Source organism: Dermacentor andersoni, chromosome 7 (genome assembly GCF_023375885.2).
Source record: "Dermacentor andersoni chromosome 7, qqDerAnde1_hic_scaffold, whole genome shotgun sequence".
NCBI lineage: Eukaryota > Metazoa > Arthropoda > Arachnida > Ixodida > Ixodidae > Dermacentor > Dermacentor andersoni.
Window position 1 is genome coordinate 69,706,207 of NC_092820.1, and position 60,948 is coordinate 69,767,154.

Consider the following 60,948-nt stretch of genomic DNA (forward strand, 5'->3'; position numbering starts at 1 on the left):
CGGGAGACCGCAGCTTTTTGAAACCGTTGAATAACGGCATTTTCAACGCTCACTCCCGCACTGTAGCTCATGGCAAAATTAAAAATTTTATTGATGGCTTGATTGATTCCATCTTTAATTAGGTTCTTGAAGAGGGCTAGCATAAACGCTTTATTTAATGACGGCAAACAAGCCAGCATTGAATGCGTTGCTATTTAATTTAACTTGCGGAAGATGTCACCACGGACCAGGGACCAGCTGCAGTTATCAGGGTATTTGCCCTCTGAATCATCCACAAACAAATGAACGTATATGCGTTTGTGTTTGCATCGACATTCATCAAGCACTTATGGTTCTATTTAGGTGGAAAAAATCCAAGCTCCCACCACAGTGGTAGGAGGTGCTCTACACCATTAAGGGAGGAAGTGAGATTCTGTGGAAACCTGAGGATTTGGAAATATTTCTACAATCATACTTCCGCCCAGTGTCAACAATTCATGTGGGACAACTGTCTTCCCGATGGCGTCCATGCAACACGCCTCGCCTGCGCTAGGAGGTGCAACAAAGGCAAGTATACTGGAAAGCAATGTTTGTATAAGTTCAAGTTAAACATCCTGGTCTGCACGACAGAAGAAAGACTGCTACAAACAGCGCCCGTGAAAGAGACTAAACATTGCAGCCTACCAGTTGTTGTCCTGTATTACGTTGCATGTTCACCTTCCAATTTCTTTTCGAGAAGTGGTTCCACGTACAGCAAGCACATTTAACTAGAACTATATCTTCATGATATAACTAAAGCACTATTGTAATATTTCCCTTTACTTTTCTGTGTAAGCATTCTAATGTAGCAATAATACTCCGAATACCGGTGTGCGACGCTGCTTACATTTATAGGTTAACTAAGTAATGCGGAAAAAAGGAACGAGAGAAAGAAGTAAAAGCTACGTAATTAAGTTTACATGACGCACATGTAGTTTGCTACCATGGGCAGGTAATAAACGGCGACCGCCAGAACACCACGGTAGGAAAGAAAACCTTTTAGCATCGCTTTGTTAAGAGTGCACATCGAAACAAGACTCGCTAAGGAAATTTTAGTCAGCGCAAACACAAAATAAACATTTAAAAGGGCTCGCTGGCGTAGACTATAGATGGACTTTACGCTTCTTTGCTAATCTCCTATCGTGGGCTTGCGCAATATAGAAAATTATCATCATCACCAACACACAGCGATCGCCTCAAAGAGATAGTTGGTGTTGGTACGAAAGAAGTATACATGCGATTCTGGCCTTATCCTTAGTGCAATGGGCTGCTCTGGTGGGGAACCAAGGCTCCATCTCTGCATTCGACACCGAATTCAATATTTATTGTGACTTGTATACTTTGGATATCTGGCACGCTTTCCAGGAGCTCACCGTCTTCCTATCTACCTGTTTCCCTAACCGTGCTACCAATAACGTGGTTGACTGGGAGTGGGTGGTTCATGATGCAATCGCCAGCCCATCGGGCTGCCATCCTGTCTTTCCGTATTCCTGCTTGTTTCCTCCCTTCCGTTGGGCTGCTGTGCTGGAAAAACTGTGTTTGAACCGAATAGCCAGAAAAACTTGAGTCACTGGATATTTGGCACTGGACGTGTCGCTGTTCAATAAACCACCTTGACACAAAGAAGGAGGAGGAGAAAAACATTTATTTAAAAAAAGGAAGGAAAAGCATGTGTCTCTCTGCTTGTGCGGGAGGCGCCTTTAGTCCAGGAGGGTATTAATAAAGAGTCCACCTAGTGCACTGTCCATTTGGGCTGCTGCTGATTGGATGCAGCTGTGCGAGAGAGGGGAAGACAAGAGGCCCCAGCTAATCAGCAGCGGCCGAAATGGACAGTCCACTAGGTGGACTCTTGCAGAATACCTCCCCAGGGCTCCTGCTGCTCTTGCTGTCTCCCGAGCCCGCCGCACCAGTTGCTGCTGGTTACGAGGGTCCGAACTAGTCAGCCCGACCTCCCCTTGTTCGGATGTGGGTTTGGGTATTTGCGGGGCTGCCTTGACATTGGGGCAAACCCATGTGGGGTGATATAGGGAGTCGTAGTCGTTACAAAGCGGACCTTTGTATGAGTATAGTGTAGGGTGTTCTGCTTAAATGGGGTATGTATTCGTTTGTAATTGTCGCCATGTTACGGCGTCTTCACAAGAGAGGGTCTTGCGTGGAGGTGGGCATTGTCGTCTGTTCAATCTGTGGTGTTGTAGTATGGTGTTGTATTGTAAAGGTACGGGCTCCATAGATGCGGCCGTATCCCTCTCTTGTGGCGCACGGGAGGCATGGGCTCGGGCTACAGCGTGCGCATGCTGATTTCCACGGAGGGACTCGTATCCTCGAGTCCATACTAATTCAACGTCCGATAATTGGGATACACTGGGCATTTAGGCTTCAGGATTATTCTTTCGTTATGAAGTACAAGTCCGGCCGCTAGTAACTGGATGTCGACTGCTTGTCTCGTCATCCCGTCGTTCCTCCTGACTGCGGCGAACAGGACACAAACACTTGATTTCTCGCCGTTTCTTACTTTGGCGACATTGTTACTGAACAGCGAAACAACGACTATTTACTGTCAATCATTGAGTGTTTGACTTCCGGACAATTCGATCGCTCAACCAGAAAGCTTGCGCTCCATGACGACATTCTTTACCGATGCAACATCAGCTCTGATGGGCCATATTTACTGCTATATTTCTCAATCGTCATCTTTGTTCTGCTGTTCTTGCTGAGATCAACGACACACCCACTGCTGGACAGCTTGGCACCTCCCGCACTTCGACAGAGTTCGACGTCGCTTCTTCTGGTCACGCCTTTACCGCTCCATGCGACGTTACGTTGCGGGTTGCAACCCTTGCCAGCGTCGAAAGAGGCCTTGTGCACAACCTGCTGGCCACCTCCATACAATAGATACTCCCACGGAGCCTTTCTTCCGTGTCGGCATGGACCATCTTGGCCGCTTCCCAACATTCATAAAAGGAAAGAAATGGATAGCCGTTGCCACACACTATGCAATGCGCTATGACGTTACACCAGCCCTGCCCAGCAACTGTGCTACAGATCTAGCAGTCTTTTTGCTTCGAGGCGTGATTATTCACCATGGCGTGCCAAGGCAGCTGCTGACAGATCGTGGCCGCTACTTCCTGTCCCAATTGTCAGAGACACACTTTGTTCCTGCTCCACCGAGCACAAGCTCTCAACCGCACATCACCCAGAAAGGAACGGACTGACTGAACGACTGAACCGCCCCTTACAGCGATGTTGCCTATGCACGTTTAGGCGAACCATCGCGATTGGGACAACACTTTGCCCTACGTGACATTTGCGTACAATTCGTCACGTTATGATACCACCGCTTTTTCGCCTTTCTACCTCTTGTTTCATCGCCATCCCACTGTGTCTTTTGAAACCTTGCGGCTCTAGTTCTAGTTTGCTATTATCTAACACGCATCGAGACGGCACTCCAGCCGTTAGAGGTTATGTTACGGGGCACTTGGACAGGACCGTGCGCGCAAGAGAGAAACGAAGAGGAAGTGGTAGAATATCTCCGCGAGCTTTTACCTTTGTAGCAGCCTGTGTGATTACCACCAACTTTTGCCCATGTAAATAGTTGTAAATACATTTGTGCATCGATCTTCCTCTTCGTAACATTATGGAGGTAACAAAAAAATATCGCTAATTCTTCACGCAATGATGGGTTCATGTGGTTTAACTGCACCGCCACGCAACAGTCCTAGAGTGTCCGCCGAAACGTGACTTGTTGTCCTCGCCCTAATATTGCGTGCCTGTTGATGCGAATAATAAACACTCACCAACCAGCAGCATCAGAGCACCGCTAAATCGTCAGAACAGGCTTCCAGACACCAACATTGGTGGAATTCAGACATATGGGGACAGCCGTATGTAAGAACAAGTACAAAATTGCATAATTAAATAGGCTTCGATGCAGCGGAGGAACCAGATATATATTTGAAGCGTTTGCAATCTTAAGCGTTCATTTTTAAATATGCTTAAACGGGCCAAAAGGGCTAACAGAGGGGACGCAAAAACGCCAATCTACCGCACCTTATATGCCCGTTAAGGTACCCCAAGTGTAAAAATTAATTCAGAGTGCTCCACTACGCTGTGTCTCATAAACATAAGTTGTGTTTAGCACGAAAAACCCCAGTATTTTATTTTCACAAAGGGAATGAAAACTATCATTTATGCCGAAGCAGTGGCCGAAGCTATGAGATATATTGGGCCACTGGGTTGGAGCAGAAGATGTGATGATGTCAGGTAGACGAGAGTCAGATCAGAAAGCTGGAGCGTCGACTTTTGTATGACCACGACGGAATTACAATGGCATTGTGAGAACGACTGCATGAAGACTGCATAACGACCACGGAGTGCCTAGAATGACATGAGAAATGTCGGATGGCCAAGCTGGACTGACTACGATGCAACGAACACGAGGGCATTACAACAACGAGCACACCTAGCAGCCCGAGCAGGTGAAAAACATCGGTCATTCTGTCGGCATAAGAGTATATATAGATAGATAGATAGATAGATAGATGGATAGATAGATAGATAGATAGATAGATAGATAGATAGATAGATAGATAGATAGATAGATAGATAGATAGATAGATAGATAGATAGATAGATAGATAGATAGACAGACAGACAGACAGACAGACAGACAGACAGACAGACAGACAGACAGACAGACAGACAGACAGACAGAGAGACAGACAGACAGACAGACAGATAGATAGATAGATAGATAGATAGATAGATAGATAGATAGATAGATAGATAGATAGATAGATAGATAGATAGATAGATAGATAGATTCGAAACGGCTGAGACAGAGAGGCAGACAGACAGACAGACAGACTCAACATGGCTGAACTACACAATTAATGCGATTCGCATTAAAATGCACGCATTTAAGCGCCAAATTCCTGTACTACTTCATGTGCTTTTCCTCACTGGGATTGGCGCGTATGCTTGTTCTCCCTCTTGACAAATAAGGTAGACAGGTGCTAGAGATAGTGCAGTAGAAAATGGGCAGAGGATGGCGTGTAAACAAGTGGGCCGCGCTTTAAGGTACAGAGTGTAATTTTCGGTGGCGTACATCACGTGGGTCACATGGTGCGGGGCTTCCGCGTGTTGCTGATAGGCACATGTAATCGCTATGCTGCAAAACGCGTTGCAGAAGATGAACGGTTTCCGGTCATTGAAAGTTGCGGTAGTCGGTATAAAATTCTTATGACTATACGATGCTAGGAAGCAAGTACAGGAGGAAAAAGGTGATTGTACACGCCTTGTTTTGTTCCCGTCTTTCCCTTGTACGTCTTTCTTGTGCGCTGTTTAGCTGCAATGAACAGTTTTGCTGCATTTCGGTGACCATTTCAGGACAGGTTCGAGTCACACGGAGTCAAAAGTATGTGTTACAGCTCTATGTCTTCTTTTATAGAAGGAGGTTTTCCAAGAGCCATATAGGTAGACTAAGCGAGCATGTTCAGAGAAATGATTCAACGACAATAGCAAAGCTTAGGTAGAGAATAAAAAGGGATATTCACTAGCTTTAATTTGTTAATATTGAACACTAATAGAAATCTCAAAATATATGCTTAGCAGCCGTGATATGAGATCTTACCTTCTCTTTGGATATATGGAGATACCGGCATAGATTTCTATAAATGTTTTACGAAATAGACTGGCGTTACACTTCCCTGTGCTTTAAAATTTTCCGTCTATCTGTACCGGAAAATATTACCTCGTACGCCATTGCATTCTCTAGACGATTTTAAAGACGTAGAGGCCGCAGGGAGCAGTAGTATAACATTTTTTCGCACCAGACACGAGTTCCCTACGGTTCTACTTCATATGTGCGATTCATGCTTATGTAATAATTTCAGCATTTAAAAAGTGATTTAGCATAATTTTCAGTTCGTTAAATGAACAATGCGATTTCTGTTCCAGGCATATTAGCCTAGGCCCATAAATTTACTTGAAATATCGAAACACAGCTATCAATCACAGGTAATCTGAAATTATTTTCGAACTGAAGTTAAGCTATACCAAGAGTACCGTAAATGCAGCCCAATTGCATAACAAATGCACCTCTTGTGGGTAACTGCACGCCGATAACCATGCTCATTTGTTATGAGCACTTTGCATATCATGTTCTGAAGGCTGTATTAACTCCAGCTATTGACAGGTGACGTGCGATTGCCCCGACGCCGATCAAGGAGCCTCTAGCGTGAACGAATTTTCAAAGGAGCAAGCGAGACTTACCATTACCACAGCACAACGCTACACCATACCGCATTCCCTACTGATTTTGCTCCAAAGGAATCTGGTAATTCTTTATGGAGCAGTTTCAAAGGCAGGACAACGAGACGTATCGTTTCCTTCGGGTAGTGATTTCGACCAGCCTTACTGACTGGACGCACGCGATTCTTAGTTGCACTTCACACCTGTATGTGGTTCTCTCGCTGACAAATTCTTGTACTTTCCTGACCCACATTGACGATGAGCTTATTGCGAACTCCCCTAAATCTAGACCGGTGGTGCCAGTTACGGTTTTGCAGCGAAAGTGAGGAGCAACCTGCAGTGAGGTGCGTGTCTGCTCGCATCATCATGGCGACGATGCGAAATAAGGTTTCGCATATTTCGACGTCCGATCTTTTCACCACTGATTGGTTGAGTAGTATTTCGACTACAATCGAGGAGTTGGAACATAGAGGCGCGATTGTATTGTATGAAAGGGTGTCTTTGATATAAGCGGCCATCTGCCAATCACTTCATCTTCCTGCTGCCATGACTACCCTGTGTCAATACGCTACTAGGAGGCTTCTGCGGAAACATGAGAAAATAAATACTTAATATGGAAAGCGGCGCTGCCCAAATAAAAACAGTGTTTCGAAACGATAAAGGGGAACACCTGTGTGAAGTATTCCGGTTTTATCACAGTTTGCACTGGGGTGTTGTAATATTGCTTCTTTTTACATTCAGGTGAGCAACCAGGAATATGCGCCCAGGACCCAGCCGGCACGTGCACAATATACGAGCCCACCTCCGATTATTACCCAAAAAAGAGCTTCTTCTACAACATAACATCCAAAAGATGTGAAGAATATCGAGTATGCATGTCTCTTGGCTATATCCTCCAACAAAACTCGTTTGCATCAAGAACGCTGTGCATATTGCACTGCCGGTCAGTTGCTTTCAGTCTTTCCTCGAAAGAATAACTAACATAACTAAAACTCAGGTTGCCATTGTAAAAGTTACTGTAGTATTCATTTGCGCTGAAATACTTAGCGCCCGTGAACATGGCTTCGTGATAGAAATATCACTCAATGTTTTACAGTAAAGCAAAGTGTGATAAAATTGCGTTGAAATTCTATGGTACCAGTTACCGCCCAATTAGGAGACTGTTGTTGCACATGACAAAACTACATTTAGGGCGATCGCACTAAAAGATAGAGGTGCGTTGAAAGTTTTAACGGCAAGTATGTACACGTAATCTCCAATAGTTTCTTGGCATTTTTACACGATTATATGAGAAATCTGCAGTTTCGCCTGAAAATATTAAAAGTTCCAAAAAATCGCTTAAAGTGTAAATAACTGGATGACCAAAATTTACGCGAGACTGAAGAATCTGCACAACCTTAAGAGCACAATAATTGGGAGTTGATAAATAGTGCCTCTTTATTACTTGAGCTAGCCAGCGAAAACGTGACTGGCTTAGGAAGGGAGACACCGACGAGGACTTACTTCCAATTCAATTTCTCTTCCAGAGAAAAAAGCATCCTCAATATATTGTGACGTATATGAACACAGGCTGTGAAAACTTTACGCCGTATTGAGCGCGAGATCGTACCAACATGTGTGCTTGTTCCCTGGTTGCCGCGTAGTCGTGAATGGTGATATGCATTTTCGACGATGTAGAGACTCACTTTAGTTTGCACTGTACTCTTCGCCTTACAACAAAATCACTCAATGCGAGTGTCCAGCGCCCGATGTCTGACCGACGAGCCCACCGTTCATCGCAGTCATTCAAGATTTATGGCGGCATTGTAATTCAAGCTCTTCGCAAACACATTTAGAGTCGTTTTAAATTAATGAAATCGTCGCGTCAATGCCTGAACGCAGCCGTTTAGTAATTGATTGCAGATATGTATTGATGGTTCTGCAATATTCAGATGCCACGAAACATTAACGAGGTAGCGTGAGATCACTCAGCAGTACGAAAGGAAATAAGCGCTCATGTGTGGTCGGTCTCAGCCTAAAACTGATTTCAGGCGTATATCTGAACCTGAACGACAAGGACAAAACAAAGGCACATTTGAGGCACACAGCGCTAGACAGAGCCCGTTGAACGAGAAATGAAGTCTATGAAGACAGCTATAAGGGCTTTTTATTATGGCATATCTTATTGTGTCAAATTTGCCTGCCTGTTGTCCTAGCCGTTGAGCTTGCGCTACGATAAAATAAGATATGCCGTGCCAACAAGTCCCTACAGCTATTCTGATCGACTCAGGCGTATACTTGCATGACTGTGGTTGTGACTGTGGTTGCGACGTTGGTTAATGGTTACGGGACCATCCTTAGCACTGTCTGTCTGCCGTGTGGATATGTGGGTATCCCATTATGTAGAAATATAATTTTCTCCGCGAGTAATGCGCTTCGATCCATTCTCTGATATAATAGGGCAGCACATATACACTAATAGAAGAAGATCAAGAGTAGCACTGCTGTCGCTGCAGTCACATGACACGGTAAAACTAAGTTGCTGGCGTAAGAAGCATGCTCTTTAACGCAGTGCTAGCTTCACGGAGAGTAGCGGCCATTATTTTCACAAATAACGAAAACGACGCCATAGCGTACCCATTAAGATAATTCAAAATTATTAACACTATTCTTATGGACGTTATTGTGTGGAAAACCTCCTTGTGTTAAAGACTACGTATTTTTTTCGCGAAAATGAGTAAAACAAATGCGTGTGATGCTGTACAGCGATACTGCCACTGCACGACGACTCATGGTACCGTACCTCGTATAACTAAAGTTGCCCACGTTCTTGTATTTGACAGAGAATTGAAAAATAAGTAGAATGTTTTGAAGTATGTTCAAGCGGTAAAAGAGAGCCACAATAACTAGCTACATTAACTTAATTGTACAGCAAAGCCGTCAATTTTGTGACCAGTGCGAAAATGGCAGGAAGTTAAGCTGCACAACCGCAAGAACTAGCCGAGCACGACTACGAGCGCCAGCTGAACACGAACAAAAAGCGCCATCGAAGTACCCGTGCAGAAACTGCGTTCTGCGCTTCTTTCACGAACAATAAGGAAGTGCCGTGCGTTCCGCGCAAAATCGTGACATTGGAGGGCAATGTATCAACAATTGACAGCCGTTCGCGCGCTTCATTACGAAACAATCGCCACATATTGCTCCCAGCCAATCACCGCCGTATACATTTCAACACGCGCACATTGGCCGCTCATCTAGACCAACACGGTGAAGGTGCCATCATGTATAGCCCCACCTTGTGGCCAATACGAGGTGATTTCTTGGAAAACAGAGATTTTTTTGAATGGTCACACAGTTAAACTTTTTGCGCTAGAATATTAGAAGTGCACAATACATGCACGAGATATCGGAAGACAAATTGAATACATATAAAATTTGCTTCTTTAGGCTTATGGCTTATATTGCTATTTACGACTTGTAGCAGGTGAAGTTTCATAGCGTACGTATCTAATTGAAGCGAATTCTTGAGATGACACCAGTCTTGAGATATTCGTTCCCAACAACGCTGGGGTTTCACCTATTTTTGCAACAAAGCCGCAAGCAACGTTTAGTTTAGAAAGTCAGTGAAGCAAGAAGGAATATTTATTGCATGTTTACTCGTGCATATCTCAAAGCTGTTTCCTTGCTCGAAATTGGTTCCATCTTAGTATGGCTTGGAAATTGACCGGCTACAATTCGGGAATTGCCATATGTGACGTAATTTTAGAACCCAGCTAATGAACTTTTGCTATGCTATTATGCATTTCAATTGTTGTGCATGAATCGTGTACCTTTTGTGTGACCCAGACAAAATGCTAGAATTCTGCTATCTGCCATAAGCGAGCTAAAAAAAGTTAGTACGTCTAAAGAAGTGCTTGGTATATAAGAAAACGAAGAACCAGGAGTTAATTCCGACTAGCCTTAGCTATCTGAACGTGTTTGCCCAAAATATTACAAAGGACGAAAATAGAGTGGCTGCAAAAATCTAATATCATGTTGAGAGAAAAGCGAACCAGTCAGCGCAATGCCAACTCGATAGATTCGTTAGGTAGGCACGTCGATATGGCATTGAAGACTGGCAGGAAAGGCCACTGGCCGTTTGTGGCATGTAAACCGCTCGCAACTTCTTGTATCGCCTGATACAGGTGTAAAGACACGGCCAGAAAAAGAGCGATGCAAAACATCACTTTAAGAGCGTTTCAGGAATGGGCTTAGTGGGTCCGTCGTAATGGGTTGCGAAAGCAGGAGACCAAACACCATTATAAACACTTAGGTTTGCGTTCTCGCAAGATAAGACACCATCCCGCAGGAAAGAGTCGATGACAAGGCCGAGAGAGAGACAGTGGGGAAGGCAAATATTCGATGACGGAACGCGTTTTAGGATGGCAGTGTTGTTCAACACAGTGTCAATGTGGTGGTCACGAATGTTGACTAGATGGACAGGGTAAATGCCGTGAAACGCAAGACTAGGCTCAGTTACGGAATACATATTAACAAATTATGAAGCGTGGTACCGTTTCAGACGGCCGACCGAACAGAAAGCTGTACTGGTGCCCGATTTCAACGGGAAATCATCTGGAACTGATATTCGCGGAAGCTTTCCGTACATAGATAGCACCCGAACAAGAAGCAATGGAAAGCACTTCGGAAAGAAATGTTTCAGCATGTATTTGTAGAGGTATTGTGGTCTAAAGAAACAGTGGGCAATAATGAGCTTTTAAACTTTTGTGATGCAGTGCCGTCAGAATTGAAACGTGAATAATTTCTCTTCTAGTGGCTTCACACGGAAGGGCATTTCCCAAAAAAGGGGTAAGCATTTATTCAATTCGCATCATCAATATGATGAAAGCCTTCACCATAATTTGCATGGAGTGGACTGCCTATATACCGGCATTGTTATTTTGCTGAATGAATGGTTTGCTATGTTTTGGGCAATGCTCTAATGGCTCTAGAAATGGCTTGTATACATTGTATGTAATTACCTCATATGAGACCTGTAAGCAACATTAAAATAAAGAGATAGATGTCTCATTTAACATAATATAGTGCGTTAAGCAAGTAATCGTAATTGGAAGCAGTGGAGCATTACATATGCATAGAATGAATTCCGACCATAAGAAAGATAGCCTTGTTATTTTTGCTACAGCTACAATGTTTCCGTTCTGAAATTTCAGCTGAATAGCAATAATCATCATCCCATACTCTATCAATGGAAGAACAAGATCGAAAGTCTCTCCTGGGTGGATATGGACGTATTCTCGCTTAAAGAGGGAAGTTATATCGAAGATTCAGACGAGATTATCATGAGCCACCGAAACAGACTTCGCAACATATATGCTATAGGCTGACGATATTAATCTGACATCCTTCTGTGTACGTCCCAATGTCAATACACAAGTCTGTATGTGCGCGTAACCATAAATGATATAAACCAACACTGAAATCAGCGGAGAGTTTTCTCTCAATGTTTTTTAAATATTTATTCACGTACTGTTGACACAGAATGTAAACGTAATCACATGTGCAAGGTAAACGCTGCACGTTCGTATTCACAAGTGCTAACCGCAATATCTGATAACAAAAAATCTGCTGCAAGCGTTTCCAATACGCTGCATATTTAATGAATTACCTTTTCCGGAGAAAAAAAAAACAATATAACAACAAAGTTTGCTTTGAGCACATGCGAGAATGTGCATATCTTACGTTCTATTGTGTACAGTGTATACTGTGCATCACCTACATTATCTACTACACTGTGTATAGTGCGATTATAAACTGTGTACAGAGTACAGCGTATTTCTTTTGCTGAATAAACGAAACGGAAACCCTTTGAACAACCTGCGTATTGACATGTGAAAGTTTATTTAGCCTCCTTTAGAATTAGCACTGCTGTAGTGTGGATGCGGACGGATACTCCGCAATAGCCTCCGAAAATCTTTGCAGAAATATTAGGTTTACTACTTTGTTAAAGCTGTGAACATATATACCTTAGTTCACCTAGTGAAGGTTAATTAGTATTAAGCAAAACCAAATGAACTGGCCGACTCCTGCAGAAGTGCGGTGATTATTTCAAAATTGAACATTTTATTAATTATGTGCGAAATTTAAGCTTTGGTATTGCACATATGTATTCTTTGTGGAGTTACTGGTAATTAAATTTTGCAGCTTTATTTGCCTATTTTCGCTTGTGTTATCGATAAAATCATTTTGATTGACTAAAGAATTTCCGAGTATAATCGTAGTACACTAATGTTTGATATTCGTAAATAATGCTGAACTGTTTTCCATTTGCATATTCTGATATCTCGGATTCTCAACAGCTTATGGTATAAGATTATATTACTTTATCAACAGGCGAAATTCCTCCCTTGTTTGTGGTATTGAGGCCCGAAGCAGCAAAATATTGCTTCAAAAAGCGTACAGTAATGTTATTTTCTCTGTTCCCTTAATTGGAGTTTTGCTCAGCTAACACATTCAATTTATTTCACTTGGCTCGGGAGAATATATATATATATATATATATACATATATATGTTTCTTAGTTATTACGACGCACACGGCTTCCTTGTTGTATAGGTCTATTGCCGTACTGGTTAAAGTATCTGCTGTTTATTTTCTGTGACGCGCTCGCAGATTAGACCAGATATGGGTATTTTACGTGGCGGTTTTCTCGTTTATTTAATATTACTACCACCTACTCTTTTTGAAGAACAGAAGAAACTGCTGCAAAATGCAAAAAAAACTCACTTTCGACGCGCTTCTTTACTGCGAGATGATGGGAAAGAAAACCTCACTGAAGGTAAAGCTGTAGGTAATCTTGAGATAGACTCCTGCTGCACAGCTATGAAGCGTCCAGACTTTACGGTGTTGCGTAGTCTTAAAACGCAGGTTAGTGAGCTGTGTGGCATTAAACCAACACTGTGAAATTTATTACCTGGTTAGCCTCTTGGTTGTCGTAAGTATAACTCCTAGAAATTTATTTATTTATTTATTTATTTATTTATTTATTTATTTATTTATGCATTTATTTATTTATTTATTATACCCTCAAGACCCAGACGGCGTTACAGAGGAGGTGGGTACAATGCAAATACAGAACAAAACAATAAAAGGAATTTACAGAAAAAATAACAGTTTGCAGCTGCACCAGTAAGTGTTCAATAACTGCAGACGTGAACAACTATTGGTCCTCAGTGGCAGCGATGGAGGGGGGAAGGTGATTCCACTCTCTACTTGTCTTCGGAAGAAAAGAATGTAAAAAGAGATTAGTGCGGCACAAATCTCGAGCTACTTATTTGGGTGGTCAACACGTGATGAAAATTAAGCATGTTCCGAGATGAATTCATGTCTAAGTACTTGATTATGAAAGAAAATTTTATGAAAAAGCAGGAGATGGGAAATCGTTTTTCTCATTACTAGGTCTGGAAGGTTGAGAGCGGATTTCATCAACGTGACACTGGCAGTACGAGCAACATCATTGCGTATAAATCGAGCTCAACGGCATTGTCTCGTTGGTGATGTTACATAGGCCCCTGGCCTGTGAACAAGGTCTTTGAAAGCCGGGGAGTCTGAACGACACAGAACAACGCTCGTTAGTTTTAGGCGTGGAAGAGTTCAGAAAATGCAACGACGTGCGGCAATGGGGATGGGAGGGATGTCGGGATCGGGAAATGCATGGGGCAGCGGGTCTTCAAAGATGGCTGCTTGCAGGTGGTCGACAGACACATAATTGTGTAAACTGTGCAAATCAAGCGTATAGAAATTGTCAATGCGCTTGATGATGCGATAATGACCATCGCGATAATACATGTGAAACATCTTCAAGTCACGATAGATGTAGGGGGATTCAGAATATTGTGGTCGAAGATGCGGAGCACAAGGTATGCGCCGAGCGAAGCACAACTGCACCACATATTCGGAGGGCTCGGAGCAAGGTGAAGTGGTTGTAGGGTTGAACAGTTCTCAGGGAAGGCGCAGTGACAAACCAAACTGTGCAGCTCGCCGCGTCGGGTTGTGCCCTCAAGGGTGCCTTCAGTGTCCGGTGCAAACGTTCTGTCATGCAATTTGCGATGTAGCGGTTTGCTGTGGTGTGAGTCTGCAAATTTCCTAACAAGGCCATGAGCTTGTTGAAAAGGAAGACTCGAACTGTAGGCTTCTACCAGGGGTGATGGTGAATGCAATGCCAAAACGTGACACCTATCCCGAAAGAAAAGTTTTAGCGTTGGTTTCGCTTTTAATGTCGAGAATGGGAAGAACCTCTGACCAACGAGTAAAGCGATCAATGCACGTCAGCAGGTAAGTGTTTCCATCTGATGGAGGCCCCGTAGAATGTCAACATGAACGCTGTGGAAACGCTCCGAAGGGGGTGAGAAGGAACCGTACGGAGACAAAGTATGACGATTGACCTTGGATCCAAACAACTCCGAGTCCACCCACGAAGGTCATTATTGATTGATGCCCGGCCAGACAAAACGCCGTGGGATAAGGTATTGCGTGGCGCGGAAGCAGGGATGGGCGTTGCCGTGCAAAGAGCCGAAAACTGCGCGACTGAAATGACTGGCAGCACGAGGTTTACGGTTGCCAGTATACATGTTCCAGAGAATGGGAACAGCGGAGAACCGAAGGGCAACTTCACAAAACTTACCGAGCTGCCATAAGAGGCTCTGCGTGTAGAGGCGGACGCTGTGCGCGTTCGTAGTGAACGCGGAAAAACGCGGATGGCGTCGGCAGTAGCTCTGCGTAATTTTTCAGTGCGTTGTGTCGTTGGTACTGCTAAAAGCCTATCTATCTATCTATCTATCTACCTATCTATCTATCTATCTATCTATCTATCTATCTATCTATCTATCTATCTATCTATCTATCTATCTATCTATCTATCTATCTATCTATCTATCTATCTATCTATCTATCTATCTATCTATCTATCTATCTATCTATCTATCTATCTATCTATCTATCTATCTGTCTGTCTGTCTGTCTGTCTGTCTGTCTGTCTGTCTGTCTGTCTGTCTGTCAGTCTGTCTGTCTGTCTATCTATCTATCTATCTATCTATCTATCTATCTATCTATCTATCTATCTATCTATCTATCTATCTATCTATCTATCTATCTATCTATCTATCTATCTATCTATCTATCTAATCGTCCTCATTACCCGCCGTCATCTGACTCTTGTCATGCCGTCATCCTCACGTCTTCGACGACCGAAGGGGCCAAGTTTTCTAATAGGTGGAGTCACTAGGAATGTAGGTTTTTGGGGTGGGGACGCCGGTGCCATCGATTTATCGTGTTCATTCCGGCCTTGTCACCTGACTGTAGTCATGACGTTGTCATCACGCCGCCGTTGTCACGCCTTCGTGGTCAGAGAGTAGCAGCCATAAGTTTGTCGTCATGCCGTCGTTGTCGCGGTATCATTTTGCCATCGCCGACACTTCATAAACGCCATCCCATTGTTGTCATGCCGCCACATTATACGGCCTCCCTGACTCAGTAGCCGACAATGTCTAATTGCTTCGAACACTAGCTATATGCTTGTGGTGATAATGACGTCGTGCTCCTGGAATCAACGTTATTCAATCTTGTCCAGCCGCCTCGCCTCTGTTCTTCGACCCGCCATTGTAGTCCCACAGTCATTACGAATTTTCACTTGTTCTTGTGAGGCCGTAACTGCCATCCCATTGTCATCAATTCAGCTTCGTCATTTGACTTGCTATCCTGTGGTTGTCAGACCATCGTCGTCATATTTTCTTCGTGATACAATCATCGCAACACCATTGTCGTAATACACTCGTAATAATTCACTCATCGTCATTATATTGTCCTCACATCGTCGTTATACTATCACCGTCATACGGTCGTCGCCAGATGCTGTCATGGTCGTTGCATCGTCGTCTTTGTAACTTCGTCGGACACACTCTGCGTCGTCTTGATCATGCCATCGCCGTCACACACAGTAATCATTATGCCGTCGTCGTCAGGATCTCGTTTTACTTTAGTTATAACTTCAGAAACTTCATTCCATCGTCACCATACCGCCATTGTCCTACCGCCTTCATCACATTATCGACATCATTCCTTCATCATTTCATCGTGATCAGGCTATCGTCCGCAATCGCGACTATGAGACCGTTGCCACGCAATCGACGTCATTGCTTCGTCGCGAAACAGTCGCTGCCATAAATCTGCTGTCACACCTTCTTCGTCGCGCCATCAAGTCATTCCTTCGTCGTCAGTTCCGCTTCGTCACCCGGTAGTCGCCATGCCAAATTTCTCATGCCATCGTCGTCAAACAGTCGCTGTCATGTATCCGTTATCATCATTTTCATGCCATTGTGGTCATGTCTTCGTCGTAAGTAGGCCTCAATCAAGTAGGCCTCAATCAGTTGACGTCGTCCCATTTTCCTCACACCGTCCCCAACAAGCTGTCGTCGTTATATTGTCGTCATTATTTCTCGATCGTCACCTTATTAGCTTACTGTCCAAGTCGTGATACCGCCTTTGCCGTCATTGCATTGTCATAGAATCATTTCGAACCATGATTCTTGTGGTTGGCCTGGGCAATGGAGTGCCATAACAAAGTCCGCTGATATCAGAGACGGGGCATGTCGGATGTAGATAAAGCAACGCAAGCCTCAGAAGGACCACTGAATATATAAAATTTATGTGAACACCCAAGCCAAACAATGCTTACGAATAAGGAGACAATTCTCGGAAATTATGTAGCTTTTCTTTAATTTGCAAGTTCGCCTGTACTCATACAACAATTAGAAGCATCTTGCACGTGCACGTAAAGTTTGCTCTTTTTTCTATGTTCAGTAAGGATCTATTAAGGCGACGATATATCCCTGCTGCAGGTGTTGCAGCTGGTACCAATGCATTCAGAGCAGGAAATGTGGTAATATATATTCAATTTCTGGAAATGTCCACTTTGGAACACGAAACCCCGCCATTTTTGCTGATGCATCAATAAAGAATGGTTTCATGCCTTGTAAGTAACTCGTAATTTTGTACAGTTAACTGCACAATTCAAACTAGCGGTAAAGTTTTATTAAATAGAAAACAAGAAGCTACACAGTTGTGACTCACCTTGGTTCCTTTTTGTAAACGTTTATGATGCAATAGTCTTCAAAATCTGATGATTGTTTGTGGGATATGATCTTACATATACACTGCGAAATTGCACTGACTACAACAAAGCTCTACTCACGCGTACGAAAGAGTGCCACTACACATTAAGAAAAACTGGTGAATACAACATCATGCATTCTTTCCTCCTGGCATACCTTTGACGCATTCTACTGTTTTACGTTATACGGTCCTAGAAGTGCATCAGCGTTTAAACATACCACCAGGATATACATAGCTACGTATGGTTGCGTATCGCTTAGTCCTAAATGACGTCGCAGTAGGTGGTTATTCCACTCCAGTCTTTCCGGTACATGTATGCAACCCAGTAGGGAGGCTTATTACAGAGGTCTACAGCTCAGGGTGGCCCAAGAAGCGAGCGCTTTGCTTTCGCGGTATGCCCCGTCGTGAAGCTGCTTTAGAATGAGGTTCCTGGCTCACGTTAGCGTGACGCGATAGCAATACCCATCCTGCACGCGGAAGGAAATTCAAAACAAATCGCCAGTCAAAGAAAAAAGCGCAAGATAACGTTATCTGCAATATTTTAAGAATGAAAAGTATACCTGAGAGTTTTACTGAATTGAATGAGGAGGCGTGCACGCGTTCTTGAGGTGTTCGCGGCAAAGTTGAGATGACGCAAAATAGGTTAAGGGCGTTTGAAATTTATTGTTAGCGGCCTTGAACACCACAAACCCAAAGATACCGCTTGTGCTGCGTGATTGCGCTCGCCCTTTATTTAAGGACCTATATTCCAAACCAGCCGAAAAACTGACATTTCTCGTGGACTTGCGTACAAAGGTCGTTATAGAAATTATGTCGTCACCGCCATACAATCGCCGTGATTGTTATCATCGTCTGGCAGCTGTTGTCACATACGTTCGCGTCACATAGGCGACTGCGGGCCTGACACAATTGCTCTAGCTCACCTGGTAACACTGCTGAAGCGTATTCGATGCTGGGTTGCCAGTTCCCCTGTACCAAGTCATTAAACAAAATGTGCGTATTTGCCATTCTACGAAACTGTACAAATGAAAAAAATATGTAATGATATTGAAGTCATATAGGTCACCCTCATTGGGAACCTAGCGTGGTTTCCTATTGTACGTTGCTATATGAAAAAGAAGTATGGACCGTGTATACGCTTCATGAATTGTAATTATTGGAACGGCACAGCGATGTTTAAGTTAAACTTTTTGGAATTATGCAGGAAAACACGGCAGAGGACTGCTTTGTTTAGGTATTTGCACTGCAATTAGTGCTCCGCAGCTTTACTTGTATGCCAGCATTGCGAGGGGTGGCGGTGGGGTGGGGGACTCTTAGTACCAACGCTGCTGAACAGTTTTAGGCAGCATCTATTTTTGACGTTTGTTCAATAAGGAGCACTTCAGCAAATATACTTATATACATTTGTCAATGGTAGGATACTTACCCACACTATTCGATAGAATGCGGTACATTCGATAAATCTGGTTTGACCTAGGGGTGCTTTGTATATGTTCCGAAATGATTCTCATATGCTTGATATTTGCTTCAAGCGGTCAGCTTCCTTCACATTCAAAACTCATCGAAGTTATTGTGATCTACGTGAAGAGAATGTGCCGCATAGGCAAGAGGTTTTATACATGCATGCGCTACCTTGTAATTAGGACACGTGCATCTGGGAAATATAAAGACGTATATTAAAAAAAGTTAATAGATAACCTTTCGATGGCTATTGAAAAAAGGGCACTTCACATTAGGAAGGACTAGCGCTTCGACGGAACACAAGAAAGGGGCATCACACACATTTCACTGATTACCAACCGTGTGAATTTATTTCTCCATCTCCTCAACGTGATACGGCACTAAAAGGGCACCAAACAAAATAATAACGTGGTTGAGAACACATAGCAAGTCTCTCGCGATAAATACTGCATATTCATGTACAGGAGCCGTGAATTGATAGTGACGCACGTATCTTTTTACAGTGAAGGTAATAACTAAACTACAGAAGCGTTCGAAAGTATTATATAACAGTTTTTCCAGTTTACTTGTAGCTACAGCATAGCTCACGTACTTTGTGTTTATGGAAAATGTGCCGAACAATAGCGGCATTATGCGGGCAAATGTTGAAGTTAGTGTACAATTAGGGGCGGAATGAAAATTACTAAACCCTCATTTTTGTACCGTTCGGAGACGTTATACGAAACACTTCAATAAATGCTCCTCCAACATAATAGGCCGAAATGGAGCGAATATATAACGTTTCCGGGAAATTGAGCACTCTATCTTTGTCAGACGAGCCTAAAGTTTGAAGTGTGTAGTGTGATTATGTTGATTTTATAATTCCTATGAAATACTCGTCTTTGCCCAACGCTTACACGTCGACAAAGGCATGCACTTGCTTTTGGCTGGTCTGTTTGGCTAACATTGTGAGGCACAATCCTTATATTTCGTTAAAATAACAAGCGCGATGTGGGTGTGGATTAGTAACTTTTAGTCTTGGTAGGGCGTATATATATATATATATATATATATATATATATATATATATATCCTCAATAAAAGGTTACTCACTCAAGCAGTCTACAATCCCACGCTATAGCTATCTGCAATCTTTCCCAAGGTCATAAAACAACGGCATAACTACTAACATCCAATCGAATCAGAACAAGGAGAATACCAAGTGTCCTATATCGCAAAAGTTTAGTCTTTCTGATCCAAATTGAACCATTGGACATAATTATCGAACACCTTTTTTTTTCTGCGCAATCTAGGACTGCACTTCGTATCTCTGCTGTCCTTAGCCTACTGTCAAAGCTACATTGCCTATATTTGACGCACTATGGAAAAGATTTTGGGTAATGAATGCGCAAATATTAGGGTGTGAGGCCTAAAGACAGCTTTTTACATTATAATAGGTCCGCGAGTGCTGTGAGGCATTGTATGTGTGTTATACAAAGAGGCAACATATTTTTACTTGCCCTGGGTAATAGCAAATTCCAATAAAAACAACCCCGCAGGGGTGTCTGCGTCAGCAGGCGTTTGTTGTGTTGCGACACCACGTACCCGAGCACACGAGCGTTGGACCCTCCCGCGTGTAGCCGTGCGCGGCTTAGCCGTGTCCTGGGAAAGGAGGATCCTCGGGGTTGAGCCGATGCCGGGTGTTCGGACCTTTAAGGCCCCCCGGCGGAGGCGACAGACCTCTTTGGCCTCTGCTTCACGTAGACGGCACCGCCGGACTGACCCACCCGGGGGACCAGTCGCCTCTGCCTGTCTCTCTCTCCTTAAATCGTCGTCTTTATCTCTCACTTTGTGATCTTTCCTGTCTTCTACTCTCTTCCATTTACTTCCTTTTTCCATGGTGGCAAGGGTTAACCTTGTGTGGCTATCCTACCCTGGGTACACCATATTTGGTTATAGTGACGGCGTACGGCTGGCGTCGTGTAGGCTTGAACAAAAGCTCTGCCGCGTCCCCTCGTTGGGCTCCGTGGTGGGCGGTCGGCGCTGTTCGGCACACACACTTTCCTATGGCAGCGCAAATCTCTGTTGTCCATGATCAGCGTCTGAAAAGATGCCGCACCGAAGTACCCTTTCAATTCTGCTTTCGAAGCAACGCTCCATCTTTCTCCAAGTACTACGTATTCCTTGCAGCCAAATGCCTGAAAGATAAAATCGGACCTACATACAAAGCTTCCAAAATGTCTAGCGGGGACTTCCTCCTAGAACTGAATAATAGATATCAAACAGATAAGCTGTCTGTATTGGCGAGGCGACAGTGACTGTTTCAGCCCACAGAACACTTAATACAAGCAGGGGAGTTATATCTGAAGAAGGCTTTATTGGTTTAAGCGACGAGGAACTGCTGGAAGTTTTCCAGGAACAAAATGTCACCAAAGTACAAAGAATAGTAATCCGCAGAAACGATCAAGAAATCCCCACTAAACATGTTGTATTCACCTTCGGAACAAGCGTAATGCCTACCTCTCTCGATGCCGGTTATGTCAAAGTCAATGTGAGACCATATATCCCAAACCCCAGACGATGTTTCAAACGCCAAAGATTCGGACATGCTTCACATGCATGCCGAGGACAAACAACTTGTGCTAAATGCAGCTCCAACGATCACCAATCTGAGCATTGCACCTCTTCACCATTTTGTGTTAACTGCAAAGGAGACCATCCAGCCTACTCGCGGTCATGCCCATGCTGGAAAAAGAAAAACCAGATCATTAGACTAACTGTAAAAGAAAAAATCTCCTTCTTCGAAGCCAGAAAACGACTGTCGTACCTTTCGCGACACAGTTATGCCGATATGACGCAGGCGGGGGCAGCGTCACAGAGTCCTGAGGAGTCCTGCGAACCCACGCACGGTGGTACCGTAGTGACACTCCCGCCCCCGTGGTGGAAGCAGTCTGTACTGCTCCACCCTCTTCGAAAGCCCTGCAGACACCAGTCCCGCAGGGCCCTAAGATCAAGCGTACGCCAAGGCCCGAGACACGTGTCTCGGCGCCAAACACTCGGTCCTCCAGCGCCTCAGAGAGAGCGATGGAGGTCGACGCAAAAACCCCGGTGTCATCGACACCGAAGGACAAGCGCTCTTTCCAGCGCTTAAAGAGGGACAAACTCCCAATAACTCAGAATAAGAAGGCGATAACCTAAGGGTTATCGCTCTGTTGTATTTGCCTTCTTCAGATCCATGTCACCTAACATCTTGCTTATCTCCTATTCACTCGTTAATATCATTTTTACCTTCCAATTTTATGATGGCGTTTAGGATCCATTGGAAATGTAGAGGTTTCTTACACAACCTGGGTTACAATAAAGACATGTTAAGTAACTTCTCTCCTGTGGCCCTGTGCTTACAGGAAACAAACCTAGGCGAAAAACACAAAAACATTTTAAAAGGTTTCACGGTTGTACGGCGCGACCGTACTCAGGCGAACCGGCTGTCAGGTGGCGTAGCCATTGTTCTGCCAGGTGGTATAGCAGCCAGAGAATTTCCCATTAACACTCACGTAGAAGCCGTTGCTGTCACCGTTTTAGCTGACAAAACCATCACCATTTGTTCAATTTACATTCCGCCGCATTCACATTTTACCGTAAGAGATCTAGAGTTAATTTTAAACCAGCTACCTGAACCATTTTTCATACGCGCTGATTTTAATTCACATAACACGTTATGGGGTAGTAAAGCTACTGACAGCAGGGGTGAAACGCTTGAAGATTTTATCCTAACAAATGACATATGCCTTTTAAACACTGGTGCGGCAACTTACTACTCCCCAAGCACAGGAGCTATGAGTTGCTTAGATCTGGCACCGTGCTCTCCATCTCCCTTTGGCGATTTTCAATGGAGTGTTATTGACAACCCCTATCGTAGTGACCATATGCTTGCTATCATTAAAAGAACGTCTCCTTTTCCTACAATACCAATAAGACCACCCCGTTGGAAACTCCACCTAGCAGACTGGCCTGTCTTTACCGAAAAGGCCACCATGGATAACATATCCGATGAGCTAACAATTGACGAAATGAATGAGAAGATTACCGCCTGCATACTCGCTGCAGCAGAACAGACAATCCCACAATCCTCTGGCTTCTTAAGAAAAAACCTGAAACCCTGGTGGACGAAGGAAAGTACACCAACAAAAAAACTACAAAACAAAGCGTGGGGTATCTTTCGGTGATACCCAACACAAGAAAATCTACTCTCCTTCAAAAAAAGCAAAAGCGAAAGCCAGGTACACACGCAGACAAGCCGAAAGACAGTCTTGGAAAAATTGTCTCGTCTAAAAATAGCTCAATAACATCCAAACAATTGTGCGATCAGGTTCGTAAGTTTAGAGGTGACTACGCTTCTTACACTATCCCTATACTATCACCGCCAGGCACACAAGCAAATATAGAAGAACAAGCAGATATTTTAGGGCAACATTTTCGTGATATATCAAGCTCAGAGAACTATTCTCCTGCACTTCTAAAACATAAGCAATTAGCAGAAAAACTAAATCTTCCGACCACAGGAAGTTCAGAAAGACTGTATAATGCCACTTTAACCCTTCCAGAAATCAACAGACTACTTACTAGTGGCAAAAAAACAGCACCCAGTCCGGACAGGGTACACTATGCAATGCTAGCTCACCTATCCCCTAAAGCAGATGAGACCTTGCTTCATTTCTTCAGCATAACTTGGGAAACGGGAAAAATGCGCGAAGCATGGAAGAAAGCCGTAATAATCCCTTTCTTGAAAGCTGGAAAACCTCCCACAACAGCAACCAGTTATAGACCCATAGCACTCACAAGTTGTCTCGCAAAGTCTTATGAAGCCATCATCAACATAAGATTGACATACGTCCTTGAGACAGAGAACCTGCTAGATAACCACCAGTGTGGATACAAGAAAGGTTACTCCACAATAGACCACCTAGTCCGGCTAGAAGACGAGATACGTGCGGCCTTTCTACACAAGCAATATTGTCTCACAGTTTTCTATGATCTTAAAAAGGCGTACGACGCAACATGGAGGTTTGGTTTCTTAAGGAACTTAGCAGGTTTAGGAATCCGAGGTAGAATGCTGAAATGTCTAGCCGATTTCATGTCGCACCGAGCATTCCAGGTGCGTTTAGGAACGGCGCTGTAACGTGTATTCATTCAGGAAAATGGTGTGCCAAAAGGATGCGTACTAAGCACAACACTCTTTATAGTCAAAATAAACTCTGTTAACAAAGTCATTGCCCCCTCTGTTATGCACTCCATATACGTCGATGAACTGCAAATAGCGTGCCGCGCCTCAAGCTTACATACATATGAAAGGCGGCTCCAGATAACAATTAATAAACTAATGGCCTGGGCTGAGAAAAATGGCTTCCGCTTCTCTACTAAAAAAACTGTTACATTGCTATTCTCGCAAAAACGAGGATTGTACTTAGACCCGGTTATAAAATTGAATGATGTCGCACTGCCGGTAAAACAAGAATCTAAATTCTTGGGAGTAATGTTTGATAAAAAACTAAACTTCCTAGCCAACATTAAAACACTAAAGATTAAGGCAAATAAAGCATGGCATATCCTAAATGTTTTATCTCATAAGCACTGGGGTTCCGACCGAACCTGTAGAATGCTTTACCGGTCTCTTGTGCATAGCCTTTTAGACTACGGCTCCGTGGTTTACGGCTCAGCCAGGCAGTGCTACATCCAACTACTTGATCCAGTACATAACCTTGGATTGCGACTGGCAAATGGTGCCTACAGAACGTTCCCTATTCAAAGTTTATACCGTGAATGTAATGAACCCTCATTACAGCAGCGCAGAGCTTTACTCACGTTCTCTTACCTACTCAGAATTCCGTCATCACCGCAACACATATGCTACAACATCGTCACACAGTGCAACTCACGCTTACACTACACAAATAAATCGAACATGATTAGGCCACTTGTCCTGCGGTATGCGCAATACTGTCGGGATTATGACATTCCCCACGAAGTCCTCCAGGTTGCCAAGAAACCACAACGGTTGGCCCAGTAGTACGATTTCACACAGTTGTGCGACTGGACATTAACACATTTAAAGAAAACAGACACTCCACACGAATACATTATAGAAGAATTCCGTGCTCTGCAGGACAAGTATCAAAATCACATGATGTCGCACTGCCGGTAAAACAAGAATATAAATTCTTGGGAGTAATGTTTGATAAAAAACTAAACTTCCTAGCCAACATTCAAACACTAAAGATTAAGGCAAATAAAGCATTGCATATCCTAAATGTTTTATCTCATAAGCACTGGGGTTCCGACCGAACCTGTAGAATGCTTTACCGGTCTCTTGTGCATAGCCTTTTAGACTACGGCTCCGTGGTTTACGGCTCAGCCAGGCAGTGCTACATCCAACTACTTGATCCAGTACATAACCTTGGATTGCGACTGGCAAATGGTGCCTACAGAACGTCCCCTATTCAAAGTTTATACTGTGAGTGTAATGAACCCTCATTACAGCAGCGCAGAGCATTACTCACGTTCTCTTACCTACTCAGAATTCCGTCATCACCGCAACACATATGCTACAACATCGTCACACAGTGCAACTCACGCTTACACTACACAAATAAACCGAACATGATTAGGCCACTTGTCCTGCGGTATGCGCAATACTGTCGGGATTGTGACATTCCCCACGAAGTCCTCCAGGTTGCCAAGAAACCACAACGGTTGGCCCAGTAGTACGATTTCACACAGTTGTGCGACTGGACATTAACACATTTAAAGAAAAGTGACACTCCACACGAACACATTATACAAGAATTCCGTGCTCTTCAGGACAAGTATCAAAATCACATGGAATTTTACACAGATGGCTCCAAAACAAAAGAACACGTGGGCGTAGGGGCCGTAACAGAAAATTGGGAAAGAAGTATTCGTCTACCAAAACATGCCTCTGTTTTCACTGCTGAAGTTTATGCTGTATGGGATGTAGTTAAAAAGATTATCAGTGGCAACCACAAAAACACAGTCATATACACTGATTCCCTAAGTACACTGAAGGCTCTAAATATGAAATCGGAGTGTGAACCCCTGTTAGGAGACATACTAAACATGGCCGCGCTTAACAAATACGGAAGATCAATCCGCTTCTGCTGGGTACCAAGTCATGTTGGGATACCGGGTACGGAAGCAGCAGATAGATGCTCTTCAATGGCAGCGTTCAAAGGCATTTTAAACACACTTCCACATAAAGATAGTATCCCTGCCGTTAGGAAGGCCTTAACGTCAAAGTGGCAACACGAATGCGGCCATCGTACAGAAAAGAAGTTGCCTCTCACTAAACCCGCACTTGGTGAGTGGAAGTCGTGCAACCACGAGGAGCGCTTCTTTGAAGTAGTTCTACGCCGACTACGCATCGGGCGCACACACCTCACACACAATTATCTACTTACAAAAGAAGACGCTCCAACATGTGAAAAATGCCAAGAACAACTAACAGTCATGCATATATTACTCACATGCACACACATTGAAGTACAAAGACGAAACTTTTTGCACAACCTATATCAAATGCACACACCTTTGCATCCCGCTTTAATTTTAGGAGATGATTCGATAATCCCATTACCTGACCTGCGTAAATTCCTAGACGACACTGGCTTTTTACACAAAATATAGACTAACACAGCCTTTCTCCTCTTAAATGGTATTATAAAACACCTCCTGTTTGCCGCAGCACAGCCTTAGCCGCTTTTCCGCCACTAAATCACATTTAACTAACTAACAAATAAAAACAAATTCATCATACTAAGAGGGAACGATATAGGAAATTTTGTGCCCAGTTAAGCGTATGTACATCGATTACTGACTTTTGAAAAAATTCCTTTGGCAAGTCTTTCAAAGTGCCTTGCTGCTGTTTTCAGCTGCGTTTCCCATGGTCAGAAGAAAATCCTGCGTTAGAAAAATATTACGTTTTGCAGAAATGCAGGGAATGCTAGCTCAATATATAGCAAAGCTTTGTTATTATTTGTTTATCTAGTAAAGTGAAAAACATTTATTGGACTTTCTTTTTTCATCCATAATGGTACGTTCGCATAATGTCGTCCATAAATCACACAAGGCACATTCCTTATTTCCAGTGAGAGTAAGGGCTCGGTAAACGATGATAGTATACGTAACGTTGAAAGCACGCGCGTTGAAGGCCCTTGGCCATATTACGCGTGGAGGTCTTCTTGAGCGTTTTGATGGTGTTTAACGAGAGACGCATATTTGAGCCTCTTTATCTGGCTGAACTACAAATTCCATCGGAATATAATTTAGCGACCCTCGGTGGAAGGCTAAAAAAATAGGTGTGCGAAGTTAAGCGGTTGTTCACCTAGTACCGCTTTGATAAAAAACCTATTCAAGCGTTAGAAGGTGTCAAAGGGCCGCTGTCACCTGTGCAATTCTGAATGTCACGACTGAAGTGGATGTTAACGCATGTTTATATTAGACGGAAAAGGTGATCATGTTGAGTACTACTATGACAAAACGTGCACATTCATGGCCTAAAGAAAAGCATCAGGAATAATTGTTGAGCCCGCTTTTTTATTTTCGAATCATCATACGACTTTTGTATTTGGTTTCTACTATGACAAAACGTGCACATTCATGGCCTGAAGAAAAGCATCAGGAATAATTGTTGCGCCCACTTTTTTATTTTCTAACCATCATACGACTTTTGTATTTGGTTTCTCTGGTGTCCTCGGTCAAAACATATGTATATTTCCCGAAAATAAGGGACACCTTACGGGTAATGTGCGGGCAAAGGTCAGAGCGTGCGAACTCACTACTATATTTCCACTAAATTACGTAGTCAAGCGATAAAGATTTTCCTATGCTTGATATTTAACGAAATATGCCGATTTTAGGCCGTTGCCCTGGGAGAACTGTGAACGCAATCGAGATAAAATTTAGCCCACGTCGTAGAGGGGGTTCATACTGGGGACGGAGGGGAAATTAAACTGTGACCAATGTTATGGCCGAAAAAACGAGTGGACCTTAATTACTGATACTGTACCAATGTACTGCCTAGTGTTAGAAAGCGTTATATGCCGGCAAAGTATCACAAGGCGGCGTCATAACAGGCAACATATTCAAGCACGTGATTAAATTAGAGGAACTGATACTCTTTCATTAGCATTTCTAGAAATAAACACCTTCGCTGGAAGTTGGCTTGTGTTTCGGGAAGGTTGCACTAGTCTTCTTTAGATACATTTTATGTATCAAAAAGACTTGACATCTTTTGTCATTCCTCTGTTCTCGGTGATAACGACTTATTGTCATCCCCTTTGAAACGGGCAGTGACAAACCACTACGCATTCTTGCACAATCAGCCGCCTGTTGGAATCTGGCTGACAGTGGGATTGGCTAAAGAGAGAGAGAAAATGATAAATGAAAGGTAGGGAGGTTAACCAGTACTGGGGCCGGTTGGCTACCCTACATTGGGGAAAGCGAAAGGGGGACGGAAAGATTAAAAAAAAAGAGAGAGAAAGTCCACTGGAGATATCAGTCGGTCGCTCAGTCCGGATCACAGACGCTGACTCAATCCGGTCACTTTCAAATATCGCAGCAGCGCTTTTGTGGCCTTTTGTAGCTGTGATATGCGAGGCCACGATCCCAAGATCTTGTTCAAGGTGAACGGCTTTCCATCTAGCTGATTGAGAGCTGTGCAGAGGTCTTGCCTTTCATTTTCATAAGATGGGCAGTAGCACAGTAGGTGTTCTATGGTTTCCTCGATACCGCAGGCATTGCACTCGGCGCTATCAGCCATTCCAATCCGAAATGCATAAGCATTTGTGAATGCGACGCCCAAACGTAAGCGGCACAGCACTGTTTCCTCATTACGCGGAAGCCCTGGTAACAGCCGCAGTTGCATAGATGGATCGAGGGAATGTAAGCGATGGTGAGTGAATTCAGGTGTGTGCCACTTCTCCAATGTCAGAGTGCGCTAGCTTGCCTAAGTGTTGGGCTGCGTCGGTCCGCGATAAAGGTATTGAAACAAGGGTTGCTCCCTCGTGAGCTTTTCTAGCAGCTTCGTCAGCGAGGTCGTTGCCGGAGATACCGCAATGACCAGGCATCCACTGAAACACGACGTCGTGTCCTTTCGCGATCATGTGATGGTGCATTTCTCGTATCTCCGACACGAGAAATCTCTTCGACACGACGAAGAGATGCCAGAAGACATTGTAAGGCCGCCTTCGAATCGCAGAATATAGCCCACTGATTAGCCGGTTGGTATTTAATATAATCAACGGCACCTCGGAGGGCAACAAGCTCCGAACTAGTCGATGTTGTCAAGTGAGAAACCATGTATTGGATGCTTAGTGAACGGGATGGTATAACCACTGCGCTGGTGGAGCTGGTCTGAGTGGAAGAGCCATCCTTATATATATGTACTCGATCAAAGTAGAAAGTGTGCAAACAATCCAGAGCTGCTTGCTTCAAGGCGAAGGTAGGCAGGTCGGTCTTCTTTCATATCCCTGGAATCGTAAGACGCACTTGAGGTTGTTTTAAACACCACAAAGCTGAGGTTGAACGTGCACAGGGTGTGAAACCCGATGGTAAGGAGGCACGATGGATGTTGACCTTGTTGGAAAAGGCCGCCTGTGGTCGTCGTTCTGGCAGGCACGCAAGAGAGCTTGACTGCATCCGTGAAACATGACGAACATGGGCTCTAAGCGTTTCGGTGCTAATGTAAGTCGTGATCGGATGGTCTTGAGCCAATATAATGGTTCCAGCTGTCGAGGCGCTGCGCGGAAGGCCTAGGCAAACACGTAGTGCCTGCGCCTGCATGCTCTGAAGTTCTCGAAGATTTGACTTGCATGTTTTAGCAAGCACGGGGGAGCTATAGCGTAGGAATCCGATGAACAGTGTTCGATATAACTGTAGCATGGAGCCCACTGACGATCCCCATGTTTTGCCGGCGATGAACTTGAAGACGTGAACAATAGATGTGAGCTTCTTCTTTAAGTGGGCAACATGAGGGCTCCAAGTGAGGTCCCGGTCTACAATGACGCCCAAAAACCGGTGATTTCTCTTGTAGGAGATAGGCTGACCATTGATGCATACTGGATAAGGAGTCATCGTTTGTCGCGTAAAAGCGACTAATGCACATTCTTCTGTTGCGATGGTGAGGCCTTGTGTGTGAAGGTAGTCAGATGCCTGTGTTGCTGCTTTCTGTAGCCGTGCGCGAACCTGCAGGCGAGTGACCGCTGATGTCCAGATGCAGATGTCGGCGTAGATTGAAACACTCACTGTTTCCGGTAGGGATTCGGCCAGCCCAAGAAGCGCGAGGTTGAAAAGGATAGGGCTTAGAACACCGCCTTGGGGAACGCCTCGGCATGTGTAGTTGTCGGTAGCCGGACCATCTTCCGTTAGTACGAACAAGGACCTTTGTGTCAAGTAATTACTGACCCATCGATATACTCGCCCTCCTAGTTCAATTGTCAGAAGTGCGTCTAGAATGGTTTGATGGGAAACGTTGTCGTAAGCGCCTTTCACGTCAAGAAAGAGCGCTACTGATAATCGCTTCCGAGATTTTTGTTGTTCCACAGATGATACTAGATCGATGACACTGTCAATCGATGAACGACCGCGTCGAAATCCCGCCATAGAGTCAGGGTAAATTTTATGGTGTTCAAGGTACCATTCGAGACGCATGAGGATCATACGTTCCATGAGCTTCCCGGCGCAGCTGGCAAGAGCTATAGGTCTATAGGATGCCAGTTCGAGCGGTGACTTTCCTGCTTTTAGAAGCGGTACCAGATGGCTGCGTTTCCATTCCTGTGGGACGACACCATCTCGCCATGAGCTGTTAAAAAGGCTGAGGAGTTCTCTTCGTGCTTCTTGACCTAGGTGGCGCAAAGCACTATATGTTATCCCATCGGGCCCTGGTGAAGATGAACACCTACATAGCGCCATAGCAGCTTCTAACTCTTCCATAGAGAATGGAGCGTCCATACTTGCATCTCGTGGGCTGGGGATGTTGCCTAGACCCATGTCAGGGACGAAAACTGTGCCGCCGGCGACGTTCGCACAAAATTCCTCTGCGACGTCTATCTCGCGGCGGTTTTGATAGAGAGCAAGGGCGTTGAATGAGTGTCGTTGCTGGGGACTTGAGCTAAGACCCCGTAGGGTACGCCACACACAGGACAATGGCTTGCGGGGGCCTAGTGAGTCGCAAAAACATTTCCATTTTTGATCTGCTAGCTTATCCATTCGGCGTTTGATCTTCTTTTGCATGCGCCGAGCTTCTCTGAGGTCAAGAATTGACTTCGTGCGCCTGTACCTCCTTTCAGCTCGGTGACGTAGTGCACGAAGCCTTTCCAATTCAATGTCATTCTCTGTACGCTTTGATGGATGTGTGAAGCAGCGTGTACAATCTTGCATAGCGTCTGCAATTATGTCTTCTAATCTGCGTGCAATATGTGTCTTGCATGTGTCTTCTACGCGATTTTGAAAGACTGACCAGTCGATTTGGCGAGAGACTACCGGTAATGCGGCGTCTAGTCCATCGATTCTCACAAAGGTCGGAATATGATCACTTCCATGGGTTTCAATATCAGTGAACCACTGCACGCTCAAAGTCAGGCAACGTGACACCAAAGTCAAGTCAAGGCAGCTACTGTATGTAGTTCCTCGCAGAAATGTCGGGCTTCCGTCATTTAGAAGACACAGGTTGTGGCCTGATGCAAAGGATACTAGTGACCTGCCCCTCGAATTTATCCTGGAGCTTCCCCATATATGGTGGTGAGCGTTGAAGTCCCCTGTTATTATCCAAGGACCGGGAGTAGTAGCCATAATATCTTCCAGTCTTTTTCTATCAAACTGACTTGTTGGGGAAAGGTAGACGCCAATAAGAGTAAAAGACAGCTTCTTCTTTTTCACAGCAACACAGACGTATTGGTTACCGTCGTGTGGCTCTACGTGTCGGGAAAAATACGTGAGGTCCTTGCGAATGTAAACCAGAACCTTACTACTGCGGACACACGTGTTTGAAAGAAAAGATTCATATCCCGATAGTCTTATGGAGGCTCATAAGTTCAGTTCACAGATGACCAGTATAGGAAAATGGTTTGCAAATACGAACTGTCGGAAATCCGAAATACGAGACCTCAGGCCTCTCGCATTCCATTGAAATATGGAGGCACTTTTCACATCATCCCGGAACGATCTTTGTTGCTGTCGATGAGCCATGGTTCTGCTGTAGAAGTTCTCAAGCACTGGACTTCTGAAGGCTCGCCAGAACGGGACTGATGGCATCCAGCACTTGCAATGCACTTCGAGCTGTTGGTGTCTGTAGCTTGTCCAGAAGAACACGAATAGCACTCACCAGAGAGCTGATCATAACAACAATTTGTTGGCCTTGGTCCGCCAATTTATCAGGAACAGACGAAGTGTCCCCTACTGTAGAAGTATCATTTCGCTCAGTAGGGGCATGTAGCTTCGGGAGTGCAGGCCACGCGTCTGCAGCCGTGCTGTTCGCTGCACCCTTGTCCTTTGATCTGACAACGTTTGGCCTGGGCGGAAGAGTAGGTGGTAATATACGTGTGTGGCGTTCTGCAGAGGCTTTGGAGGCTCTTGATCGACGTCGGCGACGTGATCGTCGTCGCTTAATAGATGCTGCTGCTTCTCGGTGAGACGAGTGGTCTCTAACCATTTTCTTCAGTATTTGCATTTCCTTTCGAATCAAAGGGGATTGGCTAAAACGCGCAGCGAGTCTGCCTCATGTGGAAACGGTTAATGAGTTGGCGTGTTTTCCCAGACAATCGTTTACATAACGATTTATCTGGCCCACGTAGAACCAGCCGCCCGATAGCAGAATCCCCTCAATTTTCCCATGGGCTCTCCGCATACTTTCTAGGGTGTTCATTTTCGTATGTGGCGGGTACTTTTTTTTTTTGCCTGAATAAATACTCCGCATACGTTATGTTCTTGTTGTCGTTGTATGAAATTGAAGGCATGAAAGAAACTCGTACTCTTCCTAGCGACGGTAGTGCGTTTGTCTCTGTTTTGCATAGGCTTTGTCCATGCGCTTTCATCGAAAATTCTAGCCTTGCTACACTTACCCAGCCAATTTTGCTCACCGGAAATAAAGGGAAGTTTATCTTCTTTTTTCGAAAGGAGCAAGCCGGGGCTACAGGTCAAAGGTCCGGCTTAGGTCCCTGCTCCCCTGTTCAGTTTGAAATATTACATCGCAAATAAATAACATGGAGAAACAAGATATAAACACCTAAATCGCAAGGGCACTGCAAGTGTTGCACAAGAGCAGCTACCATGCGGAAAGTAGCACACTCAGCATACCAAAGCATTCATATAAACTGCCCCGAAACATCTGAAGGGCTCACTGCTGCATCAATGTCCACTCATTTATTGTATTTCGATATGCACCTATTCTTTATATAGATGAAAAAATGCAGAGCACAAGAAATTCCGCCAGCACATTGAAACAGGAACAGCCTAAGATGTGACAGGACCAACAAACTACAACTATCTTATACTGCCGACAGCTAGGAGTCACTCGCGGAAAGTGGCAAATTTGCCGCGTTCATGTCAAAGTTGCAAATCTGATACGGCAGTCATAGATGGCGCAAGAGCCGTGAGTGCATCGCAATTGGGCGAGTGCAATTCTGAAGGCCAAAGATCGACTGCGATCGCCGTGCTTCAAACCGAAGAAGTGTAACGGTGAGCTTAGTGTCACAAACTGTACGCGACAGCGTCTTGAATTTTGAGTGGAAGCAAACAAAGCGTGTTCCTACATAGATAACCTTCGCCGCACTTATAAGTGTCTGCTGCCACTTCGTTATCAGCCGGCCGTGGAAGCGAGCTCGCGCATTTTCGGTATTGTAGGACCGCGGCAGTCGTGCGGAGATAGCAGTGGGTTTTCTCGTATGCGAAGCAGTACATACCCGCTTCATGGGCTTCACATTTGGCTGGAAGCAGCGTAAAAGCCCCTATAAACAGCCTTATTAAGGCGAAAGCCTTAAGTGCCTCATGGGTAGAGAAAAGCCGTGGTCCACCTTTGTCCGAAAAGAAAAATACACCGCCCAAGCACCCCATAGAGATGGTGAACCAGCGAAGCTGAAACGTGCGGCCCCGGTGTTTACCACTAGGTTAATGCAGACTGTTCATTAAACGACGGTTTGGTAGGCTGCCGGATTCCTGGTACGCACTTGCTGCTTGTGCTCGGCTGCCCGAGTCTATTCTTGTGCCCAAATTGCAGAATCGGCACGGCATCGACGAGCTAGTTCCTGGTTCTGCTCGTGGCGTTGCTGAACGAAAGCTGCCGGCAACTCAGGAGTACGTATGACTCGTGGTCTACCCCTTTTGTAGCCGCGGAGAAATTGCTGCACGCGCGCTCGGCTGCTACGGAGACCAACGGCCTCATGAGTGGCACAGCCAATCGACCGCCTTTGTTTCACTTTATTTTTTTTTTACGCATGCGCATGGCCTTGCTCCGGATGAGTTTTCCGCACACACAGAAATGGTTGCCATGTCCCAGTCAGCCTTGTGCCCGGTTAGTTCGTGATGTTCAGCGAAGCGGCTGGCGGCTCTTTGTCCTTTGGCGACGTCATTCATTTCCTACATCAAACACCGTTGAAAATTTTCGCTCCCGCGAATGTACGACACGTCTGACTACTTGCATGGTATCCATGCATCACTGCTGGGTAGTCCGTCTGCTTCAAAGGGTCTTCTGCGCGAACCAGGCGTTGGCCAAGTTTTCGGGAAGGAAAGTGGGCGATCTGCACACCACAGCCAATCAAAAAATTTTGCAAGTGCTTGTCTTCTCCGTACAGTCCAAGGTACCGTCATGTGCTTTACTCTTTCTATCGCCGTTTTACGGTGGAGCTTTGCTGATCTGCTCTCCAGCGTTCTGAGCAGATGCCAAACATGTCGTAACGGCGAAGCAGTATCCAGTGCCGTAGAAGGTCTGCCGCGCGAGAGGTATCCAAAGTAGACGCGAGTTCGGCTGGGGGACCGCACGACCCACGGGCCAATCGACGACCGCGAAGCTGCACGCCACCGGTGACGCAAACAGCAGTTGCAGCATCTCTCCCAAGCAAATTGATTTCCGCCAGATAAAGTGGTGCCCAAATTGTACACTTTGTGAAAAATAATATCCACTGTCAAACTTTAAACACGAACGAAAGCTCTGATACTTTTCGAGCTCAGCTGCAGCACACGGCTACATACAGCAGACGACCGGCTCGTCTGTGGTCGCATCGCAGCCGACTGCGCCACTAAAATTGACGTATTTTCTTCTTCGTGTATAATTCTTGTGAAGAGAACGCCTGGCGACGTTACCGGCGCCGCCGAATGGTCGGCGGCGGTGGGGATGACGTCGATGCCAGACTGACTACACCTCGATCACTGATTGGCCACTTCGATGTAGGGCTTCTGCAAAAATGGGCACCGGCCGCATCGTTTCTACGGCAAAGAAATCTTCCCGTCAGCGAGCAACAGCACCGTCGAACGGCGACCCGATAACAGGAAAGGGTGTGCAACGAGTTGCAGTGCCGGTGACGTTCACGGGCCTTAACCATCCCATTTCACAACGTGCAGCTCTTGCTTACATTTTATGGGGCTGGAGCTGACGCGGAACGCCCCAGAAAAGAGTGCTGCGGTGACGGCTCGCTTCTAACTAATTGTGTTCGTCGAGTCGAAGCTGACGTATTTCCCCGTGTGCGTTGGTTTTCAGTAGTCCTCAAGCCGTTTGAAGTTCTCTCATGGACGACATCCACGAATGGAATGCGCCCATTGGTTTCCGCTTCAGCCGTTATTTTTATGTTCGGCTTAAATGAGTCCAGATGCACGAGGAAATGTGTTGCATGCCGGAAATGAATACTATAGAAGCAGCCGTCCACGTATCTTAGAGCTGTGGCCACGTCCTGAGTGAAAACGGCACCTTTCACATCCTCCAGAGCAATTCTGGCGTAAACGACGGGCATAGATGCAGCCATCGCAATGCCTAATACCTGCTCGTAATACTACTTTTTAAAGCAGAATTACGTATTCTCAAGCCAAAACTTCAGAAGGCATCATATCTCGTGGGTTTAGAATGGCGTGCGTTCGGGCAAAGAGCCAGCCTCGAGAACTTTCCTTCAGCACTCGCCCCCAATCATATTATATTTACAAAGACAGTGCGCTCAGCGCATCTAATAGGCGCACTAACCTTGGAACCTTCGGTTTGTAAATGTAGGACATTTCTACTTTGATCACTTTGTGCTTTTCCCGATTGTTCACAAAGCAGTTCCAGAACAAGCCATTTTAGGCTTAATAAACAACAAAACGCATTGCTACGATAAGAGAGTAGCCTATTATAATAATTTTAGCCTGTTACGCACATGCTTCTCTTCATTGTCATAGGACCACAAACAGAAATATTTTACATAAGAAAAATAATGGGCCGCAGCTATAGATAACCTTTGTCTGGTAAAGAAATGAGCAAAAAATCTTGGCTTCTTTAAAAAAAGATTGACAGCCAACATTCCCGATTTTATTCAACACACATACATACATCTCTTAACCCAAGCGAGAGCGATAAAATTAATGTCATTGAATATTTACTGTGATAACACATTATCTTTTCAATCTTTTTTTCACTTCTACCGGTATCATTCACATTTGCTAGATCCCTGCCTCATCGTGGCTTCGGAAACGGCGCCATCCGTCCCCCGCAAACCTGCATGCATTGACTTGCGGTCCTGAAGTTGTTGCCGTTGCTGTTGCAGCCGCCGTAGATGAACGTACGACACGAACTCGAGCCAGCATCAAAGTAGAATCGGGTAAAAGCTGCCTTGCAGGGACCGCTGTACGGTGGCCTATGACATACAGGTCCGGCGAATACTGCAAGTAAAAAGCAAAAAAACAAAGTTTTTTGATCATGGAGAAGGAATAATCACCGTATTCAACAACTTTCCTTAGTACAATACTCATATCATGTAAACTGCAGGAGCATATCCGCCTCTCACAAGACGCTGTCTGCTCTCGCCGACAATGCTGTTTCATTGCTTAAGTGCCTAAACATTATCACAGGCGCTGTCAGCGACTGAAAAATAACGTACAAATGGAAGTGCTTTTGCAAGTCCTTCCTCAAAGCAGGAATTCCTAACGATTATCTTAAAGCCCGGTGTGTCCAATATTAAAATACGGGATCCACATTTTTCTTCACTCAGGGCAACAGCGGAATATTTTCTTGTCAGGGCCTGCTCTGCGCGTCTTAGTCGTTCCTTGTTCGCAATGTTATGGTTTGGTAGTTAAATTGTGTTCTACCATTGTGGTCATTGTGTCCTCTTCACACAGACGCTGTCTACCACCCGTTGTCATGTCGATGTCGTCTTGCCGTATTCGTCATGTCATCGTCATTGATCCCGATTCTTCATCCGGTTGACGTCACGCCTTCCTCTTGACGCCATCGTCATCATACCGTCATCGTCATCTCATTGTCCTAGTTGTCTTCTTGACATTGTCTTCGTTAATCCGTCGTTATAATGTAAGAATCCACTTCTAATTTCCAACGCGTCGTTATATGTCTTTGTCATTCCATCGATAACGTCCACTCTATGTATTCCATCGTCACTGCGTCGGTGACATACAGTCGTCGTCAAGTATGCATGGTCATTGACGACACAGGCAAGCTGGTGCCATCGTGTGAGACTATATCGAATTATGTTGTATCTCACTGAAACAAGGAAAGTTTCAGAATTACCACTACCCGTCATAGATAAACGTTGCTTCGGGAATATGCTCTGTCGCTACATTGTTCGATATCTATAGCAACACTGTCGACATCCACCGTGAGATGAGTTATGCCACAAATATTTTCTGTGATGGCCGTGTGCTGACAGTCTAGAAATATTGCGAGTGATATCGTAAGTGAACAGAAAGTACGAAGCGGTGTAGATTTGTACTACCCCTACGGTCGTGGTGCACCCACTTAAATGCCCCACTTGTTCTTGGCAGTTCAGTCGAGTGATGACAAAAAGACAGAACTACAGACTTAGAGCTTCGTGTGAATTGTCCACCTTGCATGCCGCATATAGTACAATTGCACTTCATTATGACGCATATTCCTATAGACGATCGAGGCGAATCCTTGTGATAGAAATTACAAAAAAACAAGTTATTTATTAATTAGGCGAATTACCTGTATACCTATTGGTGCGCGTTTACTCTGAGAAAACGATTCAATTGCTTTTTTGAAGCATGAATGCACAATTATCTAGACAAAATATATAGATTTATTACAGTGCAATTACTAGGACTTGGTGGAAAACGCCCAATGCGCCATCTTGCTACGTCGACTTTCTTGCATATTGTTTACCTTCGATAACTTTACTGACAGCCCCTTATAAGTTGTTACTGAGGATGTTACGGTTGCAAGTTTTTATAGTGTTTGAAGAGTTTCCAAATTTTGTGCTGACCGCCTCACGCCTGTAATTTTTAGATAACCGTGCAAAAAGTGATAATTAATTTCGGACGACACATATTACTTTGAAGGATTCTGAACATTGCGCAGCGAATTGGTTTTTATTTTTTGTAAGTGCAGTTTTGAACCTCACTGCTCCTTAAAATATTAATGCTTTTGTTCCTCATTGTCGCTTCAATTACGCGCGCCACAACACTCTTTTGCATGCAGTTTTAACATGCACCCCGTTAAGCCCACGTCACGTTGATGTGTCGGCGTTCAACACTGTGCAGTTTTATTCCTTGGTGCTTGCATGCGGCCTAACTTACTTAACATCACATGTGATTAGAATTGCGTCCTCTGCGGTGCCTTCAGTAATAATGTTCGCTCATTTGGGTAAGGCTCGGTAAAAACCAAGCTATGTTTGGTATGTTCCTTTCAAAGTGCTTCGCATAGCACCTATTGCATCATCACGTTCATTGTGCAACACTTTTTAATGTTAGGGCAGGGAAGCTGTAGGCTAAATACCAGAAATAGTGTGGCGCATAGCGGAAACATACATGTTATGCTTGAAACACAAATGTCAGAATAGAGCAAGAGATGGAGATTATCTTCTGTAGCCGGGGTGCATTGGGGTGATTCCACGAAATCTCTGTGTCAGTGATGATGCCAAAACAACACTGAGCTTCATTGCGTAAGAGTTTTAGGGCTACTTACTCTATCACTAACGTGTTACACGATGCGTCAGTAGATATACATGGGGTCCAATGGGGCTGTATATGAGAATGGCCTAGGACTATGTATCACGATTATTATCCTCATCAGCCTGTTTTATGTCCACTGCAGGACGAAGGCCTCTACTTGCGATCTTTAATTACCCATGTCCTGCACCAACCGCTTCGAAACTAGCGCCCGCAAATTTCCTAATTTCATCGCTCCACCTTGTCTTCTGCCGTCCTCGACTGCGTTTCCCTTCTCTTGGTATCCAGTCTGTAACCCTAACGGTCCAATGGTTATCTAACCGGTGCGTTTGATCACCTGCCCAGCTCCATTTTTTTTCTCTTCATGTGAATTAGAATATCGGCTATACCAGTGTGCTCAAACCAATGAAAACGAGGCCGTCTTATTGATTTCTTCAACTTTACTTCACATACAGCTTAAAGTGAGTGGACACAACCTAGCAGCTCCTGTCGACAGTAGAGATTCAATATCAATACTGAAAAGAAACGTAGAAGCCATAGCCACCGGCCGATCAGTCATTGTATGAGGTTATGACGGTCGTGAAAACAAGCATTGCGAATGGATGATCTTAAGGGTAAAGTATTAGCCGCAGTATGCAGAAGTTCTGGTCTTGGTGATAGAAGGTGTCGAATACGACATTCTTCTCTCTCGCCCGGACATGAAATTGTTGAGGCTAAAGATTCACTGGGACGACACTGTGCCTGTGAGCCTTGATTCAAAATTCCAAAATTAGGACAGGTGCAAACCGAATTCACTGGCCAGAAATGGAGACTGTATCCAGAAACTCTACCCTGAATTCTTCTTGAGAGTCTATCTTCCTGGTACCACCAAGTTTGCAGTTCTCTTTAAACTTGATTACACTGCTGTAATTCCTTTATAAGAATCCCTGGATCCGCACAGGCCGTCAATTTAATTTGAACCTGGCAACGTTTAACGCTAGAACGTTATCTAGTGAGGCGAGTCTAGCAGTGCTATTGGAGGAATTAGAGGGCAGTAAATGGGATATAATAGGGCTCAGTGAAGTTAGGAGGCCAAAAGAAGCATATACAGTGTTAAGGAGCGGGCACGTCCTGTGCTACCGGGGCTTAGCCGAGAAACGAGAACTAGCAGTCGGATTCCTGATTAATATGAATATAGCTGGTAACATAAAGGAATTCTATACCATCAACGACAGGGTAGCATGCGTTGTTGTGAAACTTAATAGGAGGTACAAATTGAAGGTCGTACAGGTCTACGCCCCTACACCTAGTCATGATGACCAGGAAGTCGAAAGCTTCTAAGAAGACGTGGAATCAGCAATGGGTAAAGTCAAAACAAAATACACTATACTGATGGGCGACTTCAATGCAAGGTAGGCAAGAAGCAGGCTGGAGACAAGTCCGTGAGGGAATATGGCATAGGCACTAGGAATAGCAGGGGAGAGCTATTAGTAGACTTTGCAGAACAGAATAATATGCGGATAATGAATACCTCCTTCCGGAAGCGGGTTAGCCGAAAGCTGACGTGGAGGAGCTCGAATGGCGAGACTAGAAATGAAATAGACTTTATACTCTGCACTAACCCTGGCATCATACAAGACGTGGACGCGCTCGGCAAGGTGCGCTGCACTGACCATAGGATGGCAAGAACTCGAATAAGCCTAGACCTGAGGAGGGAACGGAAGAAACTGGTGCATAAGAAGCCGATCAATGAGTTAGCTGTAAGAGGGAAAATAGAGGAATTCCGGATCAAGCTACAGAACAGGTATTCGGCTTTAACTCAGGAAGAGGACCGTAGAGTTGAAGCAATGAACGACAATCTTACGGGCATCATTAAGGACTGTGCAATAGAAGTCGGTGGCAACTCCGTTAGGCAGGATACCAGGAAGTTATCACAGGAGACGAAAGATCTGATCAAGAAACGCCAATTTATGTAAGCCTCTAACTCTACAGCAGGAATAGAACTGGCAGAACTTTCGAAGTTAATCAACAAACGTAAGACAGCTGACATAAGGAAGATTAATATGGATAGAATTGAACATGCTCTCAGGAACGGAGGAAGCCTAAAAGCACTGAAGAAGAAACTAGGAATTGGCAAGAATTAGATGTATGCGTTAAAAGACAAAGCCGCCAATACAATTAATTACTAATATGGATGAGATAGTACAAGTGGCTGAGGAGTTCTATAGAGATTTATACAGTACCAGTGGCACCCACGACGATAATGGAAGAGAGAATAGTCTAGAGGAATTTGAAATCCCACAAGTAACGCCGGAATAAGTAGAGAAAGCCTTAGGAGCTATGCAAAGGAGGAGGCAGCTGCGGAGGATCAAGTAACAGCAGATTGGTTGAAGGGGGTGGGCAGATTTTTCTAGAAAAACTGGCCACCCTGTATATGCAATGCCTCATGACCTCGAGCGTACCGGTATCTTGGAAAAACGCTAACATAATCCTAATCCATAAGAAAGGGGACGCCAATGACATGAAAAATTATAGACCCATCAGCTTACTGTCCGTTGCCTACAAAGTATTTACTAAGGTAATCGCAAATAAAATCAGGAACACCTTAGACTTCTGCCAAGCAAAGGACCAGGCAGGATTCTGTAAAGGCTACTCAACAATAGACCATATTCGCACTATCAATCAGGTGATAGAGAAATGTGCGGAATATAACCAACCCTTTATATAGCTTTCATTGATTACGAGAAAGCGTTTGATTCTGTCGAAACCTAAGCAGTCATGGAGGCATTACGGAATCGGGGTGTAGACGAGCCGTATGTAAAAATACTGAAAGTTATCTACAGGCCGCCTTTGACGAAGATAGGTCCTCCTATCGAAACGTTGGCCAGCCTGTCTGAGGTACTTCATCCCTGTTTACAAACTTTATACCGCAGTGTGCTACTCCATCTGTCAGCCCCTTTCTTGTTTTTGAAGATACCTTAGTAACTTGCAATTCGCTGATGTTATTGCCTTGCTTAGTAACCCAGGGGACCAATTTCAATGCATGCTCACTGACCTGGAGAGGCAAAGCAGAAGAGTGGATCAAAAATTAATCTGCAGAAAACTAATGTAATGTTTAACAGTCTCGGAAGAGAACCGTAGTTTACGATAGGTAGCCAGGCACTGGAAGTGGTAAGAGAATACATCTACTTAGGGCACGTAGTGACCGCTGATCCGAATCATGAGACTGAAATAATCAGAAGAATAAGACTGCACTGGGGAGCGTTTGGCAGGCATTCTCAGATCATGAACAGCAGGTTGGCATTATCCCTCAAGAGAAAAGTGTATAACAGCTGTGTCTTAGCAGTACTCACGTACGGGGCAGAAACCTGGAGTCTTACGAAAAGGGTTCTACTTGAGTTGAGGACGGCGCAACGAGCTATGAAAAGAATAATAGGTGTAACGTTAAGGGATAAGGAAAGAGCAGATTGGGTGAGGGAACAAACTCGAGTTAATGACATCTTAGTTTAAATCAAGAAAAAGAAATGGGCATGGGCAGGACATGTAATGAGGAGTGAAGATAACCGATGGCTATTAAGGGTTACGAACTGGATTCCAAGGGACGGGAAGCGTAGCAGGGGGCGGCAGAAGGTTAGGTGGGCGGATGGGATTAAGAAGTTTGTCGGGACGACATGGCCGCAATTAGTACATGAGCGGGGTAATTGGAGAAGTATGGGAGAGGCCTTTGCCCCGCAGTGGACGTAACCAGGCTGCTGCTGCTGCTGATGATTATGATGATGATAATGATAATGATGATGATCATGACGATGATGATGATGACACTACTATAGTCAGGAAAAAGCCATACAACCTATCAACAGAAAGGAAGCCTAGAAGAGGAGCTTCAAAAGTTGTTAGAGGTTGATTTCCTCCGTGCATATGCATCACCATTGGCATTGCCAATCAGCATCGCCCGAAAAGAAGACGGTAGCCACCGGCTGTGCATTCACTACAGTGCGATCAACAGTCAGACACATCTGATCCCATTTCCAACGCCTCGAATAGACAGCATGATTCACTAAACAGGCGGATGTAGCTGACTTTCGAGGATAGATATGTGCGAGGGCTACTGGCAAATGCCATTTCAAGAAGAGACTAAGCAATACATCGCCTTAGTGACTTCACTTGACATTTATGAGCTAATCGTCTTCCGTTTCCTTGGAAAAACTTGTGCAGCTGGTTTGAGAAGATGATGAATAAAGTTCTGAACCCTTTTATTGATCGATTCTGGAATGTATATGTAGACGACATCATTGTATACTCTAAGAGTGAGCAGCAACATAAAGAACGCCTTGAGCATGTTCTCACTGCCTTGTCCCATGCCATGCTACAGGTGACTTCAAAAAAAGCAAGTTCTTCAAAAACAAACTCGCTTTTTGGTCTACTAATGGATGGTACCACTAATAATACCAAGGAAGAGTCCATGTTGCGTGTTTTATCGATTAGCGTACATGTCAGAGCATGTATTGGATATTAGGCTAAGAAGACACTGTGCTAAACAAGTTTGACGCAAAAAGACGTACCCTTTTAATGGTCAGCAGAATGTGATTGCCCATACTAAGAGCTGTTGCACATATTTTCTTCGGACCCCACGAGTTGCCTATTGCGGACCTGAAGCAATACATCAGCATGTGCAGAAGTTTCCTGGGAGGATGGAAGTGCTCCTTGAAGCAGTGGTATCTCATCATAAGCGATAACACACAACTGGTCCGGGATTTACACCCTTCTTTGTTGCAATTGCAAAACCAACTTATCTTCCCGCTCACGTATCTTTTGGAGTCAACAAATGGGTGCAGCTGACAGAAACAGGGAGGGCAGAAGACAGTCAAGGGAGCTACCGTAAAAGAATGAAAAGAAACTTGGATAAGAACTAGAACACAACGTTACCCGCGCAGGAGGTAGGATACTTGGTTTACGTGAGAAGAGGGCTATGAAACACTGGCCCTGCCTGTAAAGGACAGTAGTGTGTCGTGAAAACCCTAAGTCAGCAAGGCCACTTAAAAGAATTCACCAACCCTTCCTCTACCGGTAAATGGGGCTAAGCGGAGCTCGTCCTGCGTGCACGTGATCGTCGTCACCGTTAGGTAACCCACAAGTAACGGCGCCGGATTGCTTCTGTCTCCCGCTCCCTCAGCTCGGGATCTTCTCACTGCTGTCGGATTGCCTGAGGTCCGGCAGCTCTATCGGCCGGATCGGCGCACTGACGGCTAGTCCTTTCACGGGTGAGTTCTCGCCGCTGCTCGTCAAGCGTTGCCAGTTGCTCGGAGGAACGCACAACGCTTGGTCGTCCTTTTACGAGAATGAACTGAACGGAAACGAAGCAAGCGCAGCACACACTCGAAACCATTTCCTGCCATTTCCCTCCTCGGCGGAAGCTAAGCAGCTCTGATTATCTCTCGAATCCGTGCTAATGACTCGCGCTCCAGCGCCGGCGCAGCTATCAACTCACCAAACCGCCTTTCCCGCAGCAGCTCTGCTGTGACAGCTACTGGCTTTTTTGCGTGACCACTATGATGCCACTTGTGAGGCAGCACAAGCTTCGCTTGAAATTGTCTCGTATAGCGGCACGAACGAAAACGAAGAATCGGCTTTCACAGCGAATGTGTTTAAAGGTCATCCTAGTAGGCATGAAGGAAGAAGGGAGGGGGGCAAGGGAGCGTGCCGAAGGAGAAGTCGGAGAACATCATGGGGTGTCAGGGAAGATACCCGGTCACTCGATCCAGCGATAACTTTTGGTTATACACTAGACATTGGAAGGCGCTGTCTAGAAAGCACTAAAATTTTGTGTTTAGGATTAGCGAGGAGGCATTAGGTACTCTAGAAATACCAATTTTGGGGGGCATTGTAGAGGTTACCGCAGAGTTTGAGCTGTTCTTACCTGCATAAGCTTCAGCATTTTTCGAATGTGTACATAGTCATACCTCTAACCTAAGTTCGGCATTGTATTCTCCAAAGTGCGCATAAGTAACTTTCACGAGAAATTTCAGTTTTTGATGGTTCTCAGGGTAGCCTCTTCGCGCAGTCCCGAGCTCATCAAGCTCGCTGACGAATTGGTCGAAATACACCTGTCTCTTTATTTTTCTTAAGGTTTATTTTTCCACTCTCTATCTGTCAGTCCAAATGATCATTTAAAATCTATTACCTGCGTTTTACCGGCGGCGACTTAAATCTGCAATCATCGCCGATTACGTCCATCGAACAGGGCTTGTTGAGGAACATTTATCTGAATGAAGCAATATCAGCGTTCGCCACTCACAAAAGCTACAACAAGCACTTTTCGATGAGAACTCTGCAATGTTTCGCCGTATTGTCGTACCTATTATTTTTGTCTGGGAATAACAATACTTGTTATGAGCCTACTGTCGATTGTCTTATTTGATTGGTGACCTGTGCAAAGACGTGGCTAGCTTTTTTGCTGTCTGCTATATCAGATGGTAAAATGGCGGTCGGGATGCGGACGCCCCAATCTAAACGTAGAGTCGTGCAGTCATCTTATGGTATTCGCCTGGATTGTGTGCAGCATTTGCTGATCAACCTAAATTGTCCATGTATTATTGAAATTCCGCAACGAATGAGACTTCCCTGCTCTTTCTTGTTTTTTTTTTCTTTTTTGCTGTTTGAGTGTATCAGATTGTGCATTTGAGGTTAACATCGTTCGTTAAGTAATAGCGACATGCTCAAAGCGTTAGACAGCCTAACAGTCGCTGCGGACCGTGGTCTTTTGCTTGTTCGCCTACACTTGTTTGCGGGGACGAAGTGCGTCATTGTTTCACAGAATACGCCCCGAAACGTGACGAATCCCCTTCGGAAGGGTGGCTTGGTTGCAAGCACACGTTCGCAAAGCGAAATGTATCCTCGTTTCCCTGAATCCGTCCAAGGACACAACCTGTTGTCATTGAGGTGGTCTTCGCGTTGTTGGGCATAACGCCGGTAACCCGACGGTTACCTACGCTAGAGACTTGCGGCTGTCTCCAGCATAAGCGACGAGCCGCGTCTACGTAACGTGCGATGGTTCCGTGCGTTCGCTGACTGACATATATCAGACACCTCTGCGTCAGACGCTTCAACGTTCACCAAAGTCAGCGTACGCGTTTGTCATGCCAACCATGTGCGCCTATTCCGAAACACCCACAGCAGATGCACACGAAGCGAGCCGACTAGAAACTACCGCTTACCTATCACGTGATTAGGGCCTCCTCCTCTATATTTTTTTTATCTCTAAGCTTCACTATTGTCACGTGATGCTCCTTCATAGTGTATTTTTTGTCCATGCTAAACAAACTATAAGATTCACTGCTAACTCTGTGTGACATCTCAGCAATGTCTCATGACCCTAATCGCCGCGTATATCTTATACGTAGCCTGTTGCACTTACAATTTACACGGCCCTTCTTATCACTGATGGCTCTCCGATGTCTCTGGTTATCTGGAAAGAAAATACCAGCATAAGCTCAACGAGAGAATCTTCTATAGAAGACAGTGTTCCAGCGCTCGCATGAAACGCGTTAGTTGTAGACATCGTATCGACACTGTGACGGAGCGTAATAGAAGATCTTAATCATAGCAGCGTGGAGACAGTGTGCGCACCTTATTGTGTTCTAGGCATGATGTCGTCTGAGAAAAGTTTTCGTAGAGTGCTTTTTTTTGTGGTGCAACCCATGCTTGAAGCCACATAACTGCCATCTACGACAGTGTGATAAACCCTAGTTTAATTAAAACAACTACACTATCCCTTCTCCGGCGGGGGTTCTGCGAACCCGTTTCTGTACTTTGAGAAGCGAAATGCGGAGTCGTATGAGAACTACATTCCAAGTCTCCTGGTTTGGCTACGTCTACAGTTTTCTGTGAACTGTGCGGTGGCGCCGGGGGCCGTTACAGTCACCGTGTGCTTATTTTGCCTTATTTTAGTGGCAGCGGTGGCGTAGAGGTAGAACACCCGCCTCGCGTGCAAGAGGTCCGTGGTTCGAATCCCGGTGCCGCGCAATTTTCCACCGGATTAAAAAAAAAAAAAAAAATCCGCGTGTTGATAAAATTGCATAAACAGGCCTGGAATGTGGCCTGATGCCGGTGACCAGAACCGGTAACACACTCCCTCACCAGAGCAGGATTGGCCACCCTGGTGCAGTACTTGGCCACAACCTCCTATATGAACACAACAATCAAACCCCGGCCCTCAGTCCCCAGCAGCTGCGAAGCAACTGACCACGGCGGCGGTCAGACCTGCGACGCTGCAGAGGGTGCTAAGAATCCCTGGCTCCGGACAGGCCGCCATTGGAATATGAACCTGGCAACGCTTAACGCAAGAACATTATCTAGTGAGGCGAGTCTAGCAGTGCTATTGGAAGAATTAGAGGGCAGTAAATGGGATATAATAGGGCTCAGTGAAGTTAGGAGGCCAAAAGAAGCATATACAGTGTTAAGGAGCGGGCACGTCCTGTGCTACCGGGGCTTAGCGGAGAGACGAGAACTAGGAGTCGGATTCCTGATTAATAAGAATATAGCTGGTAACATACAGGGATTCTATAGCATTAACGACAGGGTGGCATGTCTTGTTGTGAAACTTAATAAGAGGTACAAAATGAAGGTTGTACAGGTCTACGCCCCTACATCCAGTCATGATGACCAGGAAGTCGAAAGCTTCTACGAAGACGTGGAATCGGCGATGGGTAGAGTGAAAACAAAATACACTATACTGATGGGCGATTTCAATGCCAAGGTAGGCAAGAAGCATGCTGGAGACAAGGCAGTGGGGGAATATGGCATAGGCACTAGGAATAGCAGGGGGGAGGTATTAGTAGAGTTTGCAGAACAAAATAATATGAGGATAATGAATACCTTCTTCCGCAAGCGGAATAACCGAAAGTGGACATGGAGGAGCCCGAACGGCGAGACTAGAAATGAAATAGATTTCATACTCTGCGCTAACCCTGGCATCATACAAGATGTGGACGTGCTCGGTAAGGTGCGCTGCAGTGACCACAGGATGGTAAGAACTCGAATTAGCCTAGACCTGAGGAGGGAACGGAGGAAACTGGTACATAAGAAGCCGATCAATGAGTTAGCGCTCAGAGGGAAAATAGAGGAATTCCAGATCAAGCTACAGAACAGGTATTCGGCTTTAAGCCACGAAGAGGATCTTAGTGTTGAAGCAATGAACGACAATCTTGTGGGCATCATTAAGGAGTGTGCAATAGAAGTCGGTGGTAACTCCGTTAGACAGGATACCAGTAAGCTATCGCAGGAGACGAAAGATCTGATCAAGAAACGCCAATGTATGAAAGCCTCTAACCCTACAGCTAGAATAGAACTGGCAGAACTTTCGAAGTTAATCAACAAGCGTAAGACAGCTGACATAAGGAAGCATAACATGGATAGAATTGAACAAGCTCTCAGGAACGGAGGAAGCCTAAAAGCAGTGAAGAAGAAACTAGGAATTGGCAAGAATCAGATGTATGCGCTAAGAGACAAAGCCGGCAATATCATTACTAATATGGATGAGATAGTTCAAGTGGCTGAGGAGTTCTATAGAGATTTATACAGTACGAGTGGCACCCACGATGATAATGGAAGAGAGAATAATCTAGAGGAATTCGATATCCCAGAAGTAACGCCGGAAGAAGTAAAGAAAGCCTTGGGAGCTATGCAAAGGGGGAAGGCAGCTGGGGAGGATCAGGTAACAGCAGATTTGCTGAAGGATGGTGGGCAGATTGTTCTAGAAAAACTGGCCAGCCTCTATACGCAATGCCTCAAGACCTCGAGCGTACCGGAATCTTGGAAGAACGCTAACATAATCCTAATCCATAAGAAAGGCGACGCCAAAGACTTGAAAAATTATAGACCGATCAGCTTACTGTCCGTTGCCTACAAAGTATTTACTAAGGTAATTGCAAATAGAATCCGGAACACCTTAGACTTCCGTCAACCAAAGGACCAGGCAGGATTCCGTAAAGGCTACTCAACAATAGATCATATTCACACTATCAATCAGGTGATAGAGAAATGTGCGGAATATAACCAACCATTATATATAGCTTTCATTGATTACGAGAAAGCGTTTGATTCAGTCGAAACCTCAGCAGTCATGGAGGCATTGCGGAATCAGGGTGTAGACGAGCCGTATGTAAAAATACTGAAAGATATCTATAGCGGCTCCACAGCCACTGTACTCCTCCATAAAGAAAGCAACAAAATCCCAATAAAGAAAGGCGTCAGGCAGGGAGATACGATCTCTCCAATGCTATTCACAGCGTGTTTACAGGAGGTATTCAGAGACCTGGATTGGGAAGAATTGGGGATAAGAGTAAATGGAGAATACCTTAGTAACTTGCGCTTCGCTGATGATATTGCCTTGCTTAGTAACTCAGGGGACCAACTGCAATGCATGCTCACTGATCTGGAGAGGCAGAGCAGAATGGTGGGACTAAAAATGAATCTGCAGAAAACTAAAGTAATGTTTAACAGTCTCGGAAGGGAACAGCAGTTTACGATAGGTAGCGAGGCACTGGAAGTGGTAAGAGAATACATCTACTTAGGACAGGTAGTGACTGCTGATCCAGATCATGAGAGTGAAATAATCAGAAGAATAAGAATGGGCTGGGGTGCGTTTGGCAGGCATTCGCAGATCATGAACAGCAGGTTGCCATTATCCCTCAAGAGAAAAGTGTATAACAGCTGTGTCTTACCAGTACTCACGTACGGGGCAGAAACCTGGAGGCTTACGAAAAGGGTTCTACTTAAATTGAGGACGACGCAACGAGCTATGGAAAGAAAAATGATAGGTGTAACGTTAAGGGATAAGAAAAGAGCAGATTGGGTGAGGGAACAAACGCGCGTTAATGACATCTTAGTTGAAATCAAGAAAAAGAAATGGGCATGGGCAGGACATGTAATGAGGAGGGAAGATAACCGATGGTCATTAAGGGTTACGGACTGGATTCCGAGGGAAGGGAAGCGTAGCAGGGGGCGACAGAAAGTTAGGTGGGTAGATGAGATTAGGAAGTTTGGAGGGTCAACATGGCCACAATTAGTACATGACCGGGGTAGTTGGAGAAGTATGGGAGAGGCCTTTGCCCTGCAGTGGGCGTAATCAGGCTGATGATGATGATGATGATGATGATGATGAGTGGAAGCCATAAAATCCCGTCCATCAGAACGGTTGACGGAGAAAAGGGACGACACAGGTAGCTCAAGAACGAGGTTGACGTACGGTGTATGGCGGCAGGAAGTTGATGTGAACAGTTTTACGGCTAAAGTGTGAGTTGAACAAATCGTATTGTCGTTCTTCTTGCTTTGTCTTGTTTAGTTATGTTGACGCTTATTATTAAATAACTTGTCCTTATAGTGCTGTATTGAAACTCACCATCTAGCAACAGGATTACTGAAAGAACTTGCAGTGTGTGACTTTACAGTTACGGATACGGTAATATAGTTTTAGTTATAACAGGTGAAGCTAAATAAAAGCAATATCTTGGAATCATTTTTTATCTTCTCTGCAAATACGCATTACCAGCGATTCCATAAGTAATAACTTATGCACTGATATTGCCTTCCATTTCAACTATTTCTTTTCTATCTACTAACTCACTTTACCCTCTTAGCCGACAATTTTCCTACATCTAAGGGCACACATCTAAAACATTCAAGTGGCTGCAAAAGCTGATTAGGAGAAGTTGCAGGAACAACTTATCCAGTTAATAAGAGCTGCCTGTGGAATTACTTCGGTCGGACGAAAGTCATTCATGGAATGCATGTGCCTTGGTTTCTTTCATCATATGCTAAATATTGCTGGTCAAGAGGTGGTGCATATGTTATTGTAACAATATATTTTCCTAACTCAAGGCATCGCTTGTTATAGCAGTACTGTCTTAATAAATCTTATTACTAACTAGGTTAAAATTGTCCTGAAATGACCGATTGCTGCAGCGACAAAAATACTGTGTGCGTTGTAATCCTAAAAATTCACCCTGGGTCCAATGGAATTCAATCTTTAAACATTTCACAGAGTCAAACGTTATATTTTGCACTTAGAAAACGTATTCGCTGGATCAGATGTATATTGAAATTTCGGATGACAAGTCCTATTTATCGGAAGCATAAAATATGTGTTGTGTTAAGGAATGCTTGAATAAATAAACGATCTATAGGTCCCTGGCTCCAAATTCAATGTTCCACGCCGACTTTACTGACTACTATTTTTATTATTATACCTGGAGTAGAATTTGTGCTGCTATACCGGGCAGTCACTTTTAACGGTACTAACGTTAAGGATTACCTCTATTGCGGCAGAAATAAAGAGGTAGTTTACCACAGTGCTATTATGTCTTTTGATGAAGCAAAAATATCAGCGCTCATTTTTTTCGCAAGCCCCAATTCTTTATGTCCGTGAGCCCGGTCAAAAGGGAGAATTAGGCACTCACGTTAATGTGGTCTTTGCTTCAATGGTAATTGAGAACGAGCGTTTGATTACGGTATTAGCAGCAAACTCGTTGGAGCTTCACCTGACTGGTACACGCAATCATGACAAGCTACTTCTTATTACTTCAGAGTATAATAATGCCTTGGCAAGAGTAAGGCTGCGCAGGCAGTCATTGTGAGGATGACGGAATGGCAGGCTGTTGCTTGCGTCACAGTTTGGAGCGGGGGAATCCTTCATTTACCCTGCAACTGCGCTATAACCAAATAGTTGTCTCGTTTCCGCTGTAGCCGCCGAAAAAAATCGAGGGAAAACGTTTACTTGCGCTGACGCTAAAGACCGCACTCTCGTTACGGCTTTCATGCATTCGAATTAAAGAAACGCCTTTTGCATACAACGCTCTGACGTTCCTAATAGCGTGATCTCCTACGGAAAAGTCAAACTCACTTTCATCTTGATCTGCCGAGCAGGTCTTCTCGCACGCCTCTTTGGTTTCGAAATTGTTTGCGTTTCCGCTGCATCCGCCGAAGTAGAACTCTTCGCACTGGCTTGTCTCCGCGTTGAACCACCATCTGAGCAGGGGCATTTTGCAGAATCCTGGATGGGCTGGCAGTCGACACCGGTCAGGAATGCCGGAAGCCGCTGCAAGCAACATGGCAACTAGAACATACTTCCCACGAGCGTTCAATAAAATTCGAAGAGGTAAAGGTTGATGAAGCTACCTGTTGTGCACATAATTACCTGTATGCTGGAAGTGCAATCACTGCAGCGGGATTTAGAGCATGTTGCACTTCTTAACGTACGTTCGAGGACTTGATAGGGGCCATTATTGCAAGCGGAAGCGAAGCTAAATGGGGAGCAAGGTATTTAAATAATTTTCGCCTTGTTCGCGTTTTATTTCTGCCAGTAGCTCCTTAGGCGAAAACGCAAACTTGCCAAGTCGTCATCGTGTGTCATCAACGCAGGAGTCCTGATATTTTTGTGGCAACGGCGATTACACGGACACCTGACCCGCATTCGCGCAGTCAACGTTTGCTTTGGCACGCGTCCCCTGTCGACGGCATTTCCGGGGTACGTGGAGTAGAAGGGTGCGTTTGGCTGCAAAAGCGACGAAGCGAAGTGGACGCAACCGCAGTGCGGTGCTCAGATGCAATGGCGGCATAGCCAGGACAACGTTTTGTCCATTTCAGATGGCACGGATCCAGTGCGCACTCGCACTGCCACCACAATATAGCGTTCCTGGTGAGGTGCCCTGTGTATGTGCTAGTCTGAGCGGAACAGTCGCTGAGTGTCAACCCGACGTGATACACTATTTCACTGGGCACTGACTGACGCCGGCCGTTTCACATCGTTGCCATCTCGTGCGCCAGTCAGCTTCGAAGCCTGCGACCCCGCTGTCGGCGCTCTTGATCACGCCCCCATTGTGAGATGCCGAGACGCTTTCGCCTCTACCAAGCAAGGCTAGCCTCACAAGGTTCGTCGCATCAACTGGTCCCACCAACCTAGAGTTAGAACACCGTGCGGTGGCTTCAAGACCCACTCTAAGCAATTCCATCGCTGTCAGTGATTCTCCCTTCGGGCAACACGGGGAAATGTTCTCACTGCACTAACGCACCCGGTGATTGCAAAAAAAAGTAAGCGTTACGTCATAATAATTTGCAGATTGCCAAAAATACGTGCCTAGAAAATTCAGAAATGAATAAAGACGCTGTTTTACCAGCAGGCCTAATGTTCCGACATGATGTCGGTCATCGTATTCTGTAAGCGCACGGGTGGTACAGAAGTTTGGAGAGCAGCTGTAATTTCATGTACTTAATGAAAATATACAATGCCGGCATAGCCTTTTATTACGCGTACTCTCACCTATTCATATTACCTTGCCTTGAAGTTCGTGATTTTTGAGCAAGAAATTTGCCAATTAGTAGGTCGTTGTCAAATTCGAGGCACAACTAGACAATCAGAGTTGAAAGCGTGCCCCCTAATAGTTAAGGATCCTTTCATATCTGGGACCTGAGATTACATTTGAGACCCTTTATCGGCTTTATTTCCCTGCAAGTGGTTTCATTTGCGATGCTTCCTCGTTAAAATGGCCCGTTATTTATGAAGATTAACACTCGTTATATTGTATTTTACATCAGTTTAGCAGAGTTAACATTTAATAAATTACATAAAGTAAACATCTTTATTCATCGTCTTTCTTTCTTAAAGAGTCTCAATGTGCCTACAGAACGGTCATAAAAATTGGAAGCGTAATCGTTTCCTTACCTTCTTAAGCATGAGTAAAAACGGGTGCCTAAAAAACCGGGCAAGAATGCTGGTTAAATTTTGTATAACTTACAGTCGCTTTCTCAGTACTTAGAAGATTTTGATTGGCGAAATAGTTCCTTTTAGAATCATTCTTATGGAAGCGACTCACCATTCGCACTAAGCTGCAAACGGAAAGCTAAAACTTCACTTATTTGTCAGCACGTCGGCAAAATATTGCATAGTTTACATGTGATTGATAGTATTATGTCTTGCCAGGTAACTTCGCTCAGGTTCGTAAAATGTAGTGACACGATATATGCGCTGAGCATTCACGCGCTGCGGTTCCTGGTGACGTTCTTCTTTCAAAGGCAATCCTTGCATCCGAATAAACCAGATGCAAAATATCCCTGAATAAACGCTCATTTGAAGTTAGATTTTTTACACTTATTCGGAGTCAAACAGGACTTTGAGGGTCGAAAAGCACATTGCAGGGGGGAAGGGGGTATCACGGATACAAGGATTAACAGCAAACGAATGTCATTGCTATTTATACAACAATAGCTTTTACAATAATGGTGTAAACTAGTAAAAAACAGTATTGTTTTCTTACTAGTTTTACTGTTTTTACTAGTTACTAGAATCTGACCACCACGCTGAAACAACCGCTCACGAGCAAGCCTTCTAAACAGTGTTTTGCCCTCCTCCCAAGAGACCAAAAGTGGCTGGCTACGTTGAGGACGCAGTTCGCGTCTACTCGCTGAGCAGCTGCATGCAATGTGTAAGGATATGGTGGTTTGAGAGTGGACTGTAAGTGACATCTTAGCATCCTAGGAGGATATGATACAAGTTACTGGCCGGGATGTCAGGATCGTACTACTTACCAGAACCGAACATTACTGACCATGATTGACGTGACTTGCCCTGCTCATCATTAATCATATCAGAAGACTAACGTCTGGTGTCGGTTGTATTATACCTATTTTCAGGAGGCTCGAGCAAACGAAGGTTATTGCGATGCAGCCTAGTAGGCTACAGCTATTCCAACCATAGCGTAACTACAGTGGCTCAAGCGTCACCGTAGCAATAAGCGATTGGGAAAAATATCTCCTATTAGGCAGCATGCTGTCGCTCTGCGCGCCCTTCTGTAATGCATCGCCATGTTGGCGCCATGCTTTCTGATGGAGGAAGGCTGTTTTCGCTTCATACCGACGTTAGATTTCGTCAGTGCCTTATAGTTTTCTGTAATCCCGGCAATCAACATTGTGCACAACGCTGCCGTTTCCATATGTGTACCCTTAGCTACGTCTCATGTTTACTTCTAGGCAGATCTGCTCGCTCCGTCCGCTTATGCATTTGATTAGGCCTTTAGTACGTCGTAGCTTCAATTCTCCCTCTACCTGTTATCTTCGAGAGTCTCTCTTTCTCTTCAGAGACGCCGACAGCCATATATGCCAAGCCACAACGCGGCAGTCAACAGTTGGTAAATGTTTTATTTTTATTTTCTGTGTGAGCTTTGTTTGTATCCCGCCTTTTAGGAAGTAAATCTGCCATTGCTAGTTGGGGCTGGTGTTGTCACTTGTCTGTAGGTCCCTGTAGGGTCGTGTGTGCTACATGAAGCATTACGGAGAAAGCACAGTTGGTTAGCGGAGACACAGACGAACCGGATCGCAAGAGACCTAAGTCGGCCACTCACTCCTACCCTGACTACGAAATTCGACGTAAGTACTCATTATACTTCCAAGATTAACATTTTGTGCATATTCCTCAAGCACTAGTTGACCTAAATGTGGGAGCGTAATACGCTCTAATCATAATAGAGAAAACGATAATCAGTGATATTTAGTTGGTTTCTTTTTCTTAGTCAATTGCCTCACTTCTCACGCCCTGTGGCTTGATAAATAGTAGTGATAGAGAGCAGTGTGATAATGAGCGATATAGTTACCAGGTAGAAAACCGCGTTGCATTCTTATGACTGTTCCCGTGACGCTCTAAAATGTTTGCGTGTGGCAGACACTGATGCCATAGATGACGTATTAGCCAAACAGCTATTTTCCAAAAATGCATCAAGAATAACACTTCCAATCTGATGGCGCTGTTGTCCATGCTTTTCTCAGCACACAACTCAGCTAACCCATTTAAACACGTGCTATATTTGCACACGGCCCAGCTGCATGGCAGTGAGGTTCACACAGCCGTTCGCATCCGGTGGCACTGATGCTGCACCCGAAGCAGTGGTGATTAGGTCGGGACTATTGGATAAAGCAAGGTAGAAGAACTCACGTAGAGATTGCACTAACGCCGACAACGTTAGGTTACTTGGCTTCGAGTTACCATTCCGGAGCAAGCAATGTCTAACTTGTTCAGCTTCTACAGTCCTGTATAGGTGAACTCAGTGCATTGTCAATAGCTCTGTGCAAAAAGACTTACGGACGCTCTACTGCTACGTCAGAACGAACGAGCGCGTACGCATCCTAAAGCACAGCATAAAGCACACTTCAGCGATGCTTCCAAGGTAGGGCGAAGCTAGAGCTTGGAACCGACAATCTCTCCATAACGCATGAAGGCATAGTCCGTACGTGTACTCGAGCTCTAAGAACAGAAGGCGTTCTGCTTGTGGAGAAAAAAATCCGGAGCAACTACGGGTTCCTCACTTCTTCAAATAAGGGAGACAATCGTCGAGTACACACGCCGCATGAGATGTAGACAAGGATGCGAGACGCGGGACTGATTCGATTTCTTGGGTTTCGAACAATAAAGAGTCGTATATGGTGGTTACAATTTTCCCCAGGGTGTTCGTACGCGGAAAAGAAAAGGTAATCGCTGTCCCATATTTACTCAAAGATTCATTCCTTCATTTTAAGCTTGAGCACTTTCCCATCCAGTCGGAAAGACTACATTTGTAGTTCTCCGCATCAGATTTCGGGACGCTATTTTAGGTCACTAATCTTGAATGACATAATATTGAATAAATGTTCGTAAAATTCTCAAAGGAAAAATGCCTTGATATTTGTTGTATCCTTACGTAAGGTTACAATTCTCAAAAGAATGCTTACACGTTACATACCGTCACTGTATATCACTCATATGCACCGAAAGCAAGCGTTTACGAAACACGTACCAAAGGCAGCACCGATGCAAGCTAGAAGAATGTAGAACTTCATGCCGCCGTTCATTCTCGGATACCCTTATGCAGCCTCTGTGTGCTATGACTTTATAGCAAGAAAAATAGGAATTGCTGGAATTTCCGAGCTTCTTATCTTCCTGCACATTGTTTGCCAAGAACGGCAATCTCACGTGGCTCCGTGAAACAATAGACCCTGATAAACAGTTCCTGATGCGCTATCACTGCTACACAACCAGGTCTGCAAAAGCTCGTTGAGATTGGTAAACACTGGCACTTAGTCGAACGCCCAAAATAAAAGTTACAATTTATACATTAAGTAAGCATGTCTGGCAGTGAAGGCTATGCGCTCCGCAAGAATAGAGTCTTGGGGCCCTACAACGTAAAACTATTCCAATATGTTTCTATTCCAATCTCCTCACGTCAAATTTTCGTAACCACCGACGCAAGCACCGGGCGGTCACCCGCAAGGTTGTCTGAACAGACCAATCAAGCGCTCTCCTCGTTCATAGGAGGTCACTTTTGTTTGCTTGAAAAACGAATAACATTGCCTACACTGAGCGGCTTCTCGTATCTAATTGGCTGACAAGAGGCGAGGAGAACGCTCAAGTGGAGAGAGATTAACTAGGGCAGAGCCAGTGGCCTGAAAATCGATAACCGGATGAAGAGGGTGGTGCCGGCGTCTGCGATTGGTCGGCTTTCCCTTACTTAGCTTGTGGTGGCTGGTCGAAAATCGCGGCGGCATGCAACGGAAGCTTAAGAATGACGCTAAAAATGACCCTCAGCAAAGAAGAGTTGGCAGAAGGCAGTGGTAAACGTGCCGAAAGGGCTCGAAAACGTTACACGGCCACGCAAGAAGGTTTCTTATACGCAAATACACCCATGCTCTCCGGCAGGTGCGAGTACCCAGCGTCTCAGCGATCGGCGGCAGCCATCTTTTATTCCTTTCGGAACGGGGCAGCCTGCGGCTACTCCGAAGAAAATTCAGTTTTGTTCGGCATATTAATGCATCTTTATCGCGTACACGTCACTTTGACGCGGTGAGTTTGTGCGGTTTTGTGACGTCGCGGGACAGGCAGGTGAAGTCGGTGCAGCCCGAAAACTTTTTACCAATAGCCGCGGGCTAATGGCGAAAAAGGGTTGAATCAGAAATCACTGCTTCTCTTTTTTCTGTTAAATCATGCATAATCAGTGTGTACACATCATATCAGATGGGGAGGTATCGCGGTTTTCGTGACGTCGCGTAGCAGACAGGTGAAGTGGGCGTGGTCGAAAAAAGCTTTTGACCAATCGTGGAGGGCTGATAGCAGCATTGGAATACAAAAGTTTGGAATAGTTTTACGTTATAGCGCCCTTGTTTTACCAGGTATTCAACATTCTTTCTTCCAAAACGCTGTGCGAAAAAAAAAGACCTCCTTTGAAAGTCCGACTTCAGTTATGGTCACGCAAACAGACTCCCAATACGACCAGTCCTAATTTTTCAAAGGGTTTAGCAGTGGAAAGAACCAGAAACCACAAAAAATTTGAGCACATGCAATGTTGCAGTGCTCAAACTTCTATTTTAATTGGCGTATGGTGTGGATCACACGTCCATTTTCAGAGAGTGGAAATTCAGGAGCTTCACTCATTGCCTACTCACAGTCTTGTCCACTGCAGTTAGAAAGCTGGTTTCCCGCACTGTGGCAATTCTGTAGCCATCGTACAGGGAATAGTTCACTTATGGTTAGATGATTCACGTGCTTGTCATTACCAATTCTAATGTTCTGTGGCTTTAGTCACATCCTGTTTAGTGTGCTGCGTGTCAAGGTGCATATTGTCAGTGACTCTCCTGACGCCAGATTGTTAGCGCTGTTTCCCTCCTATTCAGTGCAACGCTTTGAAAAATTTTCTATTCATGCACCGAACGCCTATTCCTTAGATACTATATCTTCAATGTCATTCTACGCTTTCGAAATAGACAGCCACAGTACCTAGCAAGGATTGGGATTTCTATTGATGCAAACACTCTCTGAAGAGCGAGATTTTCTCTCGCTTGTGAAGAAAAAGATCCATCTTAGGTACCCAAAAGACACTAAGTGTTCTGACAGATCAACTAGTCGCACTATTTATTAATTAGTTTCCCTCTGTTGGATAAAGAACAGCTTCGCCTCTAAGTTGGCAGTTCGACTGAGCGCTGAGCTCGAACAACGTAAAGTGAGACTAAGTTGTCAACTTCAACTGGCGTTCCCTCCAATAATTACGCCCCTTTTTCCAACAGAGCCTTCCTCCTATGTATGAATTGGTGAAAACATCGATGCTGTGAGGTGCGGTCACATTTATTAATTTGGTGTATTTCTTCGCTTCGACGCTTCGAGCATTTCGGTAAGAAGATTCATTTAATGAAAAAAAAAACATGCACAAATCACTTCTCTGGTCCATGGAAGGAATCCTAACGAAGAATATTACAACGATATCGGGCAAGAAAACATTCGAATCTTTTGTTGAGCGTATAACAAAATTGTGAGGGCGATAACGCAAAAATAAAATTACAGATTTTCCTCTCATCGTGAAGTCGTTTAGAATAACAAATAGCCGGCTTGAGGCACATCTGCCTAAAGAATAAATTCTTAGAGTTAATATACCTTCTGCTAAGAAGTGTGAGATTTCTGCCGTGGTTTGACAAGTCACCCCAATTTATTGCTTAACGCAACGACACCGCAACTCGAGGACCCATGGTGTCTGCAAGTGTGACCCTACCGTCCTCCCAATCACATCGTGCAGTTCATGCAGGTAAACGCATAGCAATACGCAAATGGCGCTCGTCGCGGCTCTCGCGCTACCAGCAACTCAAGCAAGAAATTCTTACCAAGGTATTATGTCACCTTCACCTTCTGCCAGCAGACCAGAACATGGACCAGGGCCTCAAGACCACCTTCTTACAACACTTTAGCGTACTAGTGGCCCATAAACTACACAGCACGCCACAGTCTCCTTCAATGGCTGACGCTTCTGAAGGAGCGGCTCAACCTTCGTCGAAGTCTTAACCATCTCCGCTTGGTTATGCTTCCGCCACTGCTCGAAAACCTTCCACAGCACCTACACCATAGGAGCCCCTGTGGGGAGACAATACGACTACTGGGCCTCGCTCCCACGTCTCGTTCGTTCCATGACTACAAACAACTTCCCGCCCCACTGGCCACCCTACCAACGCCCACCTTGCATTCACACGCAAGCGTACCAAGGCGTCGGCGTGCACTACACCCGAGTTACATGCTGCCTACCACCCCCTCCCCCCCGCCCCTGTAGCTGTGTTTTGGTGGCTGGCAAACCGTCAATCAATGCGCCTGTTCTGAGTGAGATCCTGCGGCAACACTGCGGTCAGACGGGTCCCCTAGCTATCACGGGCACTGCACTGCCTAGATACGCCAGTGTATTTCTTGTAGAAAGCTTCTGCGCCCTCTCACAGTGCGCGTTGAGTGGCTCGGCTTGCACGTCCCGAAACACTGCCTTGACGATTGCCCGCAAAAGAGGTGCCTCCTCGATCCTCTAGCTAAGTACACGACGTTGGCGAGTTCATCCCCAGCGCAGCAGACAACCCCGCTGCTTCCGAACTTTTCGTCGCTAGATCCACCTAATTTTCCACAGGTGCCAGACGAGACGCTGCTATCACGCACTTCGAAAGCGCCTGACATCAACACCTAACCTTTGTTCACAAGTACTACCAACACCCAGACAATGCGATAACCTCGATCGAGGAAGCCGGGTCCCATCGTCGCGAGCTTGAGGCCCCGGTCGCAACTTGAGCCGGTGCCAGATCCGATGTTGCTGCCGCAAAGTTCATCCCTTGACCAGCTCATACTAAGGCGAGGTCATCGTGGCAACCGCGTTCGCCGCATCGCTCTGAACTTGATCATCCATGCACACCGACCATGCAGCATCTGCAGCTTAGAGAATGAATGGCATCGCACTTGTGTGCTCCGCGGTGCTGCAATGTCGGAGCTATATTTGTCATGCTACCGCCACGAAAACCTCGTCCACTCCTGCACTCCCAAGCCAGACTACAGCAGTGAAACCCGTACATTTCGTCGTTCCGTCTGGGCGGAGTTCCTGTAGCGCCCATCGGCACCGCCAGGAGTGGACGCCA

General features: G+C 45.0%; 1 protein-coding gene and 1 long non-coding RNA gene across 3 annotated transcripts; one reads left to right on the top strand and one right to left on the bottom strand.

Annotated features, from left to right (window-relative positions):
* Positions 1 to 7,012: 7,012 nt before the first annotated feature.
* LOC126534335 (uncharacterized) lies at positions 7,013 to 11,732 on the top strand. The gene is made up of 3 exons (XR_007600317.2): positions 7,013 to 7,210; positions 11,060 to 11,094; positions 11,460 to 11,732. It is a non-coding gene; the product is annotated as an uncharacterized lncRNA (long non-coding RNA).
* Positions 11,733 to 36,378: 24,646 nt separating this feature from the next.
* Positions 36,379 to 56,930, bottom strand: LOC126534333 (thrombin inhibitor hemalin-like). 2 transcript variants are annotated; one of them, XM_050181613.2, is made up of 4 exons: positions 56,823 to 56,930; positions 51,905 to 52,099; positions 46,421 to 46,471; positions 36,379 to 36,765 (listed from the first exon to the last, which is right to left on the bottom strand). In XM_050181613.2, the coding sequence occupies exons 1-4, from the start codon at positions 56,875 to 56,877 to the stop codon at positions 36,560 to 36,562; spliced, it is 507 nt and encodes a 168-aa protein (XP_050037570.1). In that variant the 5' UTR covers positions 56,878 to 56,930; the 3' UTR covers positions 36,379 to 36,559. The 2 variants fall into 2 exon arrangements, with proteins under 2 accessions (XP_050037570.1, XP_050037571.1); XM_050181614.2 differs by lacking the exon at positions 46,421 to 46,471.
* Positions 56,931 to 60,948: the final 4,018 nt, after the last annotated feature.

Coding starts and splice junctions, on each gene's coding strand:
- LOC126534333 (XM_050181613.2), bottom strand. CDS start 56,877: ATGAACGGCGGCATGAAGTTCTACATTCTTCTAGCTTGCATCGGTGCT. Junction 52,100..56,822: donor TTGCATCGGTGCTGCCTTTG/GTACGTGTTTCG, acceptor TGTTGCTTGCAG/CGGCTTCCGGCATTCCTGAC. Junction 46,472..51,904: donor CTCGGCAGATCAAGATGAAA/GTGAGTTTGACT, acceptor TTTTCTTTCCAG/ATAACCAGAGACATCGGAGA.